General features: G+C 57.9%; 2 protein-coding genes across 2 annotated transcripts; one reads left to right on the top strand and one right to left on the bottom strand.

Moving 5' to 3' along the window:
* Window positions 1-7,246: 7,246 nt before the first annotated feature.
* On the bottom strand, window positions 7,247-26,977 carry LOC148593864 (maestro heat-like repeat-containing protein family member 7). The gene is made up of 23 exons (XM_088529196.1): window positions 26,910-26,977; window positions 16,727-16,857; window positions 16,399-16,493; window positions 15,956-16,081; window positions 15,568-15,647; window positions 15,010-15,130; window positions 14,570-14,656; window positions 13,896-14,000; window positions 13,275-13,455; window positions 12,732-12,841; window positions 12,446-12,595; window positions 12,085-12,239; window positions 11,760-11,907; window positions 11,247-11,434; window positions 11,022-11,159; window positions 10,450-10,567; window positions 9,925-10,062; window positions 9,373-9,549; window positions 8,587-8,742; window positions 8,191-8,292; window positions 7,985-8,087; window positions 7,710-7,766; window positions 7,247-7,407 (listed from the first exon to the last, which is right to left on the bottom strand). Exons 1-23 carry the CDS (start codon window positions 26,975-26,977, stop codon window positions 7,247-7,249), a joined length of 2,895 nt encoding a protein of 964 aa, XP_088385322.1.
* A 1,801-nt stretch (window positions 26,978-28,778) lies between these two features.
* On the top strand, window positions 28,779-47,211 carry LOC148593865 (maestro heat-like repeat-containing protein family member 7). Its single transcript, XM_088529197.1, has 26 exons — window positions 28,779-28,811; window positions 29,086-29,163; window positions 29,308-29,382; window positions 37,448-37,500; window positions 37,598-37,728; window positions 37,962-38,056; window positions 38,374-38,499; window positions 38,808-38,887; window positions 39,325-39,445; window positions 39,799-39,885; window positions 40,455-40,559; window positions 41,003-41,183; window positions 41,617-41,726; window positions 41,863-42,012; window positions 42,219-42,373; window positions 42,551-42,698; window positions 43,024-43,211; window positions 43,299-43,436; window positions 43,891-44,008; window positions 44,396-44,533; window positions 44,909-45,085; window positions 45,716-45,871; window positions 46,166-46,267; window positions 46,371-46,473; window positions 46,692-46,748; window positions 47,051-47,211. The coding sequence occupies exons 1-26, from the start codon at window positions 28,779-28,781 to the stop codon at window positions 47,209-47,211; spliced, it is 3,066 nt and encodes a 1,021-aa protein (XP_088385323.1).
* The last annotated feature ends 21,407 nt before the right edge of the window (window positions 47,212-68,618 follow it).

A 68,618-nucleotide genomic window follows, 5' to 3' on the forward strand; every position in this document is an offset into this window, starting at 1 on the left:
CGAGGGAGGTGTGTCAAGCACTTCTCAAGCTTTCCCAGTTAGAGCAATTGGAACAACAGGGCCTCAGGGACAGCGTACGTATCAATACTGGCCATTCTCTTCTAGTGACTTGTATAATTGGAAAAGTCAAAACTCCTCTTTTTCCGAGAAGCCGGGAGCGTTGATTGATTTATTAGAATCCATCTTGTTTACACAACCCTACCTGGGATGACTGTCAGCAGTTTTTAAAAGTGTTGTTTACGATTGAAGAGCGTGAGAGGATCCTGACCGAGGCACAAAAGTTGGTGCCAGGAGAGGACGGGAGACCCACCGTGCAGCAGAACCTTATCGATGAAGGATTCCCATTGGTAAGACCACCGTGGGATTTTGAACAACCTGAAGGTAGGGAGCGTCTCCGAACACACCGGCAAACGCTGATGGCAGGGTTGCGGGCGGCAGCGCGTAAACCTACTAACTTAACTAAAGTAATTGCTGTCAGGCAGGAAGCCGAGGAAAGCCCTGCCGCTTTCTTAGAAAGGATATTAGAGGCGTTTAGACAATTCATTCCTTTAGATCCTATGAAGGAAGAGAATCGGGCAGCTGTCATCTTGGCATTTGTAAATCAAGCTGCCCCGGATATAAGAAAGAAATTGCAAAAGATTGATAGGTTGGGGGAGCAAACTTTACAGGATCTTTTAAAAGTAGCGGAAAAGGTGTATAACAACAGGGAGACTCCAGAAGAAAAACAGGAAAGAATGAGAAGGGAAGATCGGGAATACCAGGCAAAAGAAAATCGGAGAAATCAAAGGGAGATGGCTAGGAGATTTTTTGAAGCAGGAGAAAAGTCAGGGAGGCGAAGAAGGGGACCGTCACCCCCCAGAGGAGTTGGGGCACGGTTAGGAAGGGATCAATGTGCAATTTGCAAAAAGAAAGGACATTGGAAAAATGAGTGTCCGGAAAAAGGAGAAAGGAGGCCACCTAGAGTACTGGTGGCAAATGAAGATAGCGACTGAAGGGGCCGGGACTCGGAACCCTTCCCCGAGTCTTAGATAGAATTAGAAATGGAAGGGAAACGTGTAAAATTTCTGGTAGATACAGGGGCTGAATATTCGGTGGTAAATGAAGCAGTGGAGAAGCTATCGACAAAGAAAACTCGAGTACAAGGGGTAAATGGGAGTAAGGGGTATCGGTGGACATCAGAAAGGAAAGTAGATGTAGCTAATAGACAAATCATGCACTCTTTTTTGTATATACCAGAGAGTCCGGTACCCTTAATGGGCTGGGATCTCTTAACTAAATTGGGGGTAAGGATATATTTTGAGGATGATGGAATAAAAATCAATGACCGAGGAGGACGACCGATACCGGTCCTGACCGTTAGAATAGAGGACGAATATCGACTGTATAAAGAGAGGAAGGAAGAAATTGGACCAGAAACTCAAAAATGGATGAGGGAAATCCCAGAAGTATGGGCAGAGAATTTGGGAGTAGGAAGAGTTAAAAGGAAAATTCCTCTGCTCGCGGAATTGAAACCAGGAGCTCACCCGATTAGGGCTAGACAGTACCCAGCGACCCCTGAAGCTCGACAAGGAATAGCAAAGCATATTAAAAGGTTACTGGAAGCTGGCATTCTGCGTAAATGCAAATCTCCATGGAATACTCCTCTGCTGCTGGTAAAGAAGCCCAGAGGAGATTTCAGGCCAGTTCAAGATCTGAGAGAAGTTAACAAAGGAGTGGAGGATGTGCATCCTACGGTCTCGAATCCATACACTCTGTTAAGTACAATGCCACCAGATATGGGATGGTATACGGCTTTAGACTTAAAGGATGCATTTTTTACCATCCCCCTCATGGAACAGAGCCAGGAAATGTTTGCTTTTGAATGGGAAGATCCCGAGAGTGGATACATTGGTCAGTTAACTTGGACCCGATTACCACAAGGGTTCAAAAATTCACCGACTTTATTTAATAAAATACTGCAGGAAGATCTGAGTGAATTCAGGAGACAGAATCCTAGTGTGAAATTGCTTCAGTATGTGGATGATCTCCTGCTAGCGGCAAGAACGAAAGAGGAGCGCGAGGAAGGTACGAGGAAGTTGTTGCAAGAATTAAATAAACTAGGATACCGAGTAAGTGCTAAGAAGGCTCAGCTATGTAATCCGGAACTAACATGTCTGGGATATAAGATACGAAATGGTAGGAGATGGCTAACTGATGCCATGAAAGAGATTGTTCTTCGGATTCAGGAACCCAAATCTCCAAGAGAGGTTCGAGGATTTTTTGGGGACGGTGGGATACTGCCGTTTGTGGATACCTGGGTTTGCAGAAAAAGCGAAACCTCTGTATGAGGCGAGTCGAGAGAAACCGGACTGGCAGTGGACAGAAGCTATGGGAAAATCTTTTGAGGAACTGAGATTAACCCTGCTAGAGGCCCCTGCACTTGCACTCCCGGACCCAGCCAAGGATTTTCACTTATATGTAAGCGAAAAAGCAGGAATTGCTAAGGGAGTGTTAACGCAGAATCAAGGCCCTTGGAAAAGGATAGTGGCGTACTTATCAAAAAAAAATTAGATCCAGTTGCCACAGGGTGGCCCTCGTGTCTTAGAATTATTGCAGCCGTGGCGTTAATGGTTAAGGACACAGACAAAGTCACGTTTGAGCAAAAGCTGTATGTAACGGCTCCTCATTACGTAGAGGCATTACTCAAACAGCCGCCTGAAAGATGGATAACAAATGCTAGGCTGACTCATTATCAAGCCTTGCTTTTAAACCCAGGAAGAATTATGTATACGTCCCCAATGACTTTGAATCCAGCCACTCTCCTACCTAACCCAGAGAATGAAACACCTATGCATAATTGTCAGGAGGTGTTAGCTGAAACTACAACAGTGCGGGAAGATTTGAAGGATGAGCCGATGCAAGGAGGAAAAGTGTGGTTTACAGAAGAAAGGAGCTTGGTCGAGCAAGGAAAAAGAAGGGCAGGAGCTGCAGTGGTAAATCAGAACGGAGAAATAGTTGGGAGCCAGCGTTTACCAGACAGCACTTCGGCTCAGAGAGCAGAACTGAAGAACAAAGTGCTGGAGAAGGAGATTACGATACAGAAGGAAGAATGTTAATTTCCAAGCAGATGGGACAGAGGATGGCGCAGCAGTTACATAGTACCACACACCTGGGGGAAAGAAAAATGGGACTGTTAATAGAAAAGTTCCGGTTGAGATTCCAAGATCAGAAGAAAATATTAAGAGAGATAATAGAAGGGTGTCAAGTGTGTCAGGAAATGAAGCCATCGAGGGTCAGAAAGGTACATGAAGGTATAAGGGAAAGGGGTGGTGAACCTGGGAGGCATTGGGAAGTAGATTTTACGGAAATAAAACCAAGGAAATATGGGTATAGATATTTATTGGTATTAGTAGGCACGTTTTCGGGGTGGGTGGAGGCCTTCCCCACTAAGCGAGAAACAGCCCAGGTGGTAGCGGTCCCATATATGCAAAGGGGACATTCTGTGGGACAAATGGGACAGTCGACGGGTTACAACAATGATTCCCTGCGGGATTACCCTCAGGAGCATATGGGGGGGATCCATCAGGACAGGTACATAAGAGTACAGATTTACTATGGAATAATGATACCGCTAAGGCCTTGCCAGGTGGAGTGTTTTTAATTTGTGGGGATAGAGCGTGGCAAGGAATACCTAAGAATGCCTATGGGGGACCGTGTTATTTAGGGCAACTGGCAATGATGGCCCCGTCTAGAGCTAAGTTGTTAACTATGAAGCAGGAACAAAGAAGGCAAAAGCGTTCCCTTGGTTTAACACCGGAATGTAATGATAATGTACAATTAATATCTGTAACTGCGCGGGTCGCCTTAGCTATCTTTGTACCAGGAGCCGCAGCAGGAAATGCATTAAGGGAACTTTCGAAGTTAGCCTGTTGGAGTGAGAAGCAGGCAAATGTGACAACCGAAGTATTGGAACAACTCCTGCTCGATCAGAACCGCCTGCGACATGCACTACTACAGGATAGGGCGGCTATAGACTTTTTGCTCCTCGCGCATGGGCATGGATGTGAAGAGTTTGAAGGACTTTGTTGCTTTAGCTGTCTGATCACGGCCAATCGATTCACCAACAATTGCGCTGGCTCATGAACACACTCAGAAGATAACACGGGAAGAAGGACCGATGGACAGAGGGCTAGAGTAATTGTTTGGAGGGTTACCTGGGTGGATATCAGGACTGATAAAAAAAGGATTGCGCATATTTGTAATTCTGTTATTGCTGTTACTATGTATCTGTATAATATGGAAATGTGTAATGGGGGTTATGGAAAAAGCTACAAACCGAGTTAATTCTATGCATATAATGCTTATGCGACAAACTCAGAAGAATCGAGAAAGGATTCTCTGATATGAACAAAAGAAAAAGAGGGGAATGTAGGGATGAAATAGTTAATGTAGAGTGTGCTAATAAGCTAGTCAATACTTAGTCTCGAGGTGCAAGGACTCTTGATAATTGGCAAGACAGGTGGCTCTGCATGGAGGGGTTACCTATCTGCAAGGACTCCTGATATATGGCAGGTCAGGATGTTCTGCATGAAGGGCTTGCCTATCTGCAAGGACTCCTGATATATGGCAAGTCAGGATGATCTCCACGGAGGGGTTGCTTATCCAGAGGTCCCAGTCAGTAATAAAATATAGATAACATTGACATGAAAGCAGAACAGGAAAACGGGAGGGGGAACATTTTTGGTGTAAGAACGGTATAAAAGAGGGACGACCGAAGCGGTCGGGGTCCGTGGTGTGACCCCTGCGTGGGAAAGCCCGGACTCCAGCTAGCTGGTAATACTTATTATCTTTCTCCTATTATTAAAAAGCACAATAGATCGATGGTGTTTGCCTCTTTCTCCGTCAACTCGAAAACCGGACCCAACACCAGGCTGCCAAAGGGGCTACGGGGGGAAGGAGGCTGCCGCGGGCAGGCCCGGCACTGCCGCTGCGGCCCCCGCTCCCGCGCACGGAGACGCGCGGAGACTCCTTGCGCAGAGAGCCCGGCTCTCGGGGCTGCGAGTGCCAACGGCTCCTTGGCCCTTGCAGGACACGGGCCCCTTCACCCTGGCTGCTGCTGGGCCCAGAGACGCCGTCATGAACCTGGTGTGGAAATGTTTCTTTCTCGATTTTTCAAGTAGTGTTTTTTGTTGCTTATGTTCTTGTTGATGTTCTTGTTATCGTTAAGGAGCTTGTTCTTATTTGTATTCTTAATTGTCCTCAATCATCTTATATTTATGCTATTGGTTTCAATCTCCATTCCTGTGTCGTAGCTTAAGCGTCATGTGTTCTTTCCCAGCCAGCTCAGGCCCAAAAATCATCTCCACGGCCGCTGGGGATTATTATTATGATAATGATTATTATTTTATTTCTTCTTCTTCTTCTTCTTCATTAGTTTTATTTTTATTATTTATTTTTATAATTATTATGCTTCCTCTTTTTATTATTTTTCTCATTTTCCTCTTTCTCTCCACCCCTAATCCCTCCCGCTCCCCTCTCCCCTCCGCCCCGCCCGTGTTTCCATGGCGACAATCAAGGCCGTGGCGCGACCGCCCCCGGGGTGTCCGTGGGGAGCGCGGGGGCGGGGCCACCGCCTCCCGGTGCCGCGCGGTTCCGCCCCGCCCCGCCATGGAGGGGAGGGGCGCACTGCGCATGCGCGCACGCCCCCCCACCCCGGGAGGACTCACTCCGTCCCCCGCCCCGGCCGCGGCTACCGAGAGGGCGCTTGCGCAGTGGGCAGGAGCCGCAATCCCCGCCCCCGCGCACGCGCAGTGCCCTTCCGCCATGAGGCGCCCCCGGCGCAGCCGCGAGCCGAGAAGCGGCCGAAAAACGGCCGAAAAACGGCCGAAAAAGAGCCAAAAGAGCGAAGATAAGGAAAGCGGACGAGGCCTCCAGCGACGGTATTTTGGCGGAAAAGAACCATGCCAACGTAGTAAAGTCGTGGTGGTGGTGAGCTGAGCTCTGCCATCCAGCCAGTTCGTAATCCACCTCACTGTGCACTCGTGTAGCCCACACTGCGGAGCTTCCCCAGGAGGATGTTGTGAGGGACGGTGTCAAAAGCCTTGGTGAAGTCGAGATAGACGCTCTCCCCTCATCTATCCAGGCTTCTTCTCTTGTCCCTGGGGCCTGGGACTCTAAAGACCTGCCCTTGGTACACACCAAAGCAAAGAAGGCATTCAGCAACTCTGCTTTTTCTGTGTTATTCGTAACCAGGCGCTGGTGAGGCCACACCTTGAATACTGTGTTCAGCTTTGAGCAACAGCGCCCACACACACCAGAACACACTGAGCAACAGCACATACACTGGAGTGGTCATTAAATTCTAAAAAAAAAAAAAAGAAAAGGAAGCAAAGAAACAAACAAGCCTCAACAGAGCATCTTGGCTCCAGGCAAGCCCTGTGACCTTCCTTGTGCAGCGGGTGGCAGAAGAGAGAATTAGTTTTCTCAGCAGTGTCTGACGAGACCTCTTTTCTCCTCACCAGCATTGAGATGGAGGTCAGATGGTGAAAGGTCCCCTTGTGCCCCAGGGGTAGTGGGACATTTAAGAGAGGTTCGAGCCTCCCTGCAGGACCTTCCTGCTCTGCCCTGCCCGTGTTTCTCCCCTGAGGGCCAAGTGCTCCACACAAAATCTGTGTGTCTCCAGGGACAGCGCAGGGCAGGTGCTGGGGATAGACATAGAGGTGCCTGCCATTGCCCACCCTGCCCTTCCCCAGGAGAAGATGCAAGCCCTGAGGACAGCAGGTGCTTGCTCTTGCCCTGGGCTGACTGGAGAGGGCAGGGGAGCCTACAGCTTTTCTTCCTCTTTCCCTTGTGTTTTTGGATCTAGCAGAGCAAGTGGTGCTTTACAGCAAATGCAGAGTGTGCCAGTCTGCTCTGCACTGTCTGGGGTTACTGGAGGAAGAGGGCACTCGGCCTCACACAGGAAAATGCTGGTTCCTGCAGTAAAGGAGTTTCCCCTCTTACCCTTCCGTCCCCCAAAAAGAAGAAAAGAAAAAGAAAACAATAAAATAAACCCAGCACTCAACCTGGAGAAAGAGGAAGGCCTTTACTGCTGGAGACGGCTCTACAAAGCGCTAAAGTGGTGGCACAATCAGGGGACAGGAGGCACTTGAGTTGTGGAGCTGTCCTTTTGCTGCGGGAGATGCCAGCGGGGATGCAGAGCACTTGCAGGCCTTGGGTGTGCAGCACGGTGGCGTTGGCACATTGGGGCCAGCTCTGCCCAGCAGAGTCACCTCCTGGCAGGAGGGTGACACCTCTCCCACACTCGGCAGAGCCAGCGACCGAGCGCTCCGAAGCAGGACCTTTGCCGTGGTGTGGTCAGGAGCGGGATGGTCTGTGCTGCCAGGCTGCGCACTGCGGGTTCAGCATCGTTTTGCAGAGGCTGGAGGGCTGAGGTAGAAAGGAACAGAGCAGATAAGAGACTCCCGTATTTGCAGAGAGCCCTGTAATCCCCCCAGAACAGGGCTGCTCCCAGCCAGTTCTTCCCACAGTGAGGAGGGAGCACGAGGGAGCAGGGATCAGCTGCAGGTTGCTGGTCAGGAATGCCCCAGGTGACCCCCAAAGCCCCCTCCTGTCCCCACACAGCAGACAGGGCCTCGGTCGCCTGTGGCAGGGCAGGGAACTGGGGCTCCCTTCCAGGCTCCTCCTTCCCCCCTGGCAGGGCCAGCTGGCACGGCACTGCTCGCACTCACCCTTGCAGATCTCCTGCACCTTCTCCTCCTTCTGCCTCCCTTGCTGCCCGATGAGCCCTAGGCAAACACCGCCCGTCACCCCCGTAGTCCCCAGCACGGCCCTGGCAGCGCAGCTCCCGCTGGCCTTGCCAGCCTGGCCACGCGTCCTCCTCCCCTTGGGCAAGGCTGCCCCAGCACGGCCCCAGCGTGGAGGATGCAGGCAGGCAGCGAGGGCCTCGAGAGCCTCCTCGCAGCCCCTCCGTGTGCCCAGGGATGGCCCTGGCCTCGTGGCTCACCAAGGAACCTCACGGCGGCCTCCCGCACGCACGCCTCCGTGTGCTGCAGGTAGCGCAGGCTGTGCTCAAGGTAGTGCTCCGCTCTGCTTTTGTCCTTGCGCACCTGGAGACAGCACAAGGCCATGGCTTGGCAAGGAGCCCTCCTGGGGAGCCAGCTCTGCCCCTTCTCCCCAGCCTGGGCCCAGGGACTCGGGCCTTGTGCTCACCAGGTGCTCCCCGATCTTCCAGATCTCCCCACTTCTGGCCAGTTCCTTGAGCTTCTCCCACTGCAGCAGGTGAGCAGCACTGGCGAGGGCTTCCTGAGAGGCCTGCAGAGCCGCAGAGAGCGCGAGATGCCACCACGGCCAGGACAAGACACCCTGTATCCCCCTCATGTGGGCAGGCCCCGGAGTCTTTCCCAGGCCCTAACAGGAACATGCTGCTTGGGACCAGCTCTGCCCCTCACTGAAGGCAGAGGCAGCTCCTGCCCGTTCCTGGGGACACGGGACATTGGCCCTCACGCTGACATGTCTTCCAGGGCGCACTTGTCCGCAGCCCATGCCTTAGTGCTCAGGCCCGCCCAAGCGATGTCAGCACTGCTTCCCCAAGGGCCTTCCCCGTACCTGGGCCACGCTCTGGATCCGCTCGCTCATGTGGAGGAAGAGCGGGACCAGGCTCCTGTGCACGAGCTCTTTCATGCCCTCTTTCCTGATGCCGGTCGTGGCGGCCAGCAGGTCTTTGAACAGGAAGATGGAGAGCTCTCGAACTGTGCTGTCCTCCTGCAGAGAGGGAGGAGAGGAGGGGAGGCCTCAGCAGTGATCCCAGGAACTGGTCATGACAGGAAGCTTTGCCTTTGTGAGGCCTCCTTCTCTCCAGGCGCGACTTTCCCCAGCCCTCCATAGGGGCGAGCTGGGGACAACCTCTGCGGATGCAGCCTGGACAGGGAGGGTTGTCGGCAGCAGCGGGACAAGGTCCCCTGGGCTCCGGCTCCCTCTGCCTCTGCCAGGAATTTCTAGGGCTCCGCCAGGGCCCCCGTGCAGAAGAGGCCCACAGGGAGGGACAGCCCTGGGGCACGGCCTCTGCCTTGCTCTCCAGCCTGCTCCTGCCTCCTAGCTCGTCTCTGCCCAGGCCAGGACAAGCAGCGCAGGGAGTCAAGCAGGAGACAGAGCAGCTGAGGCAGAAGCGGGGCTGGGGATCTAGTCCCACAGGCCAGGACCCCAAGGGCAGCACAGGGAATGGCCTGACGAGCAGAGGGCAGAAGGCCTCCTGACAGGCAGCAGGGCCTTTGGTGGGAGCTGCAAATCCACCTGCCCATGGGCACACGTGCAGAGGGACACACAGCACTCATAGCCACGCGAACAGAGCCCCAAACCCGCTGGGAGAGTCTCCGGCTCTCCCCCCAGTCTTACATCCTCAAAGTGTGGGAGAAGCTTCTCTGCCAGCCATGGGACAAAGGGATAGGAGATCTTCTGATCCAGGTGGCTGAAGAAGTTTTGCAGCAACACCAGGCTCTCCACACGCACATCCCTTCGATGGTCCTGCAGGCACTCCACGATGTCTTTAGTGAGGCCCCACATTTTCCTCCTCTGTGTGGAAGACACAAGTGCCTCGTGTGAAGCCAGGGCAGGCCCACAAGGGCCCTGGGTGCTGGTTCCCCATGAGGGCTGCGGGGCAGGGCAGCCCTGTCCAAGGGCCCCTGGGCCTGCCAGGGCCTCTCCATGGGGGAAGGCTGCTGCCTCCAGGCCAGGAGCCCTTCCCGAGGGCACCGCAGCCGTTGTCCTTGTGCAGCACAGCCAAGGGGCTGCCATGAAAGAGTCGGGGCAGAGGAAGGGCAGCGGAGACCGGGGAGCAGCTCCCATCCCTCCTCATTGGCAGCAAAGGCCAAGGCCCTGGGGGAGCCAGCGCCTCCCGGGAAGCCCCAGGCTGCCAGCGCGGCTTCTCCCGGCTGCTGCCCTACTCACCATCTCCGGTCTCTTGCACAGCCTCCGGAGGCCCTGGAACGCCAGGCTGCGCATCTCCAGGCTCGGAGCCTGCGCGTAGCTCAACAGGAGCGTCAAAACGTCCCCGTCCATCTTGGCCACCTCATAGCACTCCAGCAGCTGAAAGGCAGCGCACGGTGAGAGCCTGGCAGAGCCGGCAGGACTACCTGCAGTGGGCAGCCCCGCATCCCAGCTCTCCTTCTGGCCAAGGGCGCCTGGCCCTCACAAAGGTCAGCGGAAAGGAGTCAAGGCCAGGGCTGTTGACCAACATTACCCAGAGAGCTGTTGATCAATGTTAAGGAGCCGTTAAGGAGCCATTGACAAACATTACCCAAAAAGCCAGAGACCAACATAACCCAGGGAGCCATTGACCAATATTATCCAAAGAGCAGTTGACCAACGTTATGCAAAGAGCATTGACCAACATTACACCCCGGCATGTGCCCAGTGTGAGCAGAGAGGTTTTAGAGGCCCCTCCGGACAGGCACCGTTCTCCATGAGGCCCACCTCGACATAGAAAGCCATGGCGGGCAGGTGGTGGAGCTGGTCCTCTGGGCTCCTCAGCAGGCTGAGCAGCTGCCTGGAGATCCAGCAGCACATGGGTCTGCACGTGCCCCTCATCACTCTGGCAGGAGGAAGAAGGTGCTGTTGGTCCTGAGCCGAGCAGGCAAACCTGCTCTGAAATGGCTCAGCCCCCTCAGCTATTTCCCAGTGCAGGTCAAGGCAGGCATGGGCAGTGCTGGGCACATCGTGACTGCAGCCAGCGTGTCCCCAGGGCTCTCTGTGAGGGGAGCCCAGGCCCCAGGGGAGGGCACTCCAGGGCTTTGGGAGGGGAGCCCTCTTTCAAGGCATCCGCTCCCAGCACTCCCAACACCAACTGCTCCCCCAGCAGTTCTCACCGCTGCCATGGGGCAGGGAGCTCCCATGGCCGTTTAGCTGTGTTACTCCCTGCCACAAGCACTGTGGCTGCAGTCCCTTTCTTGGAGAGCTGGAGTTCCCCTCCCTCCCAAGGAAGGACATTTGTGACCCCGAAGCCGAGGCCGAGGTGCTGGGGGAGAGCAGGGCGTAAAGGGCTGTACCTGGCCAGCACAACGAGTCCCCTCTGAGATGACTCTTGCTGCAGCAAGAGCTCCCAGCCGCCGCTCTGCTCGACAGCCTGTGCCACGTCCCGATAGCCAGCAGAGCGGAGGAGACCTTGCATGGCCTCCACGGCGCACCTGCATGCGAGCAAAGCCCAGGTCACAGCGGCAGCCGGGCCCTGCCTCCGGGCCCAAGGCACAGCCGGGACGAGCGGGATGGAGCACCTGACGTGGCTGCTGGCGTGGGACTCATCCCGCTGGCTTTCCCGCTGCAGGGGATGGGTTTCCTGGCGGGTGAACTGGGCTGCGGAGAACAGCTGAAGGAGCAGCGCCAGGAAGAGCGGGCAGAATTCCGCCTCCACCGCCTGCGGGCAGACGGGCTCCTGCACGATGGCACGCAGGGCTCTCATTGCCTGCGGAAAACAAGCAGAGACACCTCAGCGCTGAGCAGGGCCTGTCGCAGTGCCGCAGCCCCACGGGAGAGGCTCAGCACAGCCCTGGGCCTCAGGAAATGGGACTGGGGGACAGGGTAGGACGGTGATCTCCTGAGCATGGCCAGCCTGGGTGTTGGTGCTCTGAGAGGCCCAAGCAGCTCTTTTCAGCGCTTTGTGCTGGCGCGTGGAGGGCTGGTGCTGGGCATGTTGCATCCATGGGCCCGGGGAGGTCCCTGCAGGGCAGAGGAGCCCAGGGGGGCAGCTGGCAGCCTGGAGCAGAGTGAGGCCTCATCCCACAACTCACAGCCAGAGGAAGGACGCCGGCGTTGTCCGCCTCCCAGCTGGACAGCTCCTGCAGGGGCCACTTCTCCATCCAGCTGAGCAGGTTTTCCAGCACGTCTGCCGCAACGCGGGGCTCCTCCATGAGCACCTTCCACATGGTGCTGGCAGCGCTGCAGACCCGGAGGGCTGGGTCAGGGGCCTCCTCGGGCACGGCCGCAGCCTGGACAGGCCCTGCAGGCGCTGCCCCCAGCCACCCCTCCATGCTGGCAGCCCCAAGGTCCTGGCTCTGCACCTTTGGGCCCGTCTCCCCATGTGCCATGAGCTCTGGAGGCTGACGAGCCCCGTACCTGTTGCAGAGCGGGGAGCAGCACAGCAGGCTCACGGTCACCTCGTCAGGGTAGGAGCGGGCCAGCAGGCAAAGGGTCCTGTTCAGGGTGACCCGCGCCGACGACTCCCTGACGTCCCTGGTGTTCTGGTGCAGGCACCGAACAACCCGTGGCACCTGGCAGAGGTGGCGGGGAGAGGGAGGTCACTACCAGAGAGCAACCACTACCCCAGCTCCCACACACATCCCGTCCCCGCTCCAGCACTGCCAACGTTCCCTGCTGCCTTCCAAGGGCGTCGGGTGCCCAAGAAGCCTGGCTTGGGCACGGGGGCCAATGTGGCAGAAGGCTGGAGCCCCAGGCACACCAGCTGCAGGCCGCTTACATCTTCCAGCGTGGACACAACGCCCAGCACAAACATGTTCAGCATGTGGGTGGCCACTGCTGTGCTGTAGGTGCTGCAGTCCCGCATGGCCTCGATGGCGGTGACGATGACATCTGTCCTCTCGGCCGGATGGAGGTTTTTCAGAAAGAGCTGTGGGAGGAAGGAGGTGAGGGAAGAAACATCCAACTGTGGGCCATGAAGTGTGTGGCCCCTGCTCATTTGCGTTGCCGTTGCTCATCCGAGTCTCCTGATGGCCAAGAGTCCCGCTGAGGGAGGCAATCCTCACCAGCATGATCTCGCTGATGTTGGTGGTCCACGAGAGGCAGAGAGCATCGTCAGCTTCCCGCTCCGTTTGGGACTCTGCAAGCTCGAGATTCTCCTGCAAGAGCTCCCTGCCTGAAGAGGAACAGAAAGACAGAGCGGTGAGGAGGAGCAACGGGGACTTGGAGACGGGGGATGTCAGGAAGAAGCCAGCCTGGAGGAGAAGAGGGGCCGGCCAGTGCTGTACGGGGAGCAGGACTCCCAGGGAGGGCCAGGGCCTATTCCAGGGCAAGACAGAGGGCAACAGCTTTGAAGGGCCCCAAGAGCCTCGTTGGTTTCATTGGACTTTCTGGTGTGCAGCACCGCAGAAGCCCGAGCGTGAGCAGGGCGTGCTGGGCGCTTTCCAGAGCAGGGGTGTCCAGGACAGGCACTAACAGATTGTGCCCCTTCTCCTCCATCAGCCACGATTCCTGCTCCTTTGTGTCATGGAGTAGAGGGCCGGGGCAGTGTGCTGCCTTCCCTGGCCTTGCCATGATGTCCCTGTCCCCAGAGTCGCAGCTGCTCTTACGTTTTCGTCGCACGACGAATCTGAAGAGGCCATGAAGAGCGTCCAAAGCCCCACGCTTGGTCTCTGCGTCCTCATAGGCAGAGCAAAGGATGAGCCTCCCCACCAGCTTTCCCAGGATTGGGAAAGAGATCTTTCCAGAGGAGGAGGAGCTCTCATCAACTCCTCCATGGCAGCTCCAGACCTGGGCAAGAGAGCGGTGCATCTATGGGGCTGCCACAGGGCGTCTATGGAGCAGCCACTGAACAACCAAGGGGCATCCGTGGGGGCAAGAGCGCAACCTTGGTGCATCTGTGCGGCATCTATGGGGTGTCTATGGAGCAGCCACGGGGCACTGAACCCCCCCCCCCAGGTGCTGATGCTGGCAGCATAGAGGGCCCGAGGGAGGGGGGTCCCCTGGGGGTCGCCTCCCCCCCGTGCTCCCCCTGTTGCCCCGTGAACGTGACGGTGGTGGCTGAGAAGCACGAATGTCCCCAGTGCCTGGCGGTGACGCCGGCCGGCTTTGCCAGGGAACAGCGTTGTCAACGGTGTGCCCCAGCGTTGTGAGAGGGAGCCTGAGCTGGAGAGAGCTCTGGCCTGCAGGGCAGGGGCCAAGGGGCGGTGGGGAGGTGCCGGGCTCCTTACCTCCGGCAAGGAATAGATGGCCAGCCACTTGGTGAGGCCTGCGATCCTCCCCATGGCCCTCTCCCGGACAGCAGCCCTCTCCACGCTGGTGAAGGGCAGCAGGAGCTGGCAGGAGAAAGGGGACAGGTCTGCGCGGGGCGCACGCAGCCGCTGAAGCAGAAGCAGCTCTGCGCAGCCCCTGGCTGCACTCAGCCAGCCCCACACGGCTCCTTCCGCAGAGCTGCAGCAAAGTCTGCAATGGGGACCTGTCCCTAGGATGGGCAGGTCCCCGAGGGTCTGCGCCCCATTCAGCTATGGGGAAGAAAGCCCCAGGGACAGGGAGGAGAGGGGCGGCAGCACCAGCTCCATCTGTGCAGGAGCTGGAGGAGAGGGTCCGTGTCCTGCTATGGCTGCAGGCAAGGAAAGCTTTAGGGGCAGAGTTGGCCCAGGAGTGCTGGGGACGTGGCTCTCTCATGGCCTGGGAGGCATCAGTGGAAGAGGAAGGGACTTGGGCTGCAAGCAGGGGACACTGGGCTCATGCCAGAACACAGTGGGGAGCCCCTGGTCACCCAAGAGTGGTGGCTCCTGTCCCTGCATTGTGCTGCCTGCCCATGGCTCTGAGGGGGGGACTCTGCACTGAGGGTGTCACGTCCCTCGGAGAGCCCCACGCAGCCCTCTCTTTGCAGGTGCCAAACCTCCAAGATCGCCTGCAGCTCCAGGAGCCTGGAAGTGGCAGCGTTGAGCACCAGCACGTCCAACATGCTGTCCATGCTGTCCAGGGTCTGCAAGAAGCACAGGAGGTTGTGGCCCTCTTTCAGCGCTGCCTCTGGCCCACAGCAGACTGAACTGAACTCCTGCGGCCAGGGGAGGACCCCGCTGCCCTGCGGTGCCCAGGCAGAGGCCTCAGGGTAGGAGAGCTGCTGCGCACGGAGCAGCCCGTAGCCTTGGCCCGGGGCCCAGCGCAGAGGAAGGGAAGCAGAGCAGAGCCCTGTCATTGCGGGCGGCGTCTGCAAAGCGCTGCAGGCTGGGAGGAGGGTGGGAAGCAAATCTGAGCTCCTGCCCTGCAATCACCTCAGCACAGGCCAGCCAGGGACAAGGCTGGGGACCTCCCTGCAGCTCGGTACCCGACACGTACCTTGCAATAGAGGGGCATGCTGAGGTCCTCCATGTCTTCTCTGGGAGGCAGCAAGAAGACAGTCCGGAAGCAGAGCTGCAGGAGGCTGCTCTTTTGGCCCTCCAGAAGCAGCTCTGCTGCACTGCAAAGACAGAGAGGTGCCTGCTTGGCACGGGTGCAGGGAGCGCTGCCTGGGTGCCCTGGGAAGGGGGACGTGCAGCTCCGAGGCAGGAGTTCCAGGCTGCTCCAGAGAGAGGTTGGGGGAGCCTTGCAGGGGGGTGTCCCCCCTTCCATGACACTGCGCCAGGGACAGAGGACAGGCCTGGCGGGGAGGCCTCGCACCCTCTGAGCCATGTGCCCCGCTCCCATGGTAAAAGCCAAGGTGCCCCGGGGAGCTGCAGACACCCCTCAGCCCTCCCGTCTGTCCTGCTGACAACCCCGCGGTGGGGAGAGCGCAGGCCCAGCAGAGAGGAGCACCAGGCTCCCCCCCACAAGAGGGGACAGCTCCCAGGCAGGGACAGGGCCATGAGGACCCTGCTGTGGAGAGGCGTGGGCCAAAGCAGGGGCTGCCATAGGTACCTCATGGCCGTGATGGCAAGCATGGCTTGCTGGCGCACGGCTGTGCCCAGCTGCTCCTTGGGCTCCTCTTCCAGCAGCACCTGGAGAGCACAGCCAGGATCCCATGGGAACTGCAAGCACCCGGCGCCGGCAGAGCCAGCAAGAGTCCACCCGGCGGGCAGAGCCCTGGTGCCTCCATCCCTGCCCTGGAGGCCACAGCGAGCCCCACCGCGCCAAGGGCTCAGCTCGCAGGGCTCCTCGGGGACACCCGGGCTCCTGTTGGCAGGAGCTCTTTGCCAGCAACGCGTCCTTGCCCCAGCCCAAGCAATGCACAAGTCCTGGCCTCAGAGCCGGGCCTCTGCCCAGGTGGCCTTGAGCCCTCCCTCAGCCCTGCTGCCTCTCCCCTCACCATGATGTTCTCTGCCAGCTGGTATCTGCAGCAGAAGACATCCAGGCCCCACGCCAAGGCCTTGGAGCTGCTGCCGCGGCAGAGGGTGCAGATGGCCTCCAGAAACCTCAGCTTCTGCACCGGGTCCTGACACACGGGGCAGAGAGACGGAGGGAGCATGAGAGCAGAGAGGGAAGGTCGGCGGGAGCAGAGCAGCCGGGGACAGGGAGAGGCCCTGCGGAGGCCACCAGGCCTCTCTGGAGGCTCCCAGGAGGCCACCAAAGCTGCTCTAAGGGCCAGCCACGGCTGTGGGGCCAAACCCACATCTAGGGGCCTGGACCCATGCGTGTGGGGCCAGACCACGGATGGGGGCCTGGGAGCTGCAGCTATGGGGCTGGGACCCATGGATGGGGGAAAGGAGTCGCTGCTATGGGGCTGGCCCTGAGGGCCACAGCTGCACGTACCTTTGGTCTGCTGCTCACAAATCCGTGGATGAAGTGCAGGGCTTCCTCATCCTCCCTGGACAGCTCTGCCCAGGCGCTGATGAAAGCCCTGGGGCCTGGGAGAGGAGAGAGGCGGGAGTCGTGGAGAGCCGGAGCGCGGGCAGCAGAGGAGCGCCCTGCGCTCTGCCCTGCGCAGCCCTGGCTGCTCCCCCGGGCACAGCCTCCCGCCGGCCCCGCGGGGCGCGCGGTGCCCAGCGCGGGGCTGCGGTGCCGGGCCCGGCGAGGCCGGGCTGCGGAAGGTGCTGGCGGGCGGGCAGGAAAGGTCCCTGTCCCGCAGGCCGGCACTCACCGTGGCTGCACGGGCCCCGCGTCGCCTGGGGCTCGCAGCCCTCGGAGGGCGCGGGGGCAGAGCTGCTGCCCTGCTGAGCCCCGTCCTGCTCCCAGGCCACCCGGGGGCGGCTGGGGGGTCTCTCCTCCATCCTGCGGGAACGGCAGAGGGGTGAGGGGGCGGTTTGGGAGCCGCGGAGGGTCCCCGCGGCCCCGCAGTGCCGCCCAGCCCCAGCGCCGTCGCTCTCACCCAGGCGACGAGGAGGGAAGGCCTCGGGAAAAGCCTCGACTCTTCGTGGCTTCCTGGACACCAGGGAAAGATGCGGCTGCGCTTGGCGGCTCCTCCACGAGCTCCGCGCGCTCCCGCCTCTCCCGTCGCTGTCCTCCCGGGCACTGCGGGCTGGGGGCCGTGGAGGGGACATCACCTGGGACACTGTGTGTGTCACGAGACGGGCTCACAATGGCCCCCCTGGCCAGCGCCTCTGAGGTCCCCTCTGCAGCTGGGAGCTGGTCCTGGAGCAGCAGCCGGAGCTGCGGCTGCCCCAGCGCCTGCACAGATTCTGCACGGTCTTTTTTTTCTTGAAAAACAAAAGTGATTTTCAGAGCTGGGTGGGATGCAGCCACAGGGACCCGGATGGCTGGTGCCACTGCAGGCGCCCTGCTCCCCTCTGCCCAGCCTCCCTCTGCAGCTCTCGGGGGCTCTGGCCTCCCGAGGTCCCTGTGAGAGCTGCCAGGCCCCGCAAAGGACTTGTTTCAATATTAGAGAACATCCTGAATTTTCATACATGCTCAGTTCAAAGGTTTGGCTAATTTTAATGCCAACGTTCTCCAGTGATGAAAGAGCAGAAATCTTCAGGAAGAGTCCGAACGTGGGGCGAAGTATTACTGATCTGCCCTTGACCTCGTGTATCCACGGCTCTGTCCATTAGGCTGTTGATGGAATCTCAATGATCTCTCTGCATGTCCTGAAGAAATTAATCATTTCTAAACTCATATTTGCATCTGATCACCTGCACATATACATTTTTCACCCCGTTTTCCCCTAGCTTTCCCTTTTTCCTATACTCTACCAGATATTTCTCAACTCTCCAGTCTCTCCAACTACTCTACTCAGATTCTATGCAAGCTTTTCTATCAAAAACATCTCAAGGAAGCTTATTCCTTGTAGATGGTGGAGCTCATTGGAGGCAACTTGGACTTGACATAAAGATCAGGACTGCATTCTATTTCTTAGCACTCAGACTGAAGTTTATTTGTGTTTTATCACAGTTAAGACAACTCCTTTAGTGTCTATTTGCAACTAGTTCAGGTAGGAATGGATACACATGAGCTGTGACATTCAGCTAATATTGGGTAGAAAAAGGATAGATTTTTCACCAGAGTGACCCAAGTGCCCACTGGCTGATGAGGGAAGTGGCAGTTCTTCCCCTCAAAAATGCTTCTTTTCCTAAATGTTCAGACTTCATTAGGAGACACTGTGTGAGGAGGATGTGGGTAGGGCTGATTCTGAAAACAAACATAAAGAAAGCTTCAAAAGTTTTCCTTTTCAGGTGCTCACTGAAATCTGCCTCATTTTAATACACTCATTTCCAATTAGCCACACGAGAATTGAACATTGAAAACAAAAATATGGAGAGAGGGACCACTCCTGAGGGCTTTTATTTTTCCTCCTTTTAATGACCCCGTCCTTTTAATGACCCCTTGGGAGCATTTGGTGCTAAGCCCATGAATCTCCCCTGCTGAGAGGAAGCTGAGATGGAATTCAGAAACAAATCCCCCAATTTCTTGGAGGGTTAATGGGTCCCCCGAGGGATTGTGGGAAGCTCAGGCAGTTTAGTTTGGTAAAGTGGAGAGCGTGTGGATCAAGAACTGGCTGGATGGCCAAGCTTCAAGAGTTGTTATCAACGGTGCTGAATCTAGTTGGAGGCCTGTGGCCAGTGGTATTTCACCAGGAAGGGTGGAATTAAAGCCAGGGGCAAAGTCTTTAAGACAAAGGCAGTCAGAGGACGAGATGGGAGGGCTATCGTTCAAAGAGTGGTTTGTATATATCTAGTTGTACCTAAGCCATATACTCTTAACAGCAAAATTGTGTTAAGTCTCTCTCTTACAGTTTTGGATTTAAAAGACACTTTCTTTTGTATCCTATGGGAAGAACAAAGTCATAAGCTGCTTGCTTTGGAATGGGAAAGCCCCACAACAAGGCACAAAATGCACCAAAATGAACAGAAAATGTACAGCAAGCTCCATGTTGTGAACAAAGAACCAAGGAGCATGGACCGTAAATACGTCACCCCAGAAAGCGGAATTGCTTTTTTTAACACAGACTGTGGAGTTGCCTGGAGGAAAGTGGGCCAATATCTATTCTGTCTTGAAATATACGTTTGGGGTAGTACATGCACTTGTGGCAATTTGGAAGGAAAGGAGATTGTTCTGTTCACAAGGGAACCCCATAAATACAGTAGAGAGATTAATGGTGCTGCTTGAGGCTCTTAACACACCTGGAGAGATAGCAGTGATGTAGTGCAAGGCACAGCAACCTGGACAAAGCGATGTAACCAGAGGAAATCAGAAAGCGGATGAAGCTGCAAAAAGAGGAAAGAGTCCCATTGTCACTACCCAGAGCCCCCCTGGTTCCAGAAATAACCTTTAACATTGAAGCCCCACGTACACAGGAAAAGAGACGAGGTTGTCTGAATTGCTGAAATGCAAAAAGACTGCTGGTGGCTGGTGGGTATGCCCAGCCAGACAGGGTGTCATGACAACACCGATAATGAGGGGGTTGATGACACATCCCCCTAAAAGCACACCCATGGGAATTGAGGCTCTGACTGAAATGGGGAAGAGTTGCACAGTGGGGATCCATAGGATTACTTGGTGAAATCTGCACCAAGAAGACTCCCAATATTCAAAAGAAAGTTCCTTCTCGGGAGGTGAAGAGACATTCCAGTCCTGAGGATTAGCGGCAGGTCGATTTTTATTTGTCATGGTTGTAAGTAGTTAACTTGACACCTTTTCAGGATGCCCTGAGGCCTTTCCGTGTCTCCAACACAGAAGTGCGGACATTATACGTGAGAGAAGCCCTCAGAGGGGACACACTGCTTGTACTGGTAAATGCTAGCACATTTCTTCCTGAATGTGCAGCAGATTTTCATACTTCCAAGTAGATACCTTAGTGCAATGTCCCAGGCTAAGGGGAGGTGTGGGATTCTCCTGGTCCAGCCCGAGGAGTTGATCAGATGTCGTTCTTGATCCCTGCTCAGCTTATCACTGCTAGGCCCTGCTATTTACACCCTCAAGAGGAAGAAGCCGTGACTGTGATATGGTTATCCTCATAAGGTGATCCTTCCAGAATCTGCAGGCAAGTTGCGTAGCATTAAGTGCTCCTTGCACCATGAGTGAGTTGAGTCGTGCACTGTCAGTGGGTGCCTCTGGAAGATATTCCAGTTCCCTATTTGAGCAGTCCTTGAAAAGTACATGCAAATCCCAGCATATGTTCTTGCTGCATCAGTGTCCATATGTGCATTTGACTTACCCATTCCGTATGTATTGTTGGAGGGAGGAAGTTGAGCAAGGCACATGGGTTACCCTAGGCATGAGGAGAAAAGTATGTTGTTGACAGAGATTTTGTGTGGAATGCGTGGGTGTTGAGGAAAGCTTTTTAGTAGGGAAATGCTGCTAGAGGAAATGTAGCCGTGGTGCCTGTGCTGCGGAGGGATGAAAGGAAGTAGGGGCAATACTTGGGGGCTTCGCTAGACATGCAGTGGCTAGTGATTTCAGGTGTGAGGCCTGTGTTTTGTGGGAGCTGAACCCCCTCAGCATGGGCTCCTTCCCTTGGGGCAGACGGTGCGAGGATCCAGGTGCAAGTGCTTGCTGAGCAGGAGGTGTGTGAGCACAGAGCTGTGCTCAGCAAGCTGCGCCAAGAGGCCGGCAGGAGCCTGCTGGCACTGTGCGCCAGGACTGCTTGGTGCCGGCGCGAGCGCGGTGCCCGTTGTGGTCCGTGCAGGGCTGCCGTGGCCTTCCTTGGGAAGCTGCAGCCCTGCTGGCTTGCTGCGCATGGCAAAGGGGCCAAAGGAGGCCCTTGCTCCTTGCAGCTGTGGAAGATGAGGATATGGATGGGTGCCTTCTCTTGTGCCTGGGGTGCCTGGGAGAGGGTGTTTTGGGCCAAAGCTGCTCTCCTCCTTTCCCCTGCCTTGGTCATGTTGCAGGTCAGGTGCTGCTGGTGCTTTGCATCCAAGGCCCAGTGTATCCCTGTGTTCCAGGCTGCTGGAAGGAGTGGACATCATGCCCCGCTCAGGACACTCGTGGTTCCTTCAGGAACTGAGGATGCCCTCTTGGTCTGTCTCCCAAAGCAAGAGCCATGCAGAGATGCAGCAGATCCAGGGCATCTTCTCTGGGGGAAGCTGAGGAGAGGGCTGGGGCGAGCGTGTGCGTGAGGGCTGGTCCCTGCAGGTGGTCATTGGCCGCAATGAGCCAGGCTGTTGGGCACTCAGCTGCTCCCCGTGTGCCGCGCGACTCCCGCTGGCCCTGGCACTGCTGCCTTCCAGCTCATCTGCCAACAACTTCCTCGTCTTCCTCCTCGCCTGTCCCGCTCTGCCCAGCACCATCCACTCACTCCCAACTGCGTAAGGGAGCAAGAAAGGCCATAGCCTGGCTTTGGAATGGATACACATTGCTACAAAAGAAACAACGTTTCCTTGAGGGCCTGGCCTTGGAGGCTCTCGTCCTTTCCAGAGAGCAATGCCTGCTCTCCTGAAGATGAGCTTGTCCTCTCTCGGCACTGCTCGAGTGCAGGCATTTAGAAGGGGAGTGTCTGAGTGTGGAGCAGAGCTGCGGTCCCTGCTGCCTGTGGGGAATGCTCTTTGGCCCAGTGATGTCCCACACACTGTATTTCTGCCACAGATTTCTCCCCGACAACGACCTTTGGAGGAAACAAAAGAAAAAAAAAAGAAGGAAACAAAGGAATACAAAAAATAAAAAGGAATTGTAAAGAAAAGGAAAGGAAAAATGAAAAAAGGAAAAGAAAAAAAGCCAAAGAAAAAAATAATGGAAAGAAAAAGAAAGCAAAAGAAGAATAGAAAAAAAAAACTGAAAAAGAAGAAAACATGAAAAAGAATTGAAAAGCAAACATTAAGGAAAATGGACAGGGGCATCCCAAGGGCCCCGTTTGCAGGGAAATCCTTGAGGGATCTTTCGCAGCCCCTCACTTGCCCCTAGAATCTGAAATCTTAGGGCTATAGACACATATCTTCAGTGGGGATGATTTTAGTGCATGAGCTCAGTTGGAAACACCACACAACACCAGAGTCACCGTGGAGCTGGAGGACCTTCCTTGGAGACCTGGCCCCTGTTCCCGGGGATACCGAGGGACAGAGCAGCCTCCATCGTGGTCCCCAGCACGGGGCCCTTCCTGGCAGCCGCCGATTTCTGCCCCGGCTGCCTGCGGGGACACTGCCCCCCGTGACGCGGTCCCTGAGCGTGTCCAGCCCTGCGGGGCCCTGTGTCCCCAGGGGCTCGTGGAGCTCGGCCCTGCATCTCCAGGCCCCGTGTCCCTGGGGCGCGACAGCTTCCCTTTGGCTGTGGCTTGGGCCCTGCGGGGACACGTTGTGTGCGGCACCCGGAGAGCTGAGAGCTGCCCCGCGCTGGGGCTGGGGCTCCTTCCGCTTTGGGCATCCCCAGGGCCACGTGTGAAGGGAAGTCCTCGAGGGACCTTTTTGCTGGCCCTGCCCTGCCCCTGGTGAGTGAAATCCTGGGGCTCGACACACACCTGCAGTGGGGATGATTTTTGTGCCTGAGCTCGCTTGGAAACAAGACGCAACACTTAAGCAATGATACAGGAATATATATTTAAACAACAACAACAAAAATAACAATGTAATCAACAGTAACAACAACAATAAAAAGAACAACAAGAACTTCAACAATAACAACAATAATATCAACAATATTAGAAAAAAACACTATATCAACAGTCTATAGAATAAAATCCACAAAGTCGTTTATCGGTGTCGCCCCTGGGCCCAGCGCTTGCTGGCAGCAGCCAGAGTGAAGGGGAGCTTGTCCTGCAAGGGAAAAGGAGGCGTGAGCAGGGCCGAGGAGCGGCTCGGGGGCTCCCGTGGAGCAGAGGCTCCTTGGCGGCTGCGCGGGCTCTTTGGCAGCAGCGCTGCCGTCATTGGTGCCCTGGCAGAGGCTTGGCGTGGCCAGCGCAGCCCAGAGGCCGGCAGAGGGGCTGAGGCAGCAGGTGCCCAGGCCTTGGGCGCTCCTGCGCCCTGTGCAGCTCTGCCCCGGCGCCGCGGCCCGCCAGAGCGCCCGCACTCCTGGGCCAGGCTCCCGCGCGGCTGCTCCCCAAAGGCAGCGCGGAGCAGCGCCAAGGGGCCGGGCACAGCCCCAGCTCTGCCCGTGCAGCCGCCAGCAGGGGCCATACCTGGAGGCTGCAGCCGGAGCTCTCCCACTCCATGGGCTCTTCTGGGCTGCAGCCGACCAGGCCGCTGCTCCCCATCTCCTGGAAAAGAGCGGAAGACCTCAGTGGGGCCAGTGCGTGGGAAAGAGGAAGGACAAGCGCGTGCAGGGGCTGCGGGGGTTGTACCTGGCTGCTGCCGTAGCTTTGCCACTCCATCGGCTGTGGCTCGTTCAGGGCAGGCCCTCCATTCATGCAAGGAGTCTGCAAGAGAGAAGGAGGCGTTTGCAGGGCAGCTCCCCGAACCAGGGCTCTCTTGCCCCATGACCTCTCCTTCTGCAGCTGGAAGCGGGAAGGGACCCGGCCCAGCCCCAGCTCTCCCTGGGCAGCCGGCAGCAGGGCCAATACCTGAATGCTGCAGCTCCAGGTCTCCCAATCCATGGGCTCCTCGTCTGTGCAGCAGGCCACGGTGTTGGTGCTGGGAGCCTGGAAGAGAGCAGGAGAGCTTGTGGGGACGGTGATGGTGTCAGAGCTGGCTCTGTGCACGGGGCCTCGTGTCCCCTGCGTGCGCGGGGCAGGCGGTGCACAGAGCCAGGGCGCCAGGCTCAGGCAGCAGCCCCCGAGGCCTTGGCCGCTGCTGGCCCTGGCGCAGCTCTGCCCCAGCACCCAGGCCTGCCAGAGCTCCCTGGCACCTCTGCCACCAGCCCTGCGGCTGCTCTCGCAGAGCCAAGCGCCAGCCATCCCCGCGCAGGCACAGTACCTGTCCACTGCACCCCGAGCTCTCCCAATCCATGTCCTCCACTGCGGAGAGGTTCATTTCTAAATGCCTGCAGTGACTGCAAGAGAAAAGGACTCGTTGTCATTTGCATCCCCGAGAGCAGGGGTCTCTGTCCCGGGACCCTTTTGGCGTCTCTGTGCGCGGGAGCGGTGGGGCCCGGAGCAGGCAGTGCTGGGCCTGCCCGCAGCAGCCTCCTTGCCCCCGGCAGCCCCTTTGGCAGTTGTGGAGCCCAGTGGCAAGTGGAGGAGAGAGAAGGGCCATGTGAGAGGTGTGAGCGCCAAGGGGCGCGCGGCGGCTTTGGGGCCTCCCCTGGAGGCGTCGCGCAGGGTGCCCTGGAGCCCCGCAGCTCCCCTGCATCTTGTGGGCAGCACGGGTGGCCCCCGGTGCTGCGCGGCCCTGCTGCTCACCTGGCCTTGCGTCTGCGTGGCCAGCGCTGGGGCCACTGCTCCACGGAGCCCTGGGAAGCATCGGTGTTCCCGTGGCGATAACTGCCCCTCTGGGATGTTCCACTGCTCCGTGGGGGGAGGAGGGCAGCGGCAGGGCCAGGGGGGCCGCCGTGAGGAAGGCTCTGCGTGTGCTGGACTCCCCTGGCACTGCTGAGCCTGGCGGCAGGGAGCAGTGCGTGGCCTTGGGCTTGCTGGCTGCCAAGGAGGGCTCCTCACGCAGCCCCATGGCGCTGCTGGCGCCTGCCTGCCCAGAGGCCGGGCTGCACTTGGGGCTCTGCTGCGACCCCTGCAAGCAGCCTTGACCGCCTTCATCTTTCCTCCCTGCTCCCCTCCTGCCCTTACAGCCCCATGGACTCCAGAAAGTTTTGTTTTCCATGGTGGAGACGTGTTCCTCGGTGGCGCAATGAGCGCGAAGGGCAGTTGTGCCCCGGGGCCAGGTGTGCACGTCCTCAGCAGAGCCCTTGTGAGTTGGTGGTGGCCTGGGAGCCCCTGGTGCTGCTGGGCTCCTTCTCTTGTCCTGCCGCGCACCTTGCAGGCGCCATGTGCTGTGGCTGAGAGCAGCCTTGGCGCGGCTCCTGCACTGCTGCCCCTGCCACGGCTTCCTAGGGCTGCAGAGGGCAGAGCAGCCACAAATGTGCCCTGAGCAGCAGCAGGGACCTGCAGCTGCTGCAGCTCTGCCCTGCACTGGGCCACAGTTGTCACTTTTTTTTGGATGAGTCCTTTGCAGGCTCCTTTGCAGGTTCCTTTGGTATCATGACGTGCCTTGGAGCTTGTGCAGAGAGCGGCTGTGCGAGGGCGCCTGCCTTGGCTGGCAGACGGGAGCGTTTGGCCGCACATCTGGCTGTGCTTCTCCAGCAGCTCCACACTGCCCCTTGCAGCAGACGCTGCGGCCTCTTGTGGGTCTCTGCTTGGGGAGGGCAACGTGTCTCCCTGCGTTGTTCAAGGATAGCAACGGCTTCCCATTCACGTGCATGTGGTCAGGGACATGGGGCTTTTCATCCATGGCTTCAATAGAGATGGGGCTCCTTACACGGGCTGCTCGCAGGAGCGCACAGGGCTGGGGCTGAGGTTTGGGGGGAAGAGGGGCTACATGTCCTGTTGTCTGCCCACGCTGCACTTCATCCCCTAACCTAGAGCTAAGCACTCAGCTCTTGAGAGTTTAATGATTTGCAGGCAAGTCCAACCAAACCCACTTTCCCTCCCTGTATTTTGTTGTTTCCCAAGCTGCTTCTGAAGGTGAGAAATGACTGCCCTGCTCTGCACAGGTGCCCAGGGTGCAGCATCCCCATCCCCCACGCCGCAGGGCTGCACTGCCCCGGGGAGCAGCTCCTACCCCGCGCACCGGCCTCCCCGATGCTGCGTTGAGTGAAGGGTTGTTTGCTAGTGGAGTAAGGGCAGAGCCTTCAGAAATGCCTCATCCGCATGTGCAGAAGGAAACGTGGCTGGTGGGTGGCTAAAGAGATTGCAGCAACCCTTTTGGGTGATGTGTTGGAGCGAGGGGCAGGCAGCACGTGGGACGCCTCTGAGCCCAGGCTCTTGGCCAGGTAGGAAAGGCAGCAGCACGTTGCCGCAGGAGCCCCGCAAGCGGGAACGCTGGGAGAAAGCAGAGGGAGACAAGGGGAGCTGCCTAGGTTTGACGGAGCAGCTTCTCTGCCTTCTATGGACAAAAGCATCAAAGATGCTGCTGAGAGCATTGCAGCCAGCTTGCAATGCTTCGGAGCATCTCCATTTGAGTATCACATCCACTGCAAGTTTTCTTAAATCCTGAAGCTGCCCATGGACATTCTTTCTACAATTCTGCCAAAGCCACCCCAGGCACCTTCTTCAAACCAGCTCACAGAAGAAGGAAGATCATCTGGAGCCTCTGAACATGAGACTCCAGAAGCAACAGCCCTGCTTGCTTTACAACCCTCCCAAATGCTGCAGAGGTCACGCAGCACAGGAACACACTTGCAGGGGATGGCATTGCAAATGCAATAGCCAGAGTTCGGCATCTCCAGTCACAATAAAAACACTGTGCTGCAACCTTTCTTCATGATTCTGTGAAGACTGTGAAGAAGTCTTTAGAACAACAACATCATGGCAAGGCAAGAGCCTTACAAAGCAGGTCAGAAGAAAGCACTGCGGGGAGGGGGCTAATGCAGCAGTGAGGAGAGCAGCCTGATCAGCCTCTCACTGCAGAAGCCTCAGGGGTGAACTGTACAAGGCAGGTGGCAAGAGAGCCCAGCCCCAGAGAGGGGAGCCATGCGAGGCAGGATTGTGGAAGACCAGAAGGAAGGACAATCGGTCCTGGTAAATCAGAGGGGAGTCAGCCAAGCACGAAGATCCCACCTATCATCCTTGTGGGAAAGGCCAGCCTTTCAGAGTATGGAGAGAAGCTGAAGAGCCTTCAGAGGAATATTCAGCTCATCTGCTCCTACCCATGCCACAAAGCTCTGAGCAAGATGTGCAGAGCACACCTGAAGGCGGGCAGGAGCCCCTCGCTTCCCCCTCACCACCTGCATCCAGACCTCGTCCTGCAGTGCTGGAAACCCAACCGAAGGAGAGGCCACAGAGCACGTGAGACCCCCTCCCCTGCATGGCTCACCAGAAAGCCTGCCCTTCCAGCACCTCCAGACTCCCCTTCCTGAGGAGGTTCTTGAAGGAGACCCACATGTGTAAAGCTGCAATGCAGCAAAGAGACTGCTGAGTGAGGGCAAAAACTGAACAGGGAAAACAGACTTTGCTTACAAGGGCCCTTGTGCCCATGTGGCGAGGCAGAGGAGCCGCAGCTTCTCTGCAAGCAGCCTGCGAGGGCCAAGGGCTTCCCAGCACCTTTCCTGCCGCCGGGGGCACTGCGCACGCCTGGGCTCTGCAGGCGTCATGCGCGCAGGCAAGGGGGCTCCCAGCACTTGCCCTCACAGCCACGCTGCTGAGCTCGCTGCCCAGCCCTCTGCTCGCGCCTCCCTGCAGGGAACACTGCTCTGCTTCACACTCGCCCTCCAGCATTCCCGGGGCAGCAGCCAAATGCCTGCCGACAATTCCCCGCGCCACCAGCCCTGCGGCTGCTCGGGAGACACCCAGAGCCCTGCGCGCACCTCTGGCGCCAGCCCCTTCCCAGCAGCTGCGCTCTGCCTCGCAGGGGCACTGCGGCATGCCAGCAAGCAAGCTTGGCCAGCAGCAAGGAGCTCCTCTGGGCTCCAGCACTTTGGTGGCAGGCCTTGCTTTTGGAGGGTTTTCCTCTGCGCGAGGGAAACACCCGACGGCATCGGGGAGATCTCCTGCTCCGTCTGCCCTTGGCTTTCCTGTCCCTACCCAAGGGCTGGGAATTCACCTCCAATAGCAAGTGAGCATTGTAGCCCAGTGCTGGGCAGAGCTGCAGCAGCTGCAGGTCCCTGCTGCTGCTCAGGGCACATTTGTGGCTGCTCTGCCCTCTGCAGCCCTAGGAAGCCGTGGCAGGGGCAGCAGTGCAGGAGCCGCACCAAGGCTGCTCTCAGCCACAGCACATGGCGCCTGCAAGGTGCGCGGCAGGACAAGAGAAGGAGCCCAGCAGCACCAGGGGCTCCCAGGCCACCACCAACTCACAAGGGCTCTGCTGAGGACGTGCACACCTGGCCCCGGGGCACAACTGCCCTTCGCGCTCATTGCGCCACCGAGGAACACGTCTCCACCATGGAAAACAAAACTTTCTGGAGTCCATGGGGCTGTAAGGGCAGGAGGGGAGCAGGGAGGAAAGATGAAGGCGGTCAAGGCTGCTTGCAGGGGTCGCAGCAGAGCCCCAAGTGCAGCCCGGCCTCTGGGCAGGCAGGCGCCAGCAGCGCCATGGGGCTGCGTGAGGAGCCCTCCTTGGCAGCCAGCAAGCCCAAGGCCACGCACTGCTCCCTGCCGCCAGGCTCAGCAGTGCCAGGGGAGTCCAGCACACGCAGAGCCTTCCTCACGGCGGCCCCCCTGGCCCTGCCGCTGCCCTCCTCCCCCCACGGAGCAGTGGAACATCCCAGAGGGGCAGTTATCGCCACGGGAACACCGATGCTTCCCAGGGCTCCGTGGAGCAGTGGCCCCAGCGCTGGCCACGCAGACGCAAGGCCAGGTGAGCAGCAGGGCCGCGCAGCACCGGGGGCCACCCGTGCTGCCCACAAGATGCAGGGGAGCTGCGGGGCTCCAGGGCACCCTGCGCGACGCCTCCAGGGGAGGCCCCAAAGCCGCCGCACGCCCCTTGGCGCTCACACCTCTCACATGGCCCTTCTCTCTCCTCCACTTGCCACTGGGCTCCACAACTGCCAAAGGGGCTGCCGGGGGCAAGGAGGCTGCTGCGGGCAGGCCCAGCACTGCCTGCTCCGGGCCCCACCGCTCCCGTGCACGGAGACGCCACGAGGCTCCAGGGACAGAGACCCCTGCTCTCGGGGATGCAAATGACAACGAGTCCTTTTCTCTTGCAGCCTCAAGGGACTAAAAAATGGACAAATGTCAAGTTGAAGACATGGAGTGGGAGAGTTCAGGGTGCAGTGTACAGGTACTGTGCCTGCGCGGGGATGGCTGGCGCTTGGCTCTGCGAGAGCAGCCGCAGGGCTGGTGGCAGAGGTGGCAGGGAGCTCTGGCAGGCCTGGGTGCTGGGGCAGAGCTGCGCCAGGGCCAGCAGCGGCCAAGGCCTCGGGGGCTGCTGCCTGAGCCTGGCACCCTGGCTCTGTGCACCGCCTGCCCCGCGCACGCAGGGGACACGAGGCCCCGCGCACAGAGCCAGCACTGACACCATCACCGTCCCCACAAGCTCTCCTGCTCTCTTCCAGGCTCCCAGCACCAACACCGTGGCCTGCTGCACAGACGAGGAGCCCATGGACTGGGAGAACTGGAGTTGCAGCATTCAGGTATTGGCCCTGCTGCCGGCTGCACAGGCAGAGCTGGGGCTGGGCCGGGTCCCTTCCCGCTTCCAGCTGCAGAAGGAGAGGTCATGGGGCAAGAGAGCCCTGGTTCGGGGAGCTGCCCTGCAAACGCCTCCTTCTCTCTTGCAGACTCCTTGTGTGAATGGAGGGCCTGCCCTGAACGAGCCACAGCCGATGGAGTGGCAAAGCTACGGCAGCAGCCAGGTACAACCCCCGCAGCCCCTGCACGCGCTTGTCCTTCCTCTTTCCCACGCACTGGCCCCACTGAGGTCTCCTGCTCTTTTCCAGGAGATGGGGAGCAGCGGCCTGGTCGGCTGCAGCCCAGAAGAGCCCATGGAGTGGGAGAGCTCCGGCTGCAGCCCCCAGGTATGGCCCCTGCTGGCGGCTGCACGGGCAGAGCTGGGGCTGTGCCCGGCCCCTTGGCGCTGCTCCGCGCTGCCTTTGGGGAGCAGCCGCGCGGGAGCCTGGCCCAGGTGTGCGGGCGCTCTGGCGGGCCGCGGCGCCGGGGCAGAGCTGCACAGGGCGCAGGAGCGCCCAAGGCCTGGGCACCTGCTGCCTCAGCCCCTCTGCCGGCCTCTGGGCTGCGCTGGCCACGCCAAGCCTCTGCCAGGGCACCAATGACGGCAGCGCTGCTGCCAAAGAGCCCGCGCAGCCGCCAAGGAGCCTCTGCTCCACGGGAGCCCCCGAGCCGCTCCTCGGCCCTGCTCACGCCTCCTTTTCCCTTGCAGGACAAGCTCCCCTTCACTCTGGCTGCTGCCAGCAAGCGCTGGGCCCAGGGGCGACACTGATAAATGGCTTTGTGGATTTTATTCTATAGACTGTTAATATAGTGTTTTTTTCTAATATTCTTGATATTATTGTCGTTATTGTTGAAGGTCATGTTGTTCTTTTTATTGTTGTTGTTACTGTTGATTACATTGTTATTTTTTTTGTTGTTGTTTAAATATATATTCCTGTATCATTCTTGAAGTGTTGCGTCTTGTTTCCAAGCGAGCTCAGGCACAAAAATCATCCCCACTGCAGGTGTGTGTCGAGCCCCAGGATTTCACTCACCAGGGGCAGGGCAGGGCCAGCAAAAAGGTCCCTCGAGGACTTCCCTTCACACGTGGCCCTGGGGATGCGCAAAGGGGAAGGAGCCCCAGCCCCAGCGCGGGGCAGCTCTCAGCTCTCCGGGTGCCGCACACAACGTGTCCCCGCAGGGCCCGAGCCACAGCCAAAGGGAAGCTGTCGCGCCCCAGGGACACGGGGCCTGGAGATGCAGGGCCGAGCTCCACGAGCCCCTGGGGACACAGGGCCCCGCAGGGCTGGACACGCTCAGGGACCGCGTCACGGGGGGCAGTGTCCCCGCAGGCAGCCGGGGCAGAAATCGGCGGCTGCCAGGAAGGGCCCCGTGCTGGGGACCACGATGGAGGCTGCTCTGTCCCTCGGTATCCCCGGGAACAGGGGCCAGGTCTCCAAGGAAGGTCCTCCAGCTCCACGGTGACTCTGGTGTTGTGTGGTGTTTCCAACTGAGCTCATGCACTAAAATCATCCCCACTGAAGATATGTGTCTATAGCCCTAAGATTTCAGATTCTAGGGGCAAGTGAGGGGCTGCGAAAGATCCCTCAAGGATTTCCCTGCAAACGGGGCCCTTGGGATGCCCCTGTCCATTTTCCTTAAGGTTTGCTTTTCAATTCTTTTTCATGTTTTCTTCTTTTTTAGTTTTCTTTTTTTCTATTCTTCTTTTGCTTTCTTTTTCTTTCCATTATTTTTTTCTTTGGCTTTTTTTCTTTTCCTTTTTTCATTTTTCCTTTCCTTTTCTTTACAATTCCTTTTTATTTTTTGTATTCCTTTGTTTCCTTCTTTTTTTTTTCTTTTGTTTCCTCCAAAGGTCGTTGTCGGGGAGAAATCTGTGGCAGAAATACAGTGTGTGGGACATCACTGGGCCAAAGAGCATTCCCCACAGGTAGCAGGGACCGCAGCTCTGCTCCACACTCAGGTGCTCCCCTTCTAAATGCCTGCACTCGAGCAGTGCCAAGAGAGGACAAGCTCATCTTCAGGAGAGCAGGCATTGCTCTCTGGAAAGGACGAGAGCCTCCAAGGCCAGGCCCTCAAGGAAACGTTGTTTCTTTTGTAGCAATGTGTATCCATTCCAAAGCCAGGCTATGGCCTTTCTTGCTCCCTTACGCAGTTGGGAGTGAGTGGATGGTGCTGGGCAAAGCGGGACAAGCGAGGAGGAAGACGAGGAAGTTGTTGGCAGATGAGCTGGAAGGCAGCAGTGCCAGGGCCAGCGGGAGTCGCGCGGCACACGGGGAGCAGCTGAGTGCCCAACAGCCTGGCTCATTGCGGCCAATGACCACCTGCAGGGACCAGCCCTCACGCACACGCTCGCCCCAGTCCTGCTTCACTGCTTTAGCCCTCTCCTCAGCTTACCCCAGAGAAGGTGCCCTGGATCTGCTGCATCTCTGCATGGCTCTTGCTTTGGGAGACAGACCAAGAGGGCATCCTCAGATCCTGAAGGAACCACAAGTGTCCTGAGCGGGGCATGATGTCCACTCCTTCCAGCAACCTGGAACACAGGGATACACTGGGCCTTGGATGCAAAGCACCAGCAGCACCTGACCTGCAGCATGACCAAGGCAGGGGAAAGGAGGAGAGCAGCCTTGGCCCAAAACACCCTCTCCCAGGCACCCCAGGCACAAGAGAAGGCACCCATCCATATCCTCATCTTCCACAGCTGCAAGGAGCCAGGGCCTCCTTTGGCCCCTTTGCCATGCGCAGCAAGCCAGCAGGACTGCAGCTTCCCAAGCAAGGCCACGGCAGCCCTGCACGGACCACAACGGGCACCGCGCTCGCGCCGGCACCAAGCAGTCCTGGCGCACAGTGCCAGCAGGCTCCTGCCGGCCTCTTGGCGCAGCTTGCTGAGCACAGCTCTGTGCTCACACACCTCCTGCTCAGCAAGCACTTGCACCTGGATCCTCGCACCGTCTGCCCCAAGGGAAGGAGCCCATGCTGAGGGGGTTCAGCTCCCACAAAATACAGGCCTCACACCTGAAATCACTAGCCACTGCATGTCTAGCGAAGCCCCCAAATATTGCCCCTGCTTCCTTTCATCCCTCCCCAGCACAGGCACCACGGCTACATTTCCTCTAGCAGCATTTCCCTACTAAAAAGCTTTCCTCAACACCCACGCATTCCACACAAAATCTCTGTCAACAACATACTTTTCTCCTCATGCCTAGGGTAACCCATGTGCCCTGCTCAACTTCCTCCCTCCAACAATACATACGGAATGGGCAAGTCAAATGCACATATGGACACTGATGCAGCAAGAACATATGCTGGGATTTGCATGTACTTTTCAAGGACTGCTCAAATAGGGAACTGGAATATCTTCCAGAGGCACCCACTGACAGTGCACGACTCAACTCACTCATGGTGCAAGGAGCACTTAATGCTACGCAACTTGCCTGCAGATTCTGGAAGGATCACCTTATGAGGATAACCATATCACAGTCACGGCTTCTTCCTCTTGAGGGTGTAAATAACAGGGCCTAGCAGTGATAAGCTGAGCAGGGATCAAGAACGACATCTGATCAACTCCTCGGGCTGGACCAGGAGAATCCCACACCTCCCCTTAGCCTGGGACATTGCACTAAGGTATCTACTTGGAAGTATGAAAATCTGCTGCACATTCAGGAAGAAATGTGCTAGCATTTACCAGTACAAGCAGTGTGTCCCCTCTGAGGGCTTCTCTCACGTATAATGTCCGCACTTCTGTGTTGGAGACACGGAAAGGCCTCAGGGCATCCTGAAAAGGTGTCAAGTTAACTACTTACAACCATGACAAATAAAAATCGACCTGCCGCTAATCCTCAGGACTGGAATGTCTCTTCACCTCCCGAGAAGGAACTTTCTTTTGAATATTGGGAGTCTTCTTGGTGCAGATTTCACCAAGTAATCATATGGATCCCCACTGTGCAACTCTTCCCCATTTCAGTCAGAGCCTCAATTCCCATGGGTGTGCTTTTAGGGGGATGTGTCATCAACCCCCTCATTATGGGTGTTGTCATGACACCCTGTCTGACTGGGCATACCCACCAGCCACCAGCAGTCTTTTTGCATTTCAGCAATTCAGACAACCTCGTCTCTTTTCCTGTGTACGTGGGGCTTCAATGTTAAAGGTTATTTCTGGAACCAGGGGGGCTCTGGGTAGTGACAATGGGACTCTTTCCTCTTTTTGCAGCTTCATCCGCTTTCTGATTTCCTCTGGTTACATCGCTTTGTCCAGGTTGCTGTGCCTTGCACTACATCACTGCTATCTCTCCAGGTGTGTTAAGAGCCTCAAGCAGCACCATTAATCTCTCTACTGTATTTATGGGGTTCCCTTGTGAACAGAACAATCTCCTTTCCTTCCAAATTGCCACAAGTGCATGTACTACCCCAAACGTATATTTCAAGACAGAATAGATATTGGCCCACTTTCCTCCAGGTAACTCCACAGTCTGTGTTAAAACAAGCAATTCAACTTTCTGGGGTGACGTATTTACGGTCCATGCTCCTTGGTTCTTTGTTCACAACATGGAGCTTGCTGTACATTTTCTGTTCATTTTGGTGCATTTTGTGCCTTGTTGTGGGGCTTTCCCATTCCAAAGCGAGTAGCTTATGACTTTGTTCTTCCCATAGGATACAAAAGAAAGTGTCTTTTAAATCCAAAACTGTAAGAGAGAGACTTAACACAATTTTGCTGTTAAGAGTATATGGCTTAGGTACAACTAGATATATATAAACCACTCTTTGAACGATAGCCCTCCCATCTCGTCCTCTGACTGCCTTTGTCTTAAAGACTTTGCCCCTGGCTTTAATTCCACCCTTCCTGGTGAAATACCACTGGCCACAGGCCTCCAACTAGATTCAGCATCGTTGATAACAACTCTTGAAGCTTGGCCATCCAGCCAGTTCTTGATCCACACGCTCTCCACTTTACCAAACCAAACTGTCTGAGCTTCCCACAATCCCTAGAACGATGTTACAGGACTTGATGCGAATGAGAAGCTTATTTCACAGCCCAGCTTTTACAAACAAGCATTCCTGCCTGTTTTTAAGAATTTCAGTCGATCACTGCAGTCAATAGCAGCTTCTAAAGGGCAGCCGTTTAGAGTCCCAGGCCCCAGGGACAAGAGAAGAAGCGGGGGAGAGGAAGATTTGCCCTGGGTAGAGGAAGATTGGCTCAGAGAGCACCTAAGGAAACTGGATACCCACAAATCCATGAGCCCTGATGGGATGCAACCCAGAGATCTGCGGGAGCTGGTGGATGTCATAGCTAAGTCGCTCTCCATCAACTTTGAAAGATCCTGGAGAACAGGGGAGGTGCCGGAGGACTGGAAGAAGGCCAATGTCACGCCAGTCTTCAAAAAAGGCAAGAAGGAGGACCCAGGCAACTACAGGCCAGTCAGCCTCACCTCCGTCCCAGGAAAAGTGATGGAACGGCTCATGCTGGCCGTTGTCTCCAGGCACATGGAGGACAAGAAGGTGCTCAAGAGTAGTCAGCATGGATTCACCAAGGGGAAATCTTGCTTGACTAACCTCATAGCCTTCTATGATGTAACCCCCAGCTGGATAGATGAGGGGAGAGGGGTGGATGTCGTCTACCTCGACTTCACCAAGGATTTTGACACCGTCCCTCACAACATCCTCCTGGGCAAGCTCCGCAGTGTGGGCTACATGAGTGCACAGTGAGGTGGATTAGGAACTGGCTGGATGGTAGAGCTCAGAGGGTGGTGATCAGCGGTGCAGAGTCTAGTTGGAGACCTGTAGCTAGTGGTGTCCCCCTAGGCTCAGTCCTTGAGGCAGCAGTGTGCCCTCGTGGCCAAGAAGGCCAATGGGATCCTGGGGTGCATTAAGAAGAGCGTCTCCAGCAGGTCGAGGGAGGTGATCCTGCCCCTCTACTCAGCCCTGGTGAGGCCGCATCTGGAGTATTGTGTCCAGTTCTGGGCTCCACAGGACAAGAGGGATGTGGAGCTGCTGGAGAGAGTCCAGCGCAGGGCCACAAGGATGATCAGGGGCCTGGAACATCTGTCCTATGAGAAGAGGCTGAGGGAGCTGGGCCTGTTCAGCCTGGAGAAGAGAAGGCTGAGAGGGGACCTGAGCATTGTCTAGAAGTACCTCAAGGGAGGCAGTGAGGAGGATGGTGCTGGCCTCTTTTCACTGGTGGCCACCGACAGAACTAGAGGAAACGGCCGGAAACTGAAGCACCAAAAGATCCCCAGGAACTTAAGGAAAAATTTCTTAACAGTGAGGGTGCCAGAGCACTGGAACAGGCTGCCCAGAGAGGTTGTGGAGTCTCCTTCTCTGCAGATCTTCCAAACCTGCTTGGACGCAGTCCTGTGCCACGTGCTCTAGGGGACCCTGCGTGTGCAGGGGGTTGGACTACATGATCTCTAGAGGTCCCTTCGAACCTTAAGCATTCTGTGATTCCATGATCTGTATGGAGACTCTGAGGGGACCTTCATTAGTCTGGTGAAGGTTTAGAGATAGGAGGAATTGAGCAGTACTGTGTGACTGCTTGCATGGTGATTTTGGAGATGATGGAGCTGGTTCTGGCAGTGGGAAAGAGCGTGAGAAGGGGAAACATCCACAAACTGTAGGTTGAAGGGTACAGACTGGGCGTTAGGAAAAAGAACTGTCTCTTGAAGAGTCGTGCGTCAGTGTAACAGGCCACCCAGAGGGGATCTGAGATCATCCCATGCTTTGGTGATTCAGAACAGGTAATGGTAATGGCCCTCGGAGGACCCATTAACCCTCCAAGATATTGGGGGATTTGTTTCTGAATTCCATCTCAGCCTCCTCTCAGCAGGGGAGATTCATGGGCTTAGCACCAAATGCTCCCAAGGGGTCATTAAAAGGACGGGGTCATTAAAAGGAGGAAGAATAAAAGCCCTCAGGAGTGGTCCCTCTCTCCATATTTTTGTTTTCAATGTTCAATTCTCGTGTGGCTAATTGGAAATGAGTGTATTAAAATGAGGCAGACTTCAGTGAGCACCTGAAAAGGAAGCCTTTTTAAGCTTTCTTTATGTTTGTTTTCAGAATCGGCCCTACCCACATCCTCCTCACACAGTGTCTCCTAATGAAGTCTGAACATTTAGGAAAAGAAGCATTTTTGAGGGGAAGAACTGCCACTTCCCTCATCAGCCAGTGGGCACTTGGGTCACTCTGGTGAAAAATCTATCCTTTTTCTACCCAATATTAGCTGAATGTCACAGCTCATGTGTATCCATTCCTACCTGAACTAGTTGCAAATAGACACTAAAGGAGTTGTCTTAACTGTGATAAAACACAAATAAACTTCAGTCTGAGTGCTAAGAAATAGAATGCAGTCCTGATCTTTATGTCAAGTCCAAGTTGCCTCCAATGAGCTCCACCATCTACAAGGAATAAGCTTCCTTGAGATGTTTTTGATAGAAAAGCTTGCATAGAATCTGAGTAGAGTAGTTGGAGAGACTGGAGATTTGAGAAATATCTGGTAGAGTATAGGAAAAAGGGAAAGCTAGGGGAAAACGGGGTGAAAAATATATATGTGCAGGTGATCAGATGCAAATATGAGTTTAGAAATGATTAATTTCTTCAGGACATGCAGAGAGATCATTGAGATTCCATCAACAGCCTAATGGACAGAGCCGTGGATACACGAGGTCAAGGGCAGATCAGTAATACTTCGCCCCACGTTCGGACTCTTCCTGAAGATTTCTACTCTTTCATCACTGGAGAACGTTGCCATTAAAATTAGCCAAACCTTTGAACTGAGCATGTATGAAAATTCAGGATGTTCTCTAATATTGAAACAAGTCCTTTGCGGGGCCTGGCAGCTCTCACAGGGACCTCGGGAGGCCAGAGCCCCCGAGAGCTGCAGAGGGAGGCTGGGCAGAGGGGAGCAGGGCGCCTGCAGTGGCACCAGCCATCCGGGACCCTGTGGCTGCATCCCACCCAGCTCTGAAAATCACTTTTGTTTTTCAAGAAAAAAAAGACCGTGCAGACTCTGTGCAGGCGCTGGGGCAGCCGCAGCTCCGGCTGCTGCTCCAGGACCAGCTCCCAGCTGCAGAGGGGACCTCAGAGGCGCTGGCCAGGGGGGCCATTGTGAGCCCGTCTCGTGACACACACAGTGTCCCAGGTGATGTCCCCTCCACGGCCCCCAGCCCGCAGTGCCCGGGAGGACAGCGACGGGAGAGGCGGGAGCGCGCGGAGCTCGTGGAGGAGCCGCCAAGCGCAGCCGCATCTTTCCCTGGTGTCCAGGAAGCCACGAAGAGTCGAGGCTTTTCCCGAGGCCTTCCCTCCTCGTCGCCTGGGTGAGAGCGACGGCGCTGGGGCTGGGCGGCACTGCGGGGCCGCGGGGACCTTCCGCGGCTCCCAAACCGCCCCCTCACCCCTCTGCCGTTCCCGCAGGATGGAGGAGAGACCCCCCAGCCGCCCCCGGGTGGCCTGGGAGCAGGACGGGGCTCAGCAGGGCAGCAGCTCTGTCCCTGCGCCCTCCGAGGGCTGCGAGCCCCAGGCGACGCGGGGCCCGTGCAGCCACGGTGAGTGCCGGCCTGCGGGACAGGGACCTTTCCTGCCCGCCCGCCAGCACCTTCCGCAGCCCGGCCTCGCCGGGCCCGGCACCGCAGCCCCGCGCTGGGCACCGCGCGCCCCGCGGGGCCGGCGGGAGGCTGTGCCCGGGGGAGCAGCCAGGGCTGCGCAGGGCAGAGCGCAGGGCGCTCCTCTGCTGCCCGCGCTCCGGCTCTCCACGACTCCCGCCTCTCTCCTCTCCCAGGCCCCAGGGCTTTCATCAGCGCCTGGGCAGAGCTGTCCAGGGAGGATGAGGAAGCCCTGCACTTCATCCATGGATTTGTGAGCAGCAGACCAAAGGTTCGTGCAGCCGTGGCCCTCAGGGCCAGCCCCATAGTAGCGACTCCCGTCCCCCATCCATGGGCCCCAGCCCCATAGCTGCAGCTCCCGGGCCCCCATCCGTGGTCTGGCCCCACACGCATGGGTCCAGGCCCCTAGATGTGGGTTTGGCCCCACAGCCGTGGCTGGCCCTTAGAGCAGCTTTGGTGGCCTCCTGGGAGCCTCCAGAGAGGCCTGGTGGCCTCCACAGGGCCTCTCCCTGTCCCCGGCTGCTCTGCTCCCGCCGACCTTCCCTCTCTGCTCTCATGCTCCCTCCGTCTCTCTGCCCCGTGTGTCAGGACCCGGTGCAGAAGCTGAGGTTTCTGGAGGCCATCTGCACCCTCTGCCGCGGCAGCAGCTCCAAGGCCTTGGCGTGGGGCCTGGATGTCTTCTGCTGCAGATACCAGCTGGCAGAGAACATCATGGTGAGGGGAGAGGCAGCAGGGCTGAGGGAGGGCTCAAGGCCACCTGGGCAGAGGCCCGGCTCTGAGGCCAGGACTTGTGCATTGCTTGGGCTGGGGCAAGGACGCGTTGCTGGCAAAGAGCTCCTGCCAACAGGAGCCCGGGTGTCCCCGAGGAGCCCTGCGAGCTGAGCCCTTGGCGCGGTGGGGCTCGCTGTGGCCTCCAGGGCAGGGATGGAGGCACCAGGGCGCTGCCCGCCGGGTGGACTCTTGCTGGCTCTGCCGGCGCCGGGTGCTTGCAGTTCCCATGGGATCCTGGCTGTGCTCTCCAGGTGCTGCTGGAAGAGGAGCCCAAGGAGCAGCTGGGCACAGCCGTGCGCCAGCAAGCCATGCTTGCCATCACGGCCATGAGGTACCTATGGCAGTCCCTGCTTTGGCCCACGCCTCTCCACAGCAGGGTCCTCATGGCCCTGTCCCTGCCTGGGAGCTGTCCCCTCTTGTGGGGGGGAGCCTGGTGCTCCTCTCTGCTGGGCCTGCGCTCTCCCCACCGCGGGGTTGTCAGCAGGACAGACGGGAGGGCTGAGGGGTGTCTGCAGCTCCCCGGGGCACCTTGGCTTTTACCATGGGAGCGGGGCACATGGCTCAGAGGGTGCGAGGCCTCCCCGCCAGGCCTGTCCTCTGTCCCTGGCGCAGTGTCATGGAAGGGGGGACACCCCCCTGCAAGGCTCCCCCAACCTCTCTCTGGAGCAGCCTGGAACTCCTGCCTCGGAGCTGCACGTCCCCCTTCCCAGGGCACCCAGGCAGCGCTCCCTGCACCCGTGCCAAGCAGGCACCTCTCTGTCTTTGCAGTGCAGCAGAGCTGCTTCTGGAGGGCCAAAAGAGCAGCCTCCTGCAGCTCTGCTTCCGGACTGTCTTCTTGCTGCCTCCCAGAGAAGACATGGAGGACCTCAGCATGCCCCTCTATTGCAAGGTACATGTTGGGTACTGAGCTGCAGAGAGGTCCCCAGCCTTGTCCCTGGCTGGCCTGTGCTGAGGTGATTGCAGGGCAGGAGCTCAGATTTGCTTCCCACCCTCCTCCCAGCCTGCAGCGCTTTGCAGACGCCGCCCGCAATGACAGGGCTCTGCTCTGCTTCCCTTCCTCTGCGCTGGGCCCCGGGCCAAGGCTACGGGCTGCTCCGTGTGCAGCAGCTCTCCTACCCTGAGGCCTCTGCCTGGGCACCGCAGGGCAGCGGGGTCCTCCCCTGGCCGCAGGAGTTCAGTTCAGTCTGCTGTGGGCCAGAGGCAATGCTGAAAGAGGGCCACAACCTCCTGTGCTTCTTGCAGACCCTGGACAGCATGGACAGCATGTTGGACGTGCTGGTGCTCAACGCTGCCACTTCCAGGCTCCTGGAGCTGCAGGCGATCTTGGAGGTTTGGCACCTGCAAAGAGAGGGCTGCGTGGGGCCCTCCGAGGGACGTGACACCCTCAGTGCAGAGTCCCCCCCTCAGAGCCATGGGCAGGCAGCACAATGCAGGGACAGGAGCCACCACTCTTGGGTGACCAGGGGCTCCCCACTGTGTTCTGGCATGAGCCCAGTGTCCCCTGCTTGCAGCCCAAGTCCCTTCCTCTTCCACTGATGCCTCCCAGGCCATGAGAGAGCCACGTCCCCAGCACTCCTGGGCCAACTCTGCCCCTAAAGCTTTCCTTGCCTGCAGCCATAGCAGGACACGGACCCTCTCCTCCAGCTCCTGCACAGATGGAGCTGGTGCTGCCGCCCCTCTCCTCCCTGTCCCTGGGGCTTTCTTCCCCATAACTGAATGGGGCGCAGACCCTCGGGGACCTGCCCATCCTAGGGACAGGTCCCCATTGCAGACTTTGCTGCAGCTCTGCGGAAGGAGCCGTGCGGGGCTGGCTGAGTGCAGCCAGGGGCTGCGCAGAGCTGCTTCTGCTGCAGCGGCTGCGTGCGCCCCGCGCAGACCTGTCCCCTTTCTCCTGCCAGCTCCTGCTGCCCTTCACCAGCGTGGAGAGGGCTGCTGTCCGGGAGAGGGCCATGGGGAGGATCGCAGGCCTCACCAAGTGGCTGGCCATCTATTCCTTGCCGGAGGTAAGGAGCCCGGCACCTCCCCACCGCCCCTTGGCCCCTGCCCTGCAGGCCAGAGCTCTCTCCAGCTCAGGCTCCCTCTCACAACACTGGGGCACACCGTTGACAACGCTGTTCCCTGGCAAAGCCGGCCGGCGTCACCGCCAGGCACTGGGGACATTCGTGCTTCTCAGCCACCACCGTCACGTTCACGGGGCAACAGGGGGAGCACGGGGGGGAGGCGACCCCCAGGGGACCCCCCTCCCTCGGGCCCTCTATGCTGCCAGCATCAGCACCTGGGGGGGGGGGGGGTTCAGTGCCCCGTGGCTGCCCCATAGACACCCCATAGATGCCGCATAGATGCACCAAGGTTGCGCTCTTGCCCCCACGGATGCCCCTTGGTTGTTCAGTGGCTGCTCCATAGACGCCCTGTGGCAGCCCCATAGATGCACCGCTCTCTTGCCCAGGTCTGGAGCTGCCATGGAGGAGTTGATGAGAGCTCCTCCTCCTCTGGAAAGATCTCTTTCCCAATCCTGGGAAAGCTGGTGGGGAGGCTCATCCTTTGCTCTGCCTATGAGGACGCAGAGACCAAGCGTGGGGCTTTGGACGCTCTTCATGGCCTCTTCAGATTCGTCGTGCGACGAAAACGTAAGAGCAGCTGCGACTCTGGGGACAGGGACATCATGGCAAGGCCAGGGAAGGCAGCACACTGCCCCGGCCCTCTACTCCATGACACAAAGGAGCAGGAATCGTGGCTGATGGAGGAGAAGGGGCACAATCTGTTAGTGCCTGTCCTGGACACCCCTGCTCTGGAAAGCGCCCAGCACGCCCTGCTCACGCTCGGGCTTCTGCGGTGCTGCACACCAGAAAGTCCAATGAAACCAACGAGGCTCTTGGGGCCCTTCAAAGCTGTTGCCCTCTGTCTTGCCCTGGAATAGGCCCTGGCCCTCCCTGGGAGTCCTGCTCCCCGTACAGCACTGGCCGGCCCCTCTTCTCCTCCAGGCTGGTTTCTTCCTGACATCCCCCGTCTCCAAGTCCCCGTTGCTCCTCCTCACCGCTCTGTCTTTCTGTTCCTCTTCAGGCAGGGAGCTCTTGCAGGAGAATCTCGAGCTTGCAGAGTCCCAAACGGAGCGGGAAGCTGACGATGCTCTCTGCCTCTCGTGGACCACCAACATCAGCGAGATCATGCTGGTGAGGATTGCCTCCCTCAGCGGGACTCTTGGCCATCAGGAGACTCGGATGAGCAACGGCAACGCGAATGAGCAGGGGCCTCACACTTCATGGCCCACAGTGGGATGTTTCTTCCCTCACCTCCTTCCTCCCACAGCTCTTTCTGAAAAACCTCCGTCCGGCCGAGAGGACAGATGTCATCGTCACCGCCATCGAGGCCATGCGGGACTGCAGCACCTACAGCACAGCAGTGGCCACCCACATGCTGAACATGTTTGTGCTGGGCGTTGTGTCCACGCTGGAAGATGTAAGCGGCCTGCAGCTGGTGTGCCTGGGGCTCCAGCCTTCTGCCACATTGGCCCCCGTGCCCAAGCCAGGCTTCTTGGGCACCCGACGCCCTTGGAAGGCAGCAGGGAACGTTGGCAGTGCTGGAGCGGGGACGGGATGTGTGTGGGAGCTGGGGTAGTGGTTGCTCTCTGGTAGTGACCTCCCTCTCCCCGCCACCTCTGCCAGGTGCCACGGGTTGTTCGGTACCTGCACCAGAACACCAGGGACGTCAGGGAGTCGTCGGCGCGGGTCACCCTGAACAGGACCCTTTGCCTGCTGGCCCGCTCCTACCCTGACGAGGTGACCGTGAGCCTGCTGTGCTGCTCCCCGCTCTGCAACAGGTACGGGGCTCGTCAGCCTCCAGAGCGCATGGCACATGGGGAGACGGGCCCAAAGGTGCAGAGCCAGGACCTTGGGGCTGCCAGCATGGAGGGGTGGCTGGGGGCAGCGCCTGCAGGGCCTGTCCAGGCTGCGGCCGTGCCCGAGGAGGCCCCTGACCCAGCCCTCCGGGTCTGCAGCGCTGCCAGCACCATGTGGAAGGTGCTCATGGAGGAGCCCCGCGTTGCGGCAGACGTGCTGGAAAACCTGCTCAGCTGGATGGAGAAGTGGCCCCTGCACGAGCTGTCCAGCTGGGAGGCGGACAACGCCGGCGTCCTTCCCCTGGCTGTGAGTTGTGGGATGAGGCCTCACTCTGCCCCAGGCTGCCAGCTGCCCCCCTGGGCCCCTCTGCCCTGCAGGGACCTCCCCGGGCCCATGGATGCAACATGCCCAGCACCAGCCCTCCACGCGCCAGCACAAAGCGCTGAAAAGAGCTGCTTGGGCCTCTCAGAGCACCAACACCCAGGCTGGCCATGCTCAGGAGATCACCGTCCTACCCTGTCCCCCAGTCCCATTTCCTGAGGCCCAGGGCTGTGCTGAGCCTCTCCCGTGGGGCTGCGGCACTGCGACAGGCCCTGCTCAGCGCTGAGGTGTCTCTGCTTGTTTTCCGCAGGCAATGAGAGCCCTGCGTGCCATCGTGCAGGAGCCCGTCTGCCCGCAGGCGGTGGAGGCGGAATTCTGCCCGCTCTTCCTGGCGCTGCTCCTTCAGCTGTTCTCCGCAGCCCAGTTCACCCGCCAGGAAACCCATCCCCTGCAGCGGGAAAGCCAGCGGGATGAGTCCCACGCCAGCAGCCACGTCAGGTGCTCCATCCCGCTCGTCCCGGCTGTGCCTTGGGCCTGGAGGCAGGGCCCGGCTGCCGCTGTGACCTGGGCTTTGCTCGCATGCAGGTGCGCCGTGGAGGCCATGCAAGGTCTCCTCCGCTCTGCTGGCTATCGGGACGTGGCACAGGCTGTCGAGCAGAGCGGCGGCTGGGAGCTCTTGCTGCAGCAAGAGTCATCTCAGAGGGGACTCGTTGTGCTGGCCAGGTACAGCCCTTTACGCCCTGCTCTCCCCCAGCACCTCGGCCTCGGCTTCGGGGTCACAAATGTCCTTCCTTGGGAGGGAGGGGAACTCCAGCTCTCCAAGAAAGGGACTGCAGCCACAGTGCTTGTGGCAGGGAGTAACACAGCTAAACGGCCATGGGAGCTCCCTGCCCCATGGCAGCGGTGAGAGCTGCTGGGGGAGCAGTTGGTGTTGGGAGTGCTGGGAGCGGATGCCTTGAAAGAGGGCTGCCCTCCCAAAGCCCTGGAGTGCCCTCCCCTGGGGCCTGGGCTCCCCTCACAGAGAGCCCTGGGGACACGCTGGCTGCAGTCACGATGTGCCCAGCACTGCCCATGCCTGCCTTGACCTGCACTGGGAAATAGCTGAGGGGGCTGAGCCATTTCAGAGCAGGTTTGCCTGCTCGGCTCAGGACCAACAGCACCTTCTTCCTCCTGCCAGAGTGATGAGGGGCACGTGCAGACCCATGTGCTGCTGGATCTCCAGGCAGCTGCTCAGCCTGCTGAGGAGCCCAGAGGACCAGCTCCATCACCTGCCCGCCATGGCTTTCTATGTCGAGGTGGGCCTCATGGAGAACGGTGCCTGTCCGGAGGGGCCTCTAAAAGCTCTCTGCTCACACTGGGCACATGCCGGGGTGTAATGTTGGTCAATGCTCTTTGCATAACGTTGGTCAACTGCTCTTTGGATAATATTGGTCAATGGCTCCCTGGGTTATGTTGGTCTCTGGCTTTTTGGGTAATGTTTGTCAATGGCTCCTTAACGGCTCCTTAACATTGATCAACAGCTCTCTGGGTAATGTTGGTCAACGGCCCTGGCCTTGACTCCTTTCCGCTGACCTTTGTGAGGGCCAGGCGCCCTTGGCCAGAAGGAGAGCTGGGATGCGGGGCTGCCCACTGCAGGTAGTCCTGCCGGCTCTGCCAGGCTCTCACCGTGCGCTGCCTTTCAGCTGCTGGAGTGCTATGAGGTGGCCAAGATGGACGGGGACGTTTTGACGCTCCTGTTGAGCTATGCGCAGGCTCCGAGCCTGGAGATGCGCAGCCTGGCGTTCCAGGGCCTCCGGAGGCTGTGCAAGAGACCGGAGATGGTGAGTAGGGCAGCAGCCGGGAGAAGCCGCGCTGGCAGCCTGGGGCTTCCTGGGAGGCGCTGGCTCCCCCAGGGCCTTGGCCTTTGCTGCCAATGAGGAGGGATGGGAGCTGCTCCCCGGTCTCCGCTGCCCTTCCTCTGCCCCGACTCTTTCATGGCAGCCCCTTGGCTGTGCTGCACAAGGACAACGGCTGCGGTGCCCTCGGGAAGGGCTCCTGGCCTGGAGGCAGCAGCCTTCCCCCATGGAGAGGCCCTGGCATGCCCAGGGGCCCTTGGACAGGGCTGCCCTGCCCCGCAGCCCTCATGGGGAATCAGCACCCAGGGCCCTTGTGGGCCTGCCCTGGCTTCACACGAGGCACTTGTGTCTTCCACACAGAGGAGGAAAATGTGGGGCCTCACTAAAGACATCGTGGAGTGCCTGCAGGACCATCGAAGGGATGTGCGTGTGGAGAGCCTGGTGTTGCTGCAAAACTTCTTCAGCCACCTGGATCAGAAGATCTCCTATCCCTTTGTCCCATGGCTGGCAGAGAAGCTTCTCCCACACTTTGAGGATGTAAGACTGGGGGGAGAGCCGGAGACTCTCCTGGCGGGTCTGGGGCTCTGTTCGCGTGGCTATGAGTGCTGTGTGTCCCTCTGCACGTGTGCCCATGGGCAGGTGGATTTGCAGCTCCCACCAAAGGCCCTGCTGCCTGTCAGGAGGCCTTCTGCCCTCTGCTCGTCAGGCCATTCCCTGTGCTGCCCTTGGGGTCCTGGCCTGTGGGACTAGATCCCCAGCCCCGCTTCTGCCTCAGCTGCTCTGTCTCCTGCTTGACTCCCTGCGCTGCTTGTCCTGGCCTGGGCAGAGACGAGCTAGGAGGCAGGAGCAGGCTGGAGAGCAAGGCAGAGGCCGTGCCCCAGGGCTGTCCCTCCCTGTGGGCCTCTTCTGCACGGGGGCCCTGGCGGAGCCCTAGAAATTCCTGGCAGAGGCAGAGGGAGCCGGAGCCCAGGGGACCTTGTCCCGCTGCTGCCGACAACCCTCCCTGTCCAGGCTGCATCCGCAGAGGTTGTCCCCAGCTCGCCCCTATGAAGGGCTGGGGAAAGTCGCGCCTGGAGAGAAGGAGGCCTCACAAAGGCAAAGCTTCCTGTCATGACCAGTTCCTGGGATCACTGCTGAGGCCTCCCCTCCTCTCCTCCCTCTCTGCAGGAGGACAGCACAGTTCGAGAGCTCTCCATCTTCCTGTTCAAAGACCTGCTGGCCGCCACGACCGGCATCAGGAAAGAGGGCATGAAAGAGCTCGTGCACAGGAGCCTGGTCCCGCTCTTCCTCCACATGAGCGAGCGGATCCAGAGCGTGGCCCAGGTACGGGGAAGGCCCTTGGGGAAGCAGTGCTGACATCGCTTGGGCGGGCCTGAGCACTAAGGCATGGGCTGCGGACAAGTGCGCCCTGGAAGACATGTCAGCGTGAGGGCCAATGTCCCGTGTCCCCAGGAACGGGCAGGAGCTGCCTCTGCCTTCAGTGAGGGGCAGAGCTGGTCCCAAGCAGCATGTTCCTGTTAGGGCCTGGGAAAGACTCCGGGGCCTGCCCACATGAGGGGGATACAGGGTGTCTTGTCCTGGCCGTGGTGGCATCTCGCGCTCTCTGCGGCTCTGCAGGCCTCTCAGGAAGCCCTCGCCAGTGCTGCTCACCTGCTGCAGTGGGAGAAGCTCAGGGAACTGGCCAGAAGTGGGGAGATCTGGAAGATCGGGGAGCACCTGGTGAGCACAAGGCCCGAGTCCCTGGGCCCAGGCTGGGGAGAAGGGGCAGAGCTGGCTCCCCAGGAGGGCTCCTTGCCAAGCCATGGCCTTGTGCTGTCTCCAGGTGCGCAAGGACAAAAGCAGAGCGGAGCACTACCTTGAGCACAGCCTGCGCTACCTGCAGCACACGGAGGTGTGCGTGCGGGAGGCCGCCGTGAGGTTCCTTGGTGAGCCACGAGGCCAGGGCCATCCCTGGGCACACGGAGGGGCTGCGAGGAGGCTCTCGAGGCCCTCGCTGCCTGCCTGCATCCTCCACGCTGGGGCCGTGCTGGGGCAGCCTTGCCCAAGGGGAGGAGGACGCGTGGCCAGGCTGGCAAGGCCAGCGGGAGCTGCGCTGCCAGGGCCGTGCTGGGGACTACGGGGGTGACGGGCGGTGTTTGCCTAGGGCTCATCGGGCAGCAAGGGAGGCAGAAGGAGGAGAAGGTGCAGGAGATCTGCAAGGGTGAGTGCGAGCAGTGCCGTGCCAGCTGGCCCTGCCAGGGGGGAAGGAGGAGCCTGGAAGGGAGCCCCAGTTCCCTGCCCTGCCACAGGCGACCGAGGCCCTGTCTGCTGTGTGGGGACAGGAGGGGGCTTTGGGGGTCACCTGGGGCATTCCTGACCAGCAACCTGCAGCTGATCCCTGCTCCCTCGTGCTCCCTCCTCACTGTGGGAAGAACTGGCTGGGAGCAGCCCTGTTCTGGGGGGATTCCTGGGCTCTCTGCAAATACGGGAGTCTCTTATCTGCTCTGTTCCTTTCTACCTCAGCCCTCCAGCCTCTGCAAAACGACGCTGAACCCGCAGTGCGCAGCCTGGCAGCACAGACCATCCTGCTCCTGACCACACCACGGCAAAGGTCCTGCTTCGGAGCGCTCGGTCGCTGGCTCTGCCGAGTGTGGGAGAGGTGTCACCCTCCTGCCAGGAGGTGACTCTGCTGGGCAGAGCTGGCCCCAATGTGCCAACGCCACCGTGCTGCACACCCAAGGCCTGCAAGTGCTCTGCATCCCCGCTGGCATCTCCCGCAGCAAAAGGACAGCTCCACAACTCAAGTGCCTCCTGTCCCCTGACTGTGCCACCACTTTAGCGCTTTGTAGAGCCGTCTCCAGCAGTAAAGGCCTTCCTCTTTCTCCAGGTTGAGTGCTGGGTTTATTTTATTGTTTTCTTTTTCTTTTCTTCTTTTTGGGGGACAGAAAGGTGAGAGGGGAAACTCCTTCCCTGCAGGAACCAGCATTTTCCTGTGTGAGGCCGAGTGCCCTCTTCCTCCAGTAACCCCAGACAGTGCAGAGCAGACTGGCACACTCTGCATTTGCTGTAAAGCACCACTTGCTCTGCTAGATCCAAAAACACAAGGGAAAGAGGAAGAAAAGCTGTAGGCTCCCCTGCCCTCTCCAGTCAGCCCAGGACAAGAGCAAGCACCTGCTGTCCTCAGGGTTTGCATCTTCTCCTGGGGAAGGGCAGGGTGGGCAATGGCAGGCACCTCTATGTCTATCCCCAGCACCTGCCCTGCGCTGTCCCTGGAGACACACAGATTTTGTGTGGAGCACTTGGCCCTCAGGGGAGAAACACGGGCAGGGCAGAGCAGGAAGGTCCTGCAGGGAGGCTCGAACCTCTCTTAAATGTCCCACTACCCCTGGGGCACAAGGGGACCTTTCACCATCTGACCTCCATCTCAATGCTGGTGAGGAGAAAAGAGGTCTCGTCAGACACTGCTGGGAAAACTAATTCTCTCTTCTGCCACCCGCTGCACAAGGAAGGTCACAGGGCTTGCCTGGAGCCAAGACGCTCTGTTGAGGCTTGTTTGTTTCTTTGCTTCTTAAGGAGTTTTTTTTTTTTTTTTTTTTAGAATTTAATGACCATTATGACCATTATGTGCTGTTGCTCAGTGTGTTCTGGTGTGTGTGGGCGCTGTTGCTCAAAGCTGAACACAGTATTCAAGGTGTGGCCTCACCAGTGCCTGGTTACGAATAACACAGAAAAAGCAGAGTTGCTGAATGCCTTCTTTGCTTTGGTGTGTACCAAGGGCAGCCCTTTAGAGTCCCAAGCCCCAGGGACAAGAGAAGAAGCCTGGATAGATGAAGGGAGAGCGTCTATCTCGACTTCACCAAGGCTTTTGACACCGTCCCTCACAACATCCTCCTGGGCAAGCTCCGCAGTGTGGGCTACATGAGTGCACAGTGAGGTGGATTAGGAACTGGCTGGATGGCAGAGCTCAGAGGGTGGTGGTCATTGGTGCAGAGTCTAGTTGGAGGCCTGTAGCTAGTGGGGTCCCCCAGGGGTCAGTCCTCAGTCCAGCCCTGTTCAATTTATTCATCAATGACCTGGATGAAGGCACAGAGCGCTCCCTCAGCACCTTTGCTGATGATACCAAACTGGGAGGAGTAGCTGATACCCCAGGGGGCTGCACTGCCATCCAGAGGGACCTGGATAGACAGGACAAGTGGGCGGTGAAAAACCTCATGAAATTCAACAAGGCCAAGTGCAAGGTTCTGCACCTGGGGAGGAATAACCCCAGATACCAGTATAGGCTGGGGAACCCCACCACCACCACGACTTTACTAGGTTGGCATGGTTCTTTTCCGCCAAAATGCCGTGGCTGGAGGCCTCGTCCGCTTTCCTTATCTTCGCGCTTTTGGCTCTTTTTCGGCCGTTTTTCGGCCGTTTTTCGGCCGCTTCTCGGCTCGCGGCTGCGCCGGGGGCGCCTCATGGCGGAAGGGCACTGCGCGTGCGCGGGGGCGGGGATTGCGGCTCCTGCCCACTGCGCAAGCGCCCTCTCGGTAGCCGCGGCCGGGGCGGGGGACGGAGTGAGTCCTCCCGGGGTGGGGGGGCGTGCGCGCATGCGCAGTGCGCCCCTCCCCTCCATGGCGGGGCGGGGCGGAACCGCGAGGCACCGGGAGGCGGTGGCCCCGCCCCCACGCTCCCCACGGACACCCCGGGGGCGGTCGCGCCACGGCCTTGATTGTCGCCATGGAAACACGGGCGGGGCGGAGGGGAGAGGGGAGCGGGAGGGATTAGGGGTGGAGAGAAAGAGGAAAATGAGAAAAATAATAAAAAGAGGAAGCATAAAAATTATAAAAATAAATAATAAAAATAAAAATAATGAAGAAGAAGAAGAAGAAGAAATAAAATAATAATCATTATCATAATAATAATCCCCAGCGGCCGTGGAGATGATTTTTGGGCCTGAGCTGGCTGGGAAAGAACACATGACGCTTCAGCTACGACACAGGAATGGAGATTGAAACCAATAGCATAAATATAAGATGATGGAGAAAAATTCAGAATACAAATAAGAACAAGCTCCTTAACGATAACAAGAACATCAACAAGAACATAAGCAACAAAAAACACTACTTGAAAAATCGAGAAAGAAACATTTCCACACCAGGTTCATGACGGCGTCTCTGGGCCCAGCAGCAGCCAGGGTGAACCATTAAAAGAGATGATTGTCAGTCTAATGAACCTGTTTGTCTCCATACAACCACAGCTCTACGTGTTTTGTCTGATCTGTCCAGAAACACTGTGCGTGCACCTCTAATGGCAACAGGAACACATCGGTTCCTTGGCTGCAATGCAATTTGAGAGAGGGAATGTTATAGCTTATGTCATGGGAGGGTATGATGTATCTCATTTAAATAATCAGCCAGAGCAGCTTGCATCGAGAAGAATTCCATATTTAATACCACAAAGCCATCTTTAGTCAGCGGCAAATAAACAGCACCAGGATAACTACAATAACTACATTGCAAGCACACGTATTAGAGTCATTAAACACAGTCTGATTATAAATTTCATTAATTAACACATATTTACACATTGTTCTAAAACACACGCATCCTTTACCTACATAATCTCATGTGGTTTTATTATTACTCTATGGATTGATGTCAAAATGGCACACACCGTCCCTGGTATCAAGGCAAACATCGCTCGCCTTAAGGGCATCATCTTCGCATATCAACTCCAGCCCCGATACTAAAACACAGGCTTCTAAATCTATCAATTGCCATGTTTTACCATTTTTTATCAGACACACTTGCCCACATTGAGTGGTCCGGGGAATGGGGGAGAGAGGGGAACGGGGGTGTTTAGAGCACAGATTCGTTGGTGTTAATTCCCAGGGCTACCATGGGCTAAACCTTCTCAGTGGTGACATCCGCCACGGTCAGTACGTAGGTGATGACTGTGCTGAGGACCTGGTCATGGGTGAAGGTCACAGGTCTCCACCACACTTGAAGCTGTTGTTCTTCCTCCGGGCCCTCAGGGCCAAGGTCAATCAGATCATCACTCGCGGGGTCAGCCACCCCCTCATATGGTGGTGCTCACGGTGCTGGTGTTTCTTTCTGGTCAGTCTAATCACTCGGAGGGGCCCGCACCACCTTCAGTGTAAGCATAATCTGCCACCAGGTGGTCACGTTTTCTTGTGGCTGCATCACCATCTGCCATCGCCTCCTTCAGGCACTTTCCAAGATCTTCACACACCTCTCGCTGGAATGGGCCTTCTTTTGGCAAGATAGGTACCTTATCCCGGATCCATTCCAACAGAGTTGTTAGGTGTTTCCTGGAGACTTCCCGGTTCTGCTTGCACATCATGCGCTGCAGCACATCCAGGCTGTGTTTCTGCTCTTGAGACATTCCACCTCCCAGGGTTCCCAGGCCGCTCACCTGTAATTATGCGATGGGTGCACACTGCAGCTCTTTCTGCTCCGTTCGTGGTTCACCTGGGCTGCGCTAATGGGTTCGCACTTCGTAAACTTCCTGACTATTGATGCCCCCACATTGGGCTCCATCCGCAGCGTATGATGTGCACGGACTCCAGTGTAATGTACCAAAAACCTTTTATTGAGCATCAGATACAACTTATATACTGTCCTGTCCTGGATATAATTCCTTATTTGCAAAAAGCATGCAAAGACGGTTGCTAAATGAGCCAACAATCTATCTAATTACACACAAGATTATCCCATCAGCTATGGATTCGTGGCCTTGCAGATGCCAGTAATCAGCTGCCTCCGTGCCATCTCCAATTGCTCCCTGAAGTAAGTTTTGAATGGGAATAGCAAAGGGAGGAGCAGCATACACTGGTCCTTCAAGGTCATGGCAGAGCGCTGTTCCATCCCAAGCTGCACCGTCTGCCACAGCCGATGAGCTGGAAGGCAGCAGTGCCAGGCCCAGCGGGAGTCGCGCGGCACACGGGGAGCAGCTGAGTGCGCCCAACAGCCTGGCTCATTGCGGCCAATGACCACCTGCAGGGACCAGCCCTCACGCACACGCTCGCCCCAGTCCTGCTTCACTGCTTTAGCCCTCTCCTCAGCTTCCCCCAGAGAAGATGCCCTGGATCTGCTGCATCTCTGCATGGCTCTTGCTTTGGGAGACAGACCAAGAGGGCATCCTCAGTTCCTGAAGGAACCACAAGTGTCCTGAGCGGGGCATGATGTCCACTCCTTCCAGCAGCCTGGAACACAGGGATACACTGGGCCTTGGATGCAAAGCACCAGCAGCACCTGACCTGCAACATGACCAAGGCAGGGGAAAGGAGGAGAGCAGCTTTGGCCCAAAACACCCTCTCCCAGGCACCGCAGGCACAAGAGAAGGCACCCATCCATATCCTCATCTTCCACAGCTGCAAGGAGCAGCTCTCTACATAGGACAAGCTGCTGCACATAGTGACCTCGCAACCATCAACAGACTGAACAACCCACAGAGCTCCCATCTGCTCAGCAGCAAGCTGCTCACACACAGCTCATGCACACTGACCGCACATGATTCAGCACCTCCGCTCAGAGGTGACACCCAGAGCCCTGCGCGCACCTCTGGCGCCAGCCCCTTCCCAGCAGCTGCGCTCTGCCTCGCAGGGGCACTGCGGCATGCCAGCAAGCAAGCTTGGCCAGCAGCAAGGAGCTCCTCTGGGCTCCAGCACTTCGGTGGCAGGCCTTGCGCTGCTTGCTTTTGGAGGGCTTTCCTCTGCGCGAGGGAAACACCCGACGGCATCAGGGAGATCTCCTGCTCCATCTGCCCTTGGCTTTCCTGTCCCTACCCAAGGGCTGGGAATTCACCTTCGTTAGCAAGTGAGCATTGTAGCCCAGTGCTGGGCAGAGCTGCAGCAGCTGCAGGTCCCTGCTGCTGCTCAGGGCACATTTGTGCCTGCTCTGCCCTCTGCAGCCCTAGGAAGCCGTGGCAGGGGCAGCAGTGCAGGAGCCACACCAAGGCTGCTCTCAGCCACAGCACATGGCGCCTGCAAGGTGCGCGGCAGGACAAGAGAAGGAGCCCAGCAGCACCAGGGGCTCCCAGGCCACCACCAACTCACAAGGGCTCTGCTGAGGACGTGCACACCTGGCCCCGGGGCACAACTGCCCTTCACGCTCATTGCGCCACCGAGGAACACGTCTCCACCATGGAAAACAAAACTTTCTGGAGTCCATGGGGCTGTAAGGGCAGGAGGGGAGCAGGGAGGAAAGATGAAGGCGGTCAAGGCTGCTTGCAGGGGTCGCAGCAGAGCCCCAAGTGCAGCCCGGCCTCTGGGCAGGCACCGCCAGCAGCGCCATGGGGCTGCGTGAGGAGCCCTCCTTGGCAGCCAGCAAGCCCAAGGCCACGCACTGCTCCCTGCCGCCAGGCTCAGCAGTGCCAGGGGAGTCCAGCACACGCAGAGCCTTCCTCACGGCGGCCCCCCTGGCCCTGCCGCTGCCCTCCTCCCCCCACGGAGCAGTGGAACATCCCAGAGGGGCAGTTATCGCCACGGGAACACCGATGCTTCCCAGGGCTCCGTGGAGCAGTGGCCCCAGCGCTGGCCACGCAGACGCAAGGCCAGGTGAGCAGCAGGGCCGCGCAGCACCGGGGGCCACCCGTGCTGTCCACAAGATGCAGGGGAGCTGCGGGGCTCCAGGGCACCCTGCGCGACGCCTCCAGGGGAGGCCCCAAAGCCGCCGCACGCCCCTTGGCGCTCACACCTCTCACATGGCCCTTCTCTCTCCTCCACTTGCCACTGGGCTCCACAACTGCCAAAGGGGCTGCCGGGGGCAAGGAGGCTGCTGCGGGCAGGCCCAGCACTGCCTGCTCCGGGCCCCACCGCTCCCGTGCACGGAGACGCCAAGAGGCTCCCGGGACAGAGACCCCTGCTCTCGGGGATGCAAATGACAACGAGTCCTTTTCTCTTGCAGTCACTGCAGGCATTTAGAAATGAACCTCTCTGGAGTGGAGGACATGGACTGGGAGAGCTCGGGGTGCAGTGTACAGGTACTGTGCCTGCGCGGGGACGGCTGGCGCTTGGCTCTGCGAGAGCAGCCGCAGGGCTGGTGGCAGAGGTGCCAGGGAGCTCTGGCAGGCCTGGGTGCTGGGGCCGAGCTGTGCCAGGGCCAGCAGCGGCCAAGGCCTCGGGGGCTGCTGCCTGAGCCTGGCGCCCTGGCTCTGTGCACCGCCTGCCCCGCGCACGCAGGGGACACGAGGCCCCGCGCACAGAGCCAGCTCTGACACCATCACCGTCCCCACAAGCTCTCCTGCTCTCTTCCAGGCTCCCAGCACCAACACCGTGCCCTGCTGCACAGACGAGGAGCCCATGGACTGGGAGACCTGGAGCTGCAGCATTCAGGTATTGGCCCTGCTGCTGGCTGCCCAGGGAGAGCTGGGGCTGGGCCGGGTCCCTTCCCGCTTCCAGCTGCAGAAGGAGAGGTCATGGGGCAAGAGAGCCCTGGTTCGGGGAGCTGCCCTGCAAACGCCTCCTTCTCTCTTGCAGACTCCTTGTGTGAATGGAGGGCCTGCCCTGAATGAGCCACAGCCGATGGAGTGGCAAAGCTACGGCAGCAGCCAGGTACAACCCCCGCAGCCCCTGCACGCGCTTGTCCTTCCTCTTTCCCACGCACTGGCCCCACTGAGGTCTTCCGCTCTTTTCCAGGAGATGGGGAGCAGCGGCCTGGTCGGCTGCAGCCCAGAAGAGCCCATGGAGTGGGAGAGCTCCGGCTGCAGCCCCCAGGTATGGCCCCTGCTGGCGGCTGCACGGGCAGAGCTGGGGCTGTGCCCGGCCCCTTGGCGCTGCTCCGCGCTGCCTTTGGGGAGCAGCCGCGCGGGAGCCTGGCCCAGGAGTGCGGGCGCTCTGGCGGGCCGCGGCGCCGGGGCAGAGCTGCACAGGGCGCAGGAGCGCCCAAGGCCTGGGCACCTGCTGCCTCAGCCCCTCTGCCGGCCTCTGGGCTGCGCTGGCCACGCCAAGCCTCTGCCAGGGCACCAATGATGGCAGCGCTGCTGCCAAAGAGCCCGCGCAGCCGCCAAGGAGCCTCTGCTCCACGGGAGCCCCCGAGCCGCTCCTCGGCCCTGCTCACGCCTCCTTTTCCCTTGCAGGACAAGCTCCCCTTCACTCTGGCTGCTGCCAGCAAGCGCTGGGCCCGGGGACGACACCGATAAACGACTTTGTGGATTTTATTCTATAGACTGTTGATATATTGTTTTTTTCTAATATTGTTGATATTATTGTTGTTATTGTTGAAGTTCTTGTTGTTCTTTTTATTGTTGTTGTTACTGTTGGTTATATTGTTATTTTTGTTGTTGTTGTTTAAATATATATTCCTGTATCATTGCTTAAGTGTTGCGTCTTGTATCCAAGCGAGCTCAGGCACAAAAATCATCCCCACTGCAGGTGTGTGTCGAGCCCCAGGATTTCACTCACCAGGGGCAGGGCAGGGCCAGCAAAAAGTTCCCTCTAGGACTTCCCTTCACACGTGGCCCTGGGGATGCCCAAAGCGGAAGGAGCCCCAGCCCCAGCGCGGGGCAGCTCTCAGCTCTCCGGGTGCCGCACACAACGTGTCCCCGCAGGGCCCAAGCCACAGCCAAAGGGAAGCTGTCGCGCCCCAGGGACACGGGGCCTGGAGATGCAGGGCCGAGCTCCACGAGCCCCTGGGGACACAGGGCCCCGCAGGGCTGGACACGCTCAGGGACCGCGTCACGGGGGGCAGTGTCCCCGCAGGCAGCCGGGGCAGAAATCGGCGGCTGCCAGGAAGGGCCCCGTGCTGGGGACCACGATGGAGGCTACTCTGTCCCTCGGTATCCCCGGGAACAGGGGCCAGGTCTCCAAGGAATGTCCTCCAGCTCCACGGTGACTCTGACATTTCCTGCACAAGGTCAATTTGCTCAACTCCAACTGTGTGACACTTGTGTCCTTGCGCTGCCTACAGCCTTTCCCAGCGTTTCCCTGTCCTGAATCGCCTGCCATTTCCAGCACAAAGAGCTCCGGGAAGGCCCGTGCTGAGCACTGCATGCGAGCGCTGGGCCGGAGGAGCCGCCCTTGCCAAGGGGCCGTCCCTGTGCGCAGGGCTCAGAGCGCAGCAAAGCAAGCTGCAAGCTCCCTGCCGCGCAGAGGAGGCAGGAGCTGCCACGACATGGGCCCCACGCGGCAGGGCCGCACCGGGGCAGAGCGTCTCCCAGCGCTGCTCTGTGCCAGGCACCAGCTTCCAGGGACAGCGCCCGCCTGCCTGGGGGCACCTTGGCACCGCTGTGCAGCTGGGCCCTGCTCGCAGCCGCCAGCCACGTGTCCCCCCACGGCGAGGCCTCATATGCCACCACGCAAACCCCACCTGAAGGGAACACAGGCGCCTTCCTCTGGTGGCCGAGCACTTTGCCAGGCAGCTCTGGCCTCCAGCCACCCCAATCCTCTTCCCGGGAGGAGCCTGCCAAGGAGCCCTCTGTGTAAGGCCTGCAGCGGCCACACGGAGCAGGGCGAGTGGCCACATGGAGCACTAGGGACACGCCTGGTGCTGCCACCGTCCTCCCAGGGCCGTCTCACAGCTGCTGCCTCTGCTCATGGCGACGACTCGGTGCCACGGGAGAAGAGGCCTTACGGCTGCCAAAACCCGCCGCTGCCCTTCCAACATCGCTGCCGCACTGGGTGCCCGCGGAGCCCTCCCGGCTCACACAGTCACACCGGGCTTGACCTTGGAAGGAACCTCTCGAGATCATCAGACCAACCTCCCTGCATAAGCAGGGACGGTGAGAGCACCTTGCACAGGATCACACCCGGGAGGGTTTGCAAGATTTCCAAAGAAGGAGCCTGCACCACCTCGCTGGACACCCACTTCCAGTGCTCTGTCACCCTAACAGCCAAAAAGCTCCTCCTCCTATGTACATTGAAACTGTCTTGCAATTTGTACCCATTGAAACTGTGTTGCAATTTGTACCCATTGAAACTGTGTTACAATTTGTTCCCTTTAGCCCTTGGGCTATTGCTGGGCTCCACCAAGAAGAGTTTGGCCCTCTCCTTTTTACATCCTCCCCTCAGGTGTTTGTACCTGTTGATAAGTTCCCCTCTCACTCTTCTCTTCTCCAGGATAAAAAGGCCCAGCTCGCTTAGTCTTTGCTCATAAGATAGATGCTCCAGGTCCTTCATCACCTTTGTGTCTCTACGCTGGTTGCTCTCTGCAAGTTCCACGTCCCTCTTGTCCTGGGCAGCCCACAATATTTCTGCCCACGAGAGTCCAGGTGTGGCCTGAGCAGAGCTGAGGAGAGGGGCACGACACCCCCCTCCACCTGCTGCCAACACTCCTCCCAATGCAGCCAGCATCCCTTTGGCCATCTTCGACACAAGGCCACACTGCTGCCTCCTGCTTGACCTGCCGTCAAGCAGAGCTCTCCCAAACCCCTCTCCACAGAGCTGCTTTCCAGCAGCTCCACCCCCAGGCTGAACTGGAGCCTCAAGGTTATTCCTCCCCCGGTGCAGGACCCTGCACTTGCCTTTCCTCAGTCTCAGGAGGTCCCTCTCTGCCCAACTCTCCTGCCTCGGCAGGTCCCTCTCCATGGCAGCGCAGCCCTCCGCAGTGTCGCACACGGCGCCCAGCGCTGTCTCATGTGCAGACGGCCTGAGGGGGCACTCTGTCACCTCCTGCAAGGCACTGAGCAAACAGGTGAACAGCAGCGGAGCCAGCACTGACCCCTTGGGGGACAGCACTGGCCACAGGCCTCAACTGGACTCAGCAGCCATGAGCACAATTCTCTGAGCTCTGCCATCCACACCGTTCTCCAACCACCCACTGCCCATTAGGGGAAGGAGAGGGCAGCAAAGAGGTCCCTTGAGGATTTCCCTTCACATGTGGCTCTGGGGTTGACTTAAGGGGAAGAAGCCTCAGTCCCAACATGGGGCAGCTCTCAAGCTGTCACTGTGCCCTAGACAATGTCTCCCTGCAGTGCCCAAGACATAGCCTATGGCTTCTTACATCCTACACATGGTAAGTATCTGATACCTACAATAGCCTTGGCTATCCTCATCCAAGGAACTCTACAGCTCACCATGACAAAGATTTGTTCACTTACTATTCTAGGGCATTACAGAGAGCAACCATGCAGGCCCGAGCCCCAGTCCCTTAAGAGAGTCTGCTTGAGAAGACATTTCTGGTGCAGCGATTTCATCTAAGTGCAGGTAGAGATGGTAGCCCTTCGTTCATGCTGCTGCATGCTTCATTCATGCATTCAGGAAGCTGCATGGTTCATCCACACATCCTTCATCCACAGCCCTTCATTCATGCTGTACATGTGCACCAGGGAGGGGGATCTACATGTAAACGATTGACAGAACAAAATCTTCACTCTCTCTGAGGAGGGCAGCCTCACAACACTTGTTTCCTCCGCTCCATTCCCTCCCAACCATTACACCACACTTCTCACACCTTCCTACTAGTATGGTCACCTTGCTCAATCACTGCTCAAAAACCCCTGGCCTCACTGCTAAAATCACTAGCCACTGCATGCTTAGGAAAGCCCCCAAACATTGCCCCTGCTTCCTTGCATCCCTTCCCAACACAGGCACCACGGCTACTCACACGTTTCCCCTAGCAGCATTACCTACTAAAAAGCTGTCCACAAAACCCATGCATTATATGCAAATGGCAACAGCTACCTTTTTCCCCAGGCCCAGGCTAATCCACCTGCCCTATTCAACCTCCTCCCTCCATCAATACATATGGAAGGGGTGAGTGAAGTATTAACATCTGAAAAAGTCACAAACAGGCGCTGATGTGGCAAGGACACGTGTTGAAAATCACATGTATTTTTCAAGGACTGCTCAAATAGGGAACTGGAAAGTCTTGCAGAGGCACCCGCTGACAGTGCACAACTCGACTCGCTCGCAGTGCAAGGAGCGGAGAGTCTTACGCAACCTGCATGAAGACTCTGATCATCCTCATGATCACCTCATGAGGATGACCATATCACAGCTATGTCTTCTTTCTTCTAACGATATAAATGACAGGGCCTAGCACTGAAAAGCTGAAGAGGGGTCAGGAATGACACGTGACCAACTCCTGGGGCTGGACCGTGAGAATCCCTCACCTCCCCTTAACCTGGGACCCTGCGCTAAGATAAGGCCTTGCAAGGATGAGAGAGCCCTGCACATTCAGGAAGAAATGTGCTAGCATTTACCAGGTCAAAGCAGTGCTCCTGTTTGAGAGCTTCTCTTGCCTATCATATCTGCACTTTTGTGTAAATGCATCAGTTTCATTCTATTTAGCAGGCCACTTGTACTCATCATTGTGACTTTTATTGCAGAACCTTCTAAGTTTGCCAGGTAATTACATCGATTGCTACTAGGTTTTCTGCTCAATGTGGAGTAAATAGTTATGTTCTGACTGAAAAGATAAGCAAAAGCTACTGTGCTGATTTCATTTAGTCATTCAGCTCTGTTTGGCACTGTTACCAAAATGTTGGAATAAAGAACACCTTAACACCAAGGCAGCATTAAAAAGCAGGCATCATATACTCGCCGTGCTTGGTGCATGGGGGAATCTCTCCTCCTAGCATGCACATTGTAAGTTCCATTAACCGCAACGCGTATTTCTCTATCATCTACATATACACTAAATTTCATGGCATGGTCATACATAATCATCCTCTTCCCTGGAAATAACGATAATATGCCACACTGTCATGTGCATACGGGCTCTGTCTGTTCGGTTCTCCCAGGTGGTCTTTTGGGAGCCCTGGTGGTCATCTTTCTGGGTCCTTTCTATGAATTCTGGTGTAATTGCCCAGTTTCAGATGGTTTCTTGAAGATACAGCACTCCTTATCTTCGTCTTCAAACGCTGTTTACTCTTCTGTCTGTACACTCTCATAAAGTACTAGCAGCAGCAGCAGCGGAAATTATGTCCTTAGGTGCATTCTTGTCTGGGGCTTCTCCTGACATTTCCCCCCTTGACGCTTCCACAGGAAGATCTCTTGGGGAGTCTCACCTACACTGGATAATGCCGGTAATACTTTTGCTTCCTACTGCAGCACCATCGAGAACAGCATACCATGATAGACGGACCACATTGAAGCATTACACAAGCTTTGATTATCAAAATAATTAAAGATAGAATGGTCTCGAGCAAAGACCACAACCATCCACTGAGGGCAATTGATCCCATTTCCCTTAAAAGTGTGTTTAACCAAGATGTTTTCATATCTTTTTGAAGATCTTGGGCCTGTGATGCCACATTTTGAATTTGCTTTATGTGACATTAGGAATGTAAATACAACAATGATCCACATTTAATTTCAGATACCCACAGACTCCATGCTCCTGAGCTAGGAAAAGATCTAGGGTGAGGTGATTTTGCAGCATCATCCCCAGCCTGTCTTAACACAAGTCCTGGGTCCCTGCCAATGACCTTCTTCATTCCCAAGGGCTCTCCTAATTCTTCTCCAACATTGGTGCTGAAGAGGGATCCTCTTCGAAGCTGGGTACAGTGTAAGTAACCCCACAGGTTACTGGCATACTTTCATTCGTATATGACAGCTGTGTGGTGGCCATTGCCCATCTCTGGGGACCCACATGCTCTTCCCAGGCACTGAAAAGATCAATTTATCACACCCTGGAGAGGAAGCGCTCCAAGGATTTCCCTGCAGTAGTAGAGAGTGGCTTTCCTTCTATCCGAAAGAGCAATATGCACGGTGAGCATAACGCCAGGGATCTCTTGTGTCAGCCTGAGTCCAACAGAAGTATTTAATTCAGGTAGCTTCAATTCTTGGCTGCTTCACCTTGACAGAGATACAACATTCCTCCAGAGATCCATGCTGGGCTACAAACCGTGGTCCTTTTATTCCTCTAAAGGGTATTCCCAGATGGTAGCAAAACTTATTGTCTGGTCCTTCATCTGAATTAAAGGAAGGATTTGCCCATCCTGCATGGAAACAGTATTCCAGCTTTGATGCCTCCAGCCAACATATCTCAAAAGCATTTCAGACTCCCTTAAAGCCTCTGCTTAATATGATTATACTCATGTGATTTCTGCTGCTCACATCCTTCCATACTGCCCTTGTGCCATTGGATTTAAATTCAACAATCTCTTTGACCCACTTCTGTCCTTCCTGCTCTCCCCATGATGCTCTCAGAGTACTTAAGCCTAGCAATGGTGCGGTTCCCTCCTTTGGCACCCAGCCTTCCTAGGTCTCCAGTTTCTAGTGCTGCTCAATATCATACGCAAGGGCTCCCTACTAGGCTTGCACTAATACCTGGGTGCCGCTTTTGTCCTTGTGTAATGAACCCATGGTTCAATATCCTTTACCTTTACAGCAGCGTGCACTTTAAAAATATTTGAAAAGGTCCTTTCCACTTCTCCTTCAGTGGTTCTGAATTCCAAGCTTTTCCCTAGATGAAATCTCCTGACTGATAAAGATGTCCTGGAGTATTGAGAGCGAATGCACACCAAAGATCTGCCAAAGTTTTCTGGAAAGAAATTAAGGGCGACTCCAAGTCTGCATTTCTCCTAGGAACTCAGGGACCTGATAGAGTTTCTCTACAGGAGACTAATGTGACAAATCTTCTCTTTTAATTTGCAAGATTCTTGTCATAAAATAAGGCCCTTCATCAGGAGGAATCCTTGGGCTACTCTTCTGGTACTCCAAATCTAGCTATGATTAATTAAAAGGACAACTCTTTTTACCACCTCCCTTGCGTTATTGGCAGGACATGGGAAGGCATCAGGGCATCCTCAGAATGTGTCAGGTTAACTCCATATGTCCAAGACAATCAAAAATCAACATGCCGGTCATCCCCAAGTGCAGAACCTCTCTTCACCTCTCAACAAGGAGGTTTCCTTTGACTATTGGGATTATTCTTTGTGCACATTTCACAACATGGGGTAACACTTCTGGCAATCATAGGGATTCCCCCTGTGCATCTCCTCATGGTTTCAGTTTCAGCTTCAATCCACATGGGTGTATTTTAGGAGGACGTAGCATCAACTCCCTCATTATTGCTGGAGTCATGACACCCTGTCTGACTGGGGTTACTGAGCATCCACCTGCACTCTTGTTGCATTTCAATAATTCAGAGAGTCTGAGGGGAGCATAACAGCATACAACCTGAGGGAGGGCAGTACCAGCACAGAGAATAAACACATTGCTAGCAAGGGCCCTTGCACCCGAGTTTTGAGGCAGAGGAGCCGCAGCTTCTCTGCAAGCAGCCTGCGAGGGCCAAGGGCTTCCCAGCGCCTTTCCTGCCGCCGGGGGCACTGCGCACGCCTGGGCTCTGCAGGCGTCATGCGCGCAGGCAAGGGGGCTCCCAGCACTTGCCCTCACAGCCACGCTGCTGAGCTCGCTGCCCAGCCCTCTGCTCGCGCCTCCCTGCAGGGAACACTGCTCTGCTTCACACTCGCCCTCCAGCATTCCCGGGGCAGCAGCCAAATGCGCCGACAATTCCCCGCGCCACCAGCCCTGCGGCTGCTCGGGAGACACCCAGAGCCCTGCGCGCACCTCTGGCGCCAGCCCCTTCCCAGCAGCTGCGCTCTGCCTCGCAGGGGCACTGCGGCATGCCAGCAAGCAAGCTTGGCCAGCAGCAAGGAGCTCCTCTGGGCTCCAGCACTTTGGTGGCAGGCCTTGCGCTGCTTGCTTTTGGAGGGTTCTCCTCTGCGCGAGGGAAACACCCGACGGCATCGGGGAGATCTCCTGCTCCGTCTGCCCTTGGCTTTCCTGTCCCTACCCAAGGGCTGGGAACTCACCTCCGTTAGCAAGTGCGCATTGTAGCCCAGCGCTGGGCAGAGCTGCAGCAGCTGCAGGTCCCTGCTGCTGCTCAGGGCATATTTGTGGCTGCTCTGCCCTCTGCAGCCCTAGGAAGCCGTGGCAGGGGCAGCAGTGCAGGAGCCACACCAAGGCTGCTCTCGGCCACAGCACATGGCGCCTGCAAGGTGCGCGGCAGGACAAGAGAAGGAGCCCAGCAGCACCAGGGGCTCCCAGGCCACCACCAACTCACAAGGGCTCTGCTGAGGACGTGCACACCTGGCCCCGGGGCACAACTGCCCTTCGCGCTCATTGCGCCACCGAGGAACACGTCTCCACCATGGAAAACAAAACTTTCTGGAGTCCATGGGGCTGTAAGGGCAGGAGGGGAGCAGGGAGGAAAGATGAAGGCGGTCAAGGCTGCTTGCAGGGGTCGCAGCAGAGCCCCAAGTGCAGCCCGGCCTCTGGGCAGGCAGGCGCCAGCAGCGCCATGGGGCTGCGTGAGGAGCCCTCCTTGGCAGCCAGCAAGCCCAAGGCCACGCACTGCTCCCTGCCGCCAGGCTCAGCAGTGCCAGGGGAGTCCAGCACACGCAGAGCCTTCCTCACGGCGGCCCCCCTGGCCCTGCCGCTGCCCTCCTCCCCCCACGGAGCAGTGGAACATCCCAGAGGGGCAGTTATCGCCACGGGAACACCGATGCTTCCCAGGGCTCCGTGGAGCAGTGGCCCCAGCGCTGGCCACGCAGACGCAAGGCCAGGTGAGCAGCAGGGCCGCGCAGCACCGGGGGCCACCCGTGCTGCCCACAAGATGCAGGGGAGCTGCGGGGCTCCAGGGCAGCCTGCGCGACGCCTCCAGGGGAGGCCCCAAAGCCGCCACGCGCCCCTTGGCGCTCACACCTCTCACATGGCCCTTCTCTCTCCTCCACTTGCCACTGGGCTCCACAACTGCCAAAGGGGCTGCCGGGGGCAAGGAGGCTGCTGTGGGCAGGCCCAGCACTGCCTGCTCCGGGCCCCACCGCTCCCGTGCACGGAGACGCCAAGAGGCTCCAGGGACAGAGACCCCCGCTCTCGGGGATGCAAATGACAACGAGTCCTTTTCTCTTGCAGTCACTGCAGGCATTTAGAAATGAACCTCTCCGCAGTGGAGGACATGGATTGGGAGAGCTCGGGGTGCAGTGTACAGGTACTGTGCCTGCGCGGGGATGGCTGGCGCTTGGCTCTGCGAGAGCAGCCGCAGGGCTGGTGGCAGAGGTGCCAGGGAGCTCTGGCAGGCCTGGGTGCTGGGGCAGAGCTGCGCCAGGGCCAGCAGCGGCCAAGGCCTCGGGGGCTGCTGCCTGAGCCTGGCGCCCTGGCTCTGTGCACCGCCTGCCCCGCGCACGCAGGGGACACGAGGCCCCGTGCACAGAGCCAGCTCTGACACCATCACCGTCCCCACAAGCTCTCCTGCTCTCTTCCAGGCTCCCAGCACCAACACCGTGGCCTGCTGCACAGACGAGGAGCCCATGGACTGGGAGACCTGGAGCTGCAGCATTCAGGTATTGGCCCTGCTGCCGGCTGCACAGGGAGAGCTGGGGCTGGGCCGGGTCCCTTCCCGCTTCCAGCTGCAGAAGGAGAGGTCATGGGGCAAGAGAGCCCTGGTTCGGGGAGCTGCCCTGCAAACGCCTCCTTCTCTCTTGCAGACTCCTTGCATGAATGGAGGGCCTGCCCTGAACGAGCCACAGCCGATGGAGTGGCAAAGCTACGGCAGCAGCCAGGTACAACCCCCGCAGCCCCTGCACGCGCTTGTCCTTCCTCTTTCCCACGCACTGGCCCCACTGAGGTCTCCTGCTCTTTTCCAGGAGATGGGGAGCAGCGGCCTGGTCGGCTGCAGCCCAGAAGAGCCCATGGAGTGGGAGAGCTCCGGCTGCAGCCTCCAGGTATGGCCCCTGCTGGCGGCTGCACGGGCAGAGCTGGGGCTGTGCCCGGCCCCTTGGCGCTGCTCCGCGCTGCCTTTGGGGAGCAGCCGCGCGGGAGCCTGGCCCAGGAGTGCGGGCGCTCTGGCGGGCCGCGGCGCCGGGGCAGAGCTGCACAGGGCGCAGGAGCGCCCAAGGCCTGGGCACCTGCTGCCTCAGCCCCTCTGCCGGCCTCTGGGCTGCGCTGGCCACGCCAAGCCTCTGCCAGGGCACCAATGACGGCAGCGCTGCTGCCAAAGAGCCCGCGCAGCCGCCAAGGAGCCTCTGCTCCACGGGAGCCCCCGAGCCGCTCCTCGGCCCTGCTCACGCCTCCTTTTCCCTTGCAGGACAAGCTCCCCTTCACTCTGGCTGCTGCCAGCAAGAGCTGGGCCCAGGGGCGACACTGATAAATGGCTTTGTGGATTTTATTCTATAGACTGTTGATATAGTGTTTTTTTCTAATATTGTTGATATTATTGTTGTTATTGTTGAAGTTCTTGTTGTTCTTTTTATTGTTGTTGTTACTGTTGGTTATATTGTTATTTTTGTTGTTGTTGTTTAAATATATATTCCTGTATCATTGTTTAAGTGTTGCGTCTTGTTTCCAAGCGAGCTCAGGCACAAAAATCATCCCCACTGCAGGTGTGTGTCGAGCCCCAGGATTTCACTCACCAGGGGCAGGGCAGGGCCAGCAAAAAGTTCCCTCTAGGACTTCCCTTCACACGTGGCCCTGGGGATGCCCAAAGGGGAAGGAGCCCCAGCCCCAGCGCGGGGCAGCTCTCAGCTCTCCGGGTGCCGCACACAACGTGTCCCCGCAGGGCCCAAGCCACAGCCAAAGGGAAGCTGTCGCGCCCCAGGGACACGGGGCCTGGAGATGCAGGGCCGAGCTCCACGAGCCCCTGGGGACACAGGGCCCCGCAGGGCTGGACACGCTCAGGGACCGCGTCACGGGGGGCAGTGTCCCCGCAGGCAGCCGGGGCAGAAATCGGCGGCTGCCAGGAAGGGCCCCGTGCTGGGGACCACGATGGAGGCTGCTCTGTCCCTCGGTATCCCCGGGAACAGGGGCCAGGTCTCCAAGGAAGGTCCTCCAGCTCCACGGTGACTCTGACATTTCCTGCACAAGGTCAATTTGCTCAACTCCAACTGTGTGACACTTGTGTCCTTGCGCTGCCTATAGCCTTTCCCAGCGTTTCCCTGTCCTAGTCCACCTGCCATTTCCAGCACAAAGAGCTCCGGGAAGGCCCGTGCTGAGCACTGCATGCGAGCGCTGGGCCGGAGGAGCCGCCCTTGCCAAGGGGCCGACCCTGTGCGCAGGGCTCAGAGCGCAGCAAAGCAAGCTGCAAGCTCCCTGCCGCGCAGAGGAGGCAGGAGCTGCCACGACATGGGCCCCGCGCGGCAGGGCCGCACCGGGGCAGAGCGTCTCCCAGCGCTGCTCTGTGCCAGGCACCAGCTTCCAGGGACAGCGCCCGCCTGCCTGGGGGCACCTTGGCACCGCTGTGCAGCTGGGCCCTGCTCGCAGCCGCCAGCCACGTGTCCCCCCACGGCGAGGCCTCATATGCCACCACGCAAACCCCACCTGAAGGGAACACAGGCGCCTTCCTCTGGTGGCCGAGCACTTTGCCAGGCAGCTCTGGCCTCCAGCCACCCCAATCCTCTTCCCGGGAGGAGCCTGCCAAGGAGCCCTCTGTGTAAGGCCTGCAGCGGCCACACGGAGCAGGGCGAGTGGCCACATGGAGCACTAGGGACACGCCTGGTGCTGCCACCGTCCTCCCAGGGCCGTCTCACAGCTGCTGCCTCTGCTCATGGCGACGACTCGGTGCCACGGGAGAAGAGGCCTTACGGCTGCCAAAACCCGCCGCTGCCCTTCCAACATCGCTGCCGCCCTGGGTGCCCGCGGAGCCCTCCCGGCTCACACAGTCACACCGGGCTTGACCTTGGAAGGAACCTCTCGAGATCATCAGACCAACCTCCCTGCATAAGCAGGGACGGTGAGAGCACCTTGCACAGGATCACACCCGGGAGGGTTTGCAAGATTTCCAAAGAAGGAGCCTGCACCACCTCGCTGGACACCCACTTCCAGTGCTCTGTCACCCTAACAGCCAAAAAGCTCCTCCTCCTATGTACATTGAAACTGTCTTGCAATTTGTACCCATTGAAACTGTGTTGCAATTTGTACCCATTGAAACTGTGTTACAATTTGTTCCCTTTAGCCCTTGGGCTGTTGCTGGTCCGCACTCAGAAGAGTTTGGCCCTCTCCTTTTTACATCCTCCCCTCAGGTGTTTGTACCTGTTGATAAGTTCCCCTCTCACTCTTCTCTTCTCCAGGATAAACAGGCCCAGCTCGCTTAGTCTTTGCTCATAAGATAGATGCTCCAGGTCCTTCATCACCTTTGTGTCTCTACGCTGGTCACTCTCTACAAGTTCCACGTCCCTCTTGTCCTGGGCAGCCCACAATATTTCTGCACACGAGAGTCCAGGTGTGGCCTGAGCAGAGCTGAGGAGAGGGGCACGACACTCCCCTCCACCTGCTGCCAACACTCCTCCCAATGCAGCCAGCATCCCTTTGGCCATCTTCGACACAAGGCCACACTGCTGCCTCCTGCTTGACCTGCCGTCAAGCAGAGCTCCCAAACCCCTCTCCACAGAGCTGCTTTCCAGCAGCTCCACCCCCAGGCTGAACTGGAGCCTCAAGGTTATTCCTCCCCCGGTGCAGGACCCTGCACTTGCCTTTCCTCAGTCTCAGGAGGTCCCTCTCTGCCCAGCTCTCCTGCCTCGGCAGGTCCCTCTCCATGGCAGCGCAGCCCTCCGCAGTGTCGCACACGGCGCCCAGCGTTGTCTCATGTGCAGACGGCCTGAGGGGGCACTCTGTCACCTCCTGCAAGGCACTGAGCAAACAGGTGAACAGCAGCGGAGCCAGCACTGACCCCCTGGGGGACAGCACTGGCCACAGGCCTCAACTGGACTCAGCAGCCATGAGCACAATTCTCTGAGCTCTGCCATCCACACCGTTCTCCAACCACCCACTGCCCATTAGGGGAAGGAGAGGGCAGCAAAGAGGTCCCTTGAGGATTTCCCTTCACATGTGGCTCTGGGGTTGACTTAAGGGGAAGAAGCCTCAGTCCCAACATGGGGCAGCTCTCAAGCTGTCACTGTGCCCTAGACAACATCTCCCTGAACTGCCCAAGACATAGCCTATGGCTTCTTACATCCTACACATGGTAAGTATCTGATACCTACAATAGCCTTGGCTATCCTCATCCAAGGAACTCTACAGCTCACCATGACAAAGATTGTTCACTTGCTGTTCTAGGACATCACAGAGAGCAACCATGGAGGCCTGAGCCCCAGTTCCTTAAGAGAGTCTTCTTGAGAAGTCATTTCTGGCGCAACGATTTCATCTAAGTGCAGGTAGAGATGGTAGCCCTTCGTTCATGCTGCTGCATGCTTCCTTCATGCATTCAGGAAGCTGCATGGTTCATCCACACATCCTTCATCCACAGCCCTTCATTCATGCTGTACATGTGCACCAGGGAGGGGGATCTACATGTAAACGATTGACAGAACAAAATCTTCACTCTCTCTGAGGAGGGCAGCCTCACAACACTTGTTTCCTCCGCTCCATTCCCTCCCAACCATTACACCACACTTCTCACACCTTCCTACTAGTATGGTCACCTTGCTCAATCACTGCTCAAAAACCCCTGGCCTCACTGCTAAAATCACTAGCCACTGCATGCTTAGGAAAGCCCCCAAACATTGCCCCTGCTTCCTTGCATCCCTTCCCAACACAGGCACCACGGCTACTCACACGTTTCCCCTAGCAGCATTACCTACTAAAAAGCTGTCCACAAAACCCATGCATTATATGCAAATGGCAACAGCTACCTTTTTCCCCAGGCCCAGGCTAATCCACCTGCCCTATTCAACCTCCTCCCTCCATCAATACATATGGAAGGAGTGAGTGAAGTATTAACATCTGAAAAAGTCACAAACAGGTGCTGATGTGGCAAGGACACGTGTTGAAAATCACATGTATTTTTCAAGGACTGCTCAAATAGGGAACTGGAAAGTCTTGCAGAGGCACCCGCTGACAGTGCACAACTCGACTCGCTCGCAGTGCAAGGAGCGGAGAGTCTTACGCAACCTGCATGAAGACTCTGATCATCCTCATGATCACCTCATGAGGATGACCATATCACAGCTATGTCTTCTTTCTTCTAACGATATAAATGACAGGGCCTAGCACTGAAAAGCTGAAGAGGGGTCAGGAATGACACGTGACCAACTCCTGGGGCTGGACCGTGAGAATCCCTCACCTCCCCTTAACCTGGGACCCTGCGCTAAGATAATGCCTTGCAAGGATGAGAGAGCCCTGCACATTCAGGAAGAAATGTGCTAGCATTTACCAGGTCAAAGCAGTGCTCCTGTTTGAGAGCTTCTCTTGCCTATCATATCTGCACTTTTG

Source organism: Tinamus guttatus, unplaced genomic scaffold (assembly GCF_059628265.1).
Source record: "Tinamus guttatus ecotype Peru unplaced genomic scaffold, ASM5962826v1 Tinamus_guttatus_pri_ptg000326l, whole genome shotgun sequence".
NCBI lineage: Eukaryota > Metazoa > Chordata > Aves > Tinamiformes > Tinamidae > Tinamus > Tinamus guttatus.

Excerpts from the sequence above, each read along its gene's own strand:
- LOC148593865 (XM_088529197.1), top strand. The coding sequence starts at position 28,779 with ATGGAGTGGGAGAGTTCAGGGTGCAGTGTACAG. Across the intron at positions 40,560-41,002 it reads CCATCTATTCCTTGCCGGAG|GTCTGGAGCTGCCATGGAGG; the intron begins GTAAGGAGCCCG and ends TCTCTTGCCCAG. Across the intron at positions 42,013-42,218 it reads TTGTGTCCACGCTGGAAGAT|GTGCCACGGGTTGTTCGGTA; the intron begins GTAAGCGGCCTG and ends CACCTCTGCCAG.
- LOC148593864 (XM_088529196.1), bottom strand. The coding sequence starts at position 26,977 with ATGTGGGTCTCCTTCAAGAACCTCCTCAGGAAGGGGAGTCTGGAGGTG. Across the intron at positions 14,001-14,569 it reads AGCTGCAGGCGATCTTGGAG|CTCCTGCTGCCCTTCACCAG; the intron begins GTTTGGCACCTG and ends TTCTCCTGCCAG. Across the intron at positions 7,408-7,709 it reads GGTGCAGGAGATCTGCAAGG|CCCTCCAGCCTCTGCAAAAC; the intron begins GTGAGTGCGAGC and ends TTTCTACCTCAG.